We start from the raw sequence: 72089 nt of genomic DNA on the forward strand, positions 1-72089 counted from the left end.
TCCATTATATATAATCATTTTCATAGTACACTTGATATTATAGATGAGTAGGACACAAGACAGGACATAGATAATGTCCGTTTGACGTCAATAGTGTGTAACATTTTACTTTTTTTGAATAGGACAATGTTCCTCTCCAATAATTTTTAGATTAGTTACAATAAGCTTACGCTGCAAGAGAATTTGCTTGTATTTTTCAATATGTGGTCTGTTGTCGGTTTGAAGGCCTTCCATAACATCGGCAACGTAGTGCAACTCCACCGAGAGCTGTCTGGAGTAGGGTGGAGATAGCAATGTGAAAGTGGCGAGCTGTCGAAGACGATCTTCATATTCCTAATGCGATTAGGACATCGTATACTCTTGACGACGTTTAGCACCTGTGCGGTCAGTCACCCAATTTCAGAATTCATTTTGAGTAATCCTACTAAATTCCCAAAATATTGTCTTTTTATATTGATGAGTAATATGGATAGTCATCACGTTCATGTGCCATCTACAACGCAAATTCAATGTTACTATACTAGGAACTAACCTACAATACGTTTTGTATTTCATAATCGGAACTATCTGCATTAACCGTCATCAGAGCAATGTCAGGGAACAGAATGCAGCAGTGCCTGCTTGAGGACCTGCTTGAGTCGTGTTCTAAGGAAAGGGTAGTTGCTGGTTCACATTATATTACACTAGCGAGAAGTACCGACTTTTCCTTTTCTCTGCAAACATCCAGAACTAAATTCAGTAACTAAATGCTAAGAATATATTTGCATTGTGCCAACTCAAAGATCAATAGATATGGATATAGATACAGATTTTTATATTTAAAGCCATTCTCGTTCTGCGTTGGAATAAACATCATTCATTATTTGCTTGTTCTTGTTACGATTGTTATTGTCATTCTCTCACTCGGAAGAGTCTTATGCTGATGCTGTATGAATAAATTATGCCATTGGATACAAAGCGGTTTAGTTTTGAGACCTAACCCACGAGGGGGGAAGGCACAGTGGTCTGCTTCAGGAATTCCAAGCAATAAAACACAAAAAACAACCCAGGAAGGGTTCGAACAGCTACTTTCACGCAGAGACATGCATTTGGAATCTGTTCATCGTTACGGGGTCAAACAAGAGGGTAACATTACTGAAACAATGATCGGGCTACTTAGTATATAATAGAGCATACAGATTTCAAGGAGGAAACGTATGAAGACGCAGACTTCCTCGTTATCAATATGTGCGGCATATCTTTCGTGTTAACGAAAGTAAATTCCCGCTTTACCTCTTCTTACGTGTCAAATGAAATGAATGCCATGAGGAATAGAATATTTGTTGACTGCGTCTCTTCTTGCTTCCATCCTTACCAACATATTTCTTCATTCTCGTGGTAATCATGACATTCTATGTGCATGCTGCAAACGATTGCAAGTGGACAAATTCGACATCGAGGTGCAAAGCGTTTGGTATCTTACATTATATTCAATTCGAATAAGCTTCCGGTGTATTTTTACTTCGTTTGTATTTTTAGATGATTATGAACGTTACGGAAATTTATCTCACATGCTTTATGTTGAATGAGAAACATTGAATGATCCGTTTTGCTTTCCCTACGTTGAAATGATATAATGTCGGCGTCAACAGCCTTCTTCCACGCCGGAAGCTGAAACTTGTATCATTCTGGATTAATGATAATTGAATGTCTCATATGTATACATAGCCCACAAGGCGACGTCAGAAACCATCAGGGGAGAACGCCGCATAAAAACCAAACGTGCGCGCGCGTCTCCACTCTGAAGAACCGTATCGGAGAATCACGGCAAGCATTTCGCTGAAGAGCTGCCTCGTCAGAGAGCCGAGAAATGGCAGCGTCGTAGCAAGTATTTGTCAACACTCTGATAGTGCATTTACTTCCGGGTGTAGGTCGGCGTTACCTCGCTAAATTCACTTGACATTCGTTTTCCACATCTAAGACTCGTACGATATAATCCACTGCAAGATGACACAATTAGAAAGTATATTTAATTTCTGGACTCCAAGAACGGCGTTCTTCACATAAGTAACACCTGTTGGTGCGTGCATTCGGGAGGACGACGGTGCAATCCCGCGCCCGGCCATCCTGATTTAGGTTTTCAATGATTTCCCTAAATCGCTTCAGGAAAATGCCGGGATGGTTCCTTAGGAAGGGCACGGCCGATTTCCTTCCCCATCCTTCCCTAATCCGAGCTTGTGCTCCGTCTCTAATGACATCGTGGTCGACGGGATGTTAAAACAGTAATCTCCACCTCCTCTGTTTGTGTGTTTAAGGTTGCGTTTTGAGGCTCAGGCAACATCGCAGTGACTATAGTCCGCCTCTGGCCGCCAGTGTGTCGTTAGCTCAGAGGTTCCCTTGTGCGTTGCAGTGCTTGTACTATAAGTTCGAATCACGGTAGAAGCCGCTGACTACAACCTTTTATTTTCCATTTTAATTAATGGAGTTGCAAACTGCTAGTAAAAATTTCTTATGCGAAATCTGAAGAATGCCTTTAAACATCAATCTTCGTCCGATTTCGACTTAGTAAATTAAGTTAATATCATGGATTTCTGCTTTGCAAATTATAAGGTGCTTCACTGTAAAATAGGTCCTGAAAAGATTCAAACCGACTGTCAACGATATAAATTTGAGCTTTGTTCGTCATATAGGTCTAATATGTCGGAAGGTTGTTTATGAAGTGCACCTGTTCATTAATATAGTTCCCATCTTCTAAATTTTTGCAATAGCATTTAACTGTAGACGTTTTGTAACACCGGCGTTAGCAATTCCTTTCCGTTCTCTGAAACCTTCAAAACGACAAATTTTTCTGGTTGAAATCTGATGACCTTAACTATCACTTCCGATCAACAATAAATACTTCATGAACCCGTACATGGAACTCCAAATGTGCAGTGTGCCTGCACTGCTACAGAGCATGCATTGCAAGGTATTCACACAGTTTATCGCATAGACTTACCATAAGGAATGAAACAAGAACTGTAATACACTTTACACCACAGACGCTCACTCTGGCTTGACGAAAACATCCAAACATTGACCAAAAGTTGCACAAATAATTAAGTTTGAAAGGAAATGAAACGAGGTATGAAGCATTTATAAATTCATCGAATGTAGTGAGGTGGTTTAATTTCGTCCCAGTCTATAAAATCAATTTCGAGCCATACTCAGCTCTTGCCGATTACCCGCCTACTAATCAGGGCGTCTGTCTCCGTTGCTTTTGAGCGTGAATGGAAATTGTAGAAATTTTCTGTGGAGCAACATTTAATAATAAAGCGTTTTAAATCATCAAAAGCGATGAGCGGTAGCAGGCGCTTTCGATAAAGAACGGGGGAGTGCAGCGCCGCTGCTGTCGCCACGGCCGCTGCCAGTAGCCAGCAAATGGATCCCGGAGCTTTGCCGCATACGGCGTCCAGAGGAGGACAGTCTGCAGGAAATCTTCCGCAAAATCGTTACTAGATAAAATTTGATATCGGTGTGTCACAAAGCGAAATAGATTGAATCTGCGCTACCATTACATTCACGTCTTCAGCATTCAGACAGAAGAGGTTATAAAAATATTTTATGCCAGCTGCTCTCGATCCACTGACATTATGAACAGAAACAACGCACGCTACCGCAAGACCACAGGCGTAATCAGCCTAGAGTCTCAATATCTTGGGACAAGTTTTCCTCCAGGAAGTGCCGCAGTCTACAGTGTTGCCAGATTGTGCAGATAACCGGACTTAGAGAATTAGCGAGTTGGCCAGTTTTTTTTGTCCCATGTCGAGATCGGCGCGGACTTAGCCTCTGAAGCGGCCGGCCGCCGGTCGAGTTTTTTGTCAAAGAGTGTACTAACAGCTGTATCTCTGTCCTCAATAAAAATTGGACGCATTTATATGGAATTTTTTTATGCATTTCGTCTGTACTACCACCTGCTAAAATATCTACTATTCCTCCTGAAACACCCTGTATATGGATATATGTGTGATGTCTGTTCTTTCGGGCACGTCCGAAAGAAAATGTTTCATGGCATTCTGCAACGACCTTCGATCTAGTTGTACGGGCTGATAGAGATTTCAGAGCTGCTTGGCTGTCTGAATAAAAGTGGATGCTACGATTTTTGTAGGGTCTACTCTAATTCTCCTCCGTGCACTTGCTGATAGAAGATGTCATGTAATACTGTGGCCATCTTCCCTAAAGAGATTCTAGGCAGTACACCAGACCCGGTACATTCATCTGTTCTCGACCTCTCAGCAAACCACTATATTATGTCTCCTGCACGGTTTAGTGGTTCGTTCTTCCACTGCTCCCTGCCTCCAACTGTTACATGGCAGGGTTTATTGAAACAGCTACAAGTTATTGTATAGTTAGTCGGCATTTCCCGAGCCAGCGCCATACTAATTTGGGATTCCGTATATTCTAACTATATCCAGCTATTTCCAATTTTTAGCCTTTATGTCCCTGCCGCTGTCTCCATTTTAAGCCACAGGTGTAAGGCTGGCATGTCTAGCGTAATATCAATCCCAAGAGTGGATGTCCTGCTAATTCCATCTGTTTGTGAAAGCAGATCAGTCTCTGCACTTTGCCAGACTCCCTAGCAGCCACCTTCTGTTCGACTTTGTTCATATTATTGGCCTATAAATTACCAATGGTCTTTTTACAGAGGTGTATATCCAGTAAGTAGTGGGTTTAGACCCAATTTTACCCTACAGCAGCTTCTAGTGCTTATAAGATTGTCTTTCGCAGTGGAAAAAATTATTTATGTGAGGTGTTCATAATATTTTTCCATCTAGGGCTACCTCTAGATACATTACAACCCAGCTATATGTATGTTCAATAAAAATTGGACACATGTTATATGTCATTGTTTCTGCAATTTGTTTATACTACCATCTCCTACAATAATTACTATTTCTCCTGAAACATCCTGTATAATTATTTGGCTCTCGACGGGTCATCTAAAGTTTTCAGTGCTAGACGCACGGCATCGTCCGAACCCTGACGCACGACATCGTCCGAACCCTCGCGGGAATACAGTGTGGCCGCGAGCGAGTGGAATAATGGTCGGTGAGGAGGGGGGTGGGGGAGGGAGGGGGGAGTACCGCACATGTGGTATACGGCAAAGATGGGAATTCGCGTCTGATGAGGAGCGTGTGTGGATATGTGCTGCAGAGAGGTTGGTTGCTGTGTCCCGACAGTGCCCACCGTCGGAGCTTCGAGTCCTCCCTCCGGCATTGTCCATAGTTTAAGTTAGATTAAGTAGTGTGTAAGCTTACTTGGTCCCATACGTTCTCACCACAAATTTACAAAATTTTAAATCCAAAATACTGCATCTCGGTTCCTACAATAGTGCAATAAGTGCGCACTGGTTAGATGTAACTGAAGTGAGTCTCCATCTCGGATTGTGGTTAAGGGCGAACCCCAAGCGAATGGCCACGAACAGTTGGGAGCGGAAACTTTTCATCGGAACCATGTTGAAGGACCATGATATGCGATCGTTAGAGTGACTGCAGAAAGTTCAGTTTATAAATACATACATACGTAGCAAAATTTATCATGTCACAGCTGTCTTACCGATACTGCAGGTCACTGCACATAAAATATTAGCTGTAGCCTCTTGGTATGTGTGGAAACAAAATATCTTCAAAGTACCCTTCCACACGGCGACTTTGCACAGGCAAAACAGAGGACTTGGAATTAAAGACGTGCCTTTAAACTAATACATGCCACTAAGACAAGCATCACGAAACTTCTGTTCCTCTCGCTAGATCCTGGAGATAGGAACGCTCCTGTTAATGTAGCACGCCAGCCTAGATTACGTCCGAAAGTACTATGGCGATTGGAGCTGTATAAGACTTCCACCAGCACAAACCAACACTAGAACCGTCTATGATTATACTACCAGACATCGTCTACACAAACCAATTCCGGTGAATTAACCTACAAAAAACTGGAGAAACGTCTGGAAAAATATCAACAATAAAATTATACCAACTAGAGTCAGTGCCGTATGGTGCGACGTTGTAAACGAAACCATACCCTCAGCGTAACGATTATGAAAAATCAAATTGAGACCATCTTCATACTGCGACAAATGTGGGCTTCTAGAAACTGTAGCGCACATCTTCTTATGTGAAAATAGAATCAGAATTTGGAACTGAACTACGAAGAAATTAGCACTATCCACAGAACCGCAGAAAGTCATATACCGATAACTGAAGCTTTAAACCTGACTGGAAATGTTACCCGTCCGCAAAGAATAACAGTTATTCGTGGCTTCTGGGACAGTTTGTGTTGTACGTCGTAATAAACAAAACTTAGAACTTAGAAGAGTGCATGTTTTATATTGCAGAAGAACATTTTAAGCTGAAGAAGAATAACAAATATAAGGAATGTTTTAAAAAATTTTTATCTATTGCTTTATGTGGGCTACAAATAGATGGACAGTTTTATTGATTAGAAGCAGAATACTATTCTTTCACTTTTTTTTATTCCTGGAATATTCTTTTACGTCGGTTCTTAAATAACAACTGTTCTAATTTGGCAAACCCCCTCCGGCTCCGAAACTTCTTCCATTTGTTGAAAAATATATGGCTTCCTTACAGACTTCATATGCATCCAGTGCATAATAACTTAAATTGTGAATATATTTCTGAATGAATGGTTGTTATTTATTTTTCCGTCACCCTGTTCACTGTTATAAGTTATGTTCCACAAGGATCGCACACGATTGGAGGCGACAATCTGTAATTTATTTTACCTTAATTGCTACTTCAATTTTGTTCAACAATTTAAAGGAATATATGAGTGCAAACATGGAATACATGTGAATAATGCAGCTGCTCAGTGACAGGTATGGGGGAGGCACTGTGGCCAGGCCTCGGATTTTCGACCCCTGTCCTCTTTGCCTCCGCCTACCTGGTGCTGAAAGTCTCCTCAAACTTTAAAAAAAAGTAATAGTGCAGTGGTCAGAACGTCTGTCTAGTAAGCAGCAGGTCTAGGTTCGAAGCTCAGTCCGTCACAAATTTTCATCTGCTGTCGTTACTGTATTTCAACGCGCTGTGACAGTGCGGACGTCGGTCCTTCGATATTTAAGATGCAATTGTTTTTTGAGGCAATAGAGGTGATTTGCGAACATTAGTCTTGCCATCAAAATAACGGGACTCCAACGGAAGCCAATCCTTAGTCATACCTTCGTGCCGGAGCTAACCCATGCCATATACATGCGAATTAGATTGTAGTTCATATTTAGTCAAATAACGAATGGTCAGTATACAAGTATGCCGGCCAGGGTGGCCGAGTGGTTCTAGGCGCTACAGTCTGGAACCGCGCGAGAGCTACGGTCTCAGGTTCGACTCCAGTCTCCGACATGGATGTGTCTGATGTCCTTAGGTTAGTTAGGTTTAAGTAGTTCTAAGTTCTAGCGGACTGACCACCTCAGATGTTAAGTCCCATAGCACTCAGAACCATTTGAACCATTTTTGACGTATACAAGCATTTACAAACAGAAGAAGCAGGATTGCAGCGAACTGATCACTTAACCAAGTGCAACATAGAGTACCTGTGTAATGAGTCATTCCAGCTGCATAGCTGAGGGTAACATTTTTTAAGCAATTCATTGCAGAATTAATGTAATACCCGCACGATGATCTCTGTAGTCATACTGTATCATTAGCAGCCCGCGAATGTAGTACTATGTTCGTTAAATCGGATTACTCAAGCTGAGGCCAAATAAAGACAAGCGACGACGCCACAACACTATCTTTACTTAGGTAGGTAGTCAGCGCTAAATTATGTGCGCCACCGTTAACGTTGCCGTAAGCAGTTTGACAGCATAACACCACCACAACTACTGACAACCTGAACTATTATCATCACGCAGTTGTAACTCGCAGTGATTACAAGTTTCTCATGTTTGTCAAGAATAGCGGAAAGCGCCTCTGAAGTTCCGTTTCCATTACGCCTAGGCAGGTGAGAATCCTAAATATCAGTAATAGGTCACCTAGCGAAGAGAAGAGTCCACGTATTGTCTCAAGTTCTTGCAGTTTGATGTTAATGCAGTTCCAGATGGTTTCGCACTAACGGGTTCTTTTGGCTATCTGAATACTCATATTGGAATTATATAAGTGTAATTGCTAGAACGTTCAACTACCTTAATAACACCTCATTCTGGGTTGAATACGACTCGGAAAGAAACGTTAATTTGACGTTTCCATCCATCTCCTGACGTCTTACTGAATGAAGTCTGAAGTGCACGCACAGTTGTGTTGCCCGCCGCAAGGATTCTGTGAAGTGTTGTGGCAGCTGGCGGTCATTGCTGAATACAGACATGTGCTCCAGGAGAACTCGTCTTTGTTGCATTTTTTCCATACCGTAATTAGCACAATAACATAAGGCTTGTTCTGCTGAAGAACTTGATGCCCACAAGTCCTTAAATAAGAATCTCCTAACGTGAGTAATGCATGAAAGGAAACAGACTTTTGGACAAAACAATGGACAGCTCCCTGCTTTTTGCGTTTCCGATAGCGCCTACGATAAGAATCTGGTGTCATATTATGTTTCAGAACCCTAAACTGTTTATTTTTTTACCTCATACTAAAACAAAAGTTATGATATGAGAAGAGGAAATGACTTATATGCTTCTCAGGAACTTGAGTTTTTCGTGTTTATTTTCCCACTTCATACTAAAACAAGGGCGTTAAAATGAGAAGAGGAAATGAAATATACGCTTACAAGACATAATATTTCCTTGTGTGCTACTACTGCATACATGAAAGCCCTGCAGTTAATTTTTGTATGTTGAATAAATTTTGATATCACCTCACATTCCTTTGTGAGAAGGTTCCTATTTTATTGGGATTCATATAGAGTGGACATTTCATCACTGGTTAATATTCTGATGACTAATGACATGATACCCATTGCAATTGCTCCATGGCTCCTGTGAGTAGAGTCTCACGTTGGTTACTATAAGAACACGCAGGCAGTGATATCCGCTCACTGTGGTCAGAGACAAGGTGATTTCTTTCTGTTTATGGCGAAGCGTCTGCTGCAGTGTCCACGCTCAGCCAACATAAACAAATCGCGGCGGCATTGAGCACTGCTGATCGCTGCGCTTGTCGCGAGCCTCGACAACAAGAGCGCACTGTCTCTGCTAACGATACTATGGTGTTAATACATCTTACTTAACGTAATATGTTGGACGTGGGTTGGGTGAAAATTCATTTAGTAACTTCCCATCGCATTAAAATACTTTACAGTCATATTTGATGAATTATTTATTGTTGGTTGTCTCTCTAATGTTAATAGTATTGATTCAGATTGTGCATGAAAACGAAAACACCCACCCACCCACCCACCCACACACACACACACACACACACACACACACACACACACACACACAGACACACAGTCATTGATTCTAGTGAGGCTGACAACTACTGTGTGTTGAACAACACATGCACCAGTCAGTTCCTCTGTTGGCGTCGAGTGGATGGGATTTTTCAATTACCTTGCATTGCAAGAATTGTAAGGAGGAGCCTGAAAGTAAATGTATGCTAAAGAGCTGCGACAAAGCGAAGCCTGACCGATTATCAGATAATTGTCGACATGGGTTTTGTGAACGAGTATACTTTTAGTAGCCGCGCGGTATTAGCCGAGCGGTCTGGGCACTCCAGTCATGGGCTGTGTGGCTGATCCCGGCGGAGGTTCGAGTCCTCCCTCAGGCATGAGTTTGTGTGTTTGTCCTTAGGATAATTTAGGTTAAGTAGTGTGTAAGCTTAGGTACTATGCTCCTTCAGAGCCCCAGTAAAAAATATACACTCATCAATGCACGTGTCCCCACCAACATCGAAAATAAGAAAAACACCGAAAATGTCGAAAAATTCTGGTTCAAAATGGTTCAAATGGCTCTGAGCACTATGCGACTTAACTTCTGAGGTCATCAGTCGCCTAGAACTTAGAACTAATTAAACCTAACTAACCTCAGGACATCACACTCATCCATACCCGAGGCAGGATTCGAACCTGCGACCGTAGCGGTCGCTCGGTTCCAGACTGTAGCGCTTAGAAGTGCATGGGAAAAATTCTGGAACCAAGTCGAAAATACTATGAGCAAGATTCACCAGGATGACGTGAAAATACTAATGGGAAACTTCAACTCTCTATTTGGGCAGAAAAAACCTGTAGAAAAATCTTTGGTACAAATTCAACACACCGAAACGCTTAGACCAACGGCACACGTCTGACTGACATTTGCCAACAATTCAACCACAAATGGACGTCTTCCCAGTTTAGGAAAAAACCAGTTCCCAGGTAACATGCTTAGCTAACAGGTGCAAGCTGCTTTCGTTCGCCATTCGCGACTCGCTGAAAGCCAGATTTTTAATTCTTTTGTAGCACAGCTACAAGCAGGCTGATAAAAACTCAATAAGGGAATCGTAAGACAACGCTCGAGCAAAATTCGTCTTGCTACTTTCAGTAACTCTTAGTGTCAGAGCGAAAACCTTACGGTACTGCCAAATTCATAATGCCACTTTTGTTTTCTACCGACATATTTTTTGTTGTTGTGAATACATAATTTTACCTATGAAATGTCACATTTTCATAATACTTGCGAATGGTACAGGAAATGAAATAAATACAGATCTTTTCGAAGTCAAAAGTTGGTAATATCCTACTAATTCGTGTTAAAATAGGTTCGATCGTCTCACAGACACTTAATGCTTTATTAAGATAGACTGCCGTCGTGATGTTTCTGTAGGAAGCTGAATTTCATTTGTATTAGTACAGTGAATATTTTAATTGCATTTTCCATTAGTTTACTAAACGCAACAGTAATTATCAAACAGAAATTAATCAGCAGCAGAATTTTCTTTCACGATATCTAAAACGATCTGACAATGCTAAAGTTGTTTACAAATTCTACGCCTGTAGAAACCTACTGGTTCTAACGATGTCATTAAACCAGAGTAGTTTTAAGAGTATTTCCGTCTAGAAATGAATTGCCTTGACGGTTGATCGATCAAGAGCGGGAAAGGTAAAATTTTACAAATATATGACGAGAGGGACAAGTGCTTGAGAGAGGACTTCCCTATCAATACAAGTGCCTGACAGACGACTTTTCTATCAATCTCCTGGATTGTTTTCTTTCTCAAATCAACATAGTGCGTTATCATACAGTAGCACAGGTGATGTAGTTTTGTTGCTCGATTTTCTTACACTGCGAAAGAAAGGTGTCTCAGTTGTGGCAACAAATGCCAGCTGTGTTGCACACACCCTGGGGGCAGAATTCGTAGCCCAAAACACACTTTTTGAATTATCAGATGTAAAATATCATGTTCACGTTACTCTTTCCTCGAGTTTACGTCTTTTGGTGGGGCACAGCCTTTATTTCTTCTTAGGAAGTTGACAATAAAGGCAACAAAATACGTCACCAGTAACAGTACTGCATAGGAATGGTCGATGAGTGACCTGATGACGTTCAATAATAGTCACTCCATTGATTTTTGTTGTTTCGAATTAGAGCATGCAGTACTCCTACACCAGACTTAAATAGTAATCTATCACATCTATCAGTAGTCGAGACTTCCTTAATGTGGAAAATCATTCATGCCAGAACGATCTTTGTTGAAACACGAATATCTTTTTCTGGCGTATTTTTACCAAAAGCACTCGCTCCAAACACAGTTCAAATCTTTCTAGCTGCCTCCTCTGCATTCACCCCTCTGTTATACCAAAAGAAAGCGTTGTGTTGCAGATGTTACACCTTTTTCCACTTGCGACTCAATTTTACAATGCTTAACTGTAGTTCATGATTTTCAAGTATGCAAAATCCAGTGCTTAACTGCAAGATGATAACTAGAACTTCAAATTCGAAAATGACGGTTGATACATACACTGACAGCGTGGCGCCGCGTTCACATGGGCGGCGCCGGATTTCAGGCGGCGGGTGGCGTCTGGCCGGTGGCCGGTAGCCGCTGCATTGTGAGGAAACGCTCGAGCGTAAGCTGTTATGATCGCGGCGCAACCACGAGCTGTCCTGCGGAGCTTTTTCTGGAATACTTGTCGTTGCTGGTGGGTAGAATGTTCAGCGAATTATCTTCGATGCTCAATCAGAATCATAACTTTAGACCGAAATGTGGAAAAAAAAATTGTTGGACATGAACAGGAGACCATAAGCTTAGAATGCATGACGATTACCATTTTTTCTTTTCTTTTTTTTTTATTGTTCATTATCGATCGTTGTGGTTGGTCCTTGCGGACGTCGCAGGACATCCTGTTCAAGTTCGGTGGTTGATCCTTCCACTCGGTTTTTTTATTACAGAGGCCAACCGGCTCTCTGACCGAACACGCTGAGCTACCGTGCCGGCTAGCACTAGACCACGGGCTCACACAATCCGAGAACATCTCAGAAGTAGACAACACTTCCTCCTAACGCTTCCGCATCTTACAGTGTTGCCAGATTGTGCAGATGGCCGGTCAGTTTTATTGGCTACGTTAAGTGAATAGACTCGGACCTAGTCTCTGTGGCAGGCGGCCGGCGGTCAGTTTTTATGTCTAAAACTGTACTCCAATGTGTTTCATTCACGTATCTGTGTGGCGCTAAAGTGTGGTTATGGATAATACGTATGCTCAGATTGCGAATGTAACATTATAAGTAAAGAGAGGGAAATGAATTAGGCGTCCTTCGTCTTCCGTAACATCAAATATATTTTAGTTATTCTATATTAAATGAACTGCGCAGAAAATCATTCACCAGAAGTAAATAACTTGTTAGCAACATCAGATGATATTAACAGCTTTCCGGCGCGGGTTAGCCGTGCTTTCAACGGCGTCATATCGCGGATAGCACGGTGCTTGCGCCGGCGGTGTTTTTATGTCTAAGGCTGTACACTTGAGATATTTCGTTTCCCATGAAATGGTGGCGGACGATGCTGTGGTGTCTTCGAAGCGCGAGCTTCGTCAGTGCAAGATATCTCATCACAGCTGAGCGTACGTTTTCTTCCTGCTGCTAGTCTAATGGACAATGGCAATACTGTAGACTACTTTTTTACAACTATGTGATCATCGATTTATGTTCGTGGGTGGTTTATAATTATGTTAGTAAAATCACTCGATATTTTTATGTCCTTTAAATTACATTTGCTTCATGATTCGTATTGAAGACGTAGGAAACGTAAGTTATTTGGCCCAGGAAGCACGTTCCAACATAAATTGATGCTTACACTGACATTTATGTTGTGAATTAGTCGTCTTATCCATCACATGGATAACGAGGATGCTCCGTTTCGCTACAGTTGTTTCATAGCCAACAAGGGAACCTCCCTATAAGTTGGCGCAGTGGATAGGCCTTGAAAAACTGAACACAGATCAATCGAGAAAACAGGAAGAAGTTGTGTGGAACTATGAAGAAAAAAGCAAAATATACAAACTGAGTAGTCGATGCGGACTGTGATGTCCTTAGGCTAGCTAGGTTTAAGTAGTTCTAGGTCTAGGGGCTGATGACATAAGCAGTTTGGTCGCATAGTTCTTGAAGCCATTTTTTGACCTTTCGCGTAAATTTTCTTTACATAAACGGCCGTATCTTTAGATTGCGTTGACATAGAAGCTCACTTTTTTACACCACCAAGGGACCGGTTACCGCAAGAAGTGCGATACATTTCGGCTTATTATGTCTACCCGTTCTGGAGGTAAACGGGTTTGAAAGGTTGGGTAGACCGATAGACGGTCAAGAAAGTGAGACTAGTAGGGTTCCGTTTTTACCGGTTTAGGTGACGAAATCCTAACAACGAAAACAGCTACGACAGCTACTGAAGATGAGGGCCGCATAAATAACACCCCCTACTCTTTATTCGAAATGTTCTAGTTGTAGTCGATACATCAGCATATTAATCGTAGCTACGCTTTCGATCCAAATCACGTTTACAGGAATGCAAATAGAATCCATTTGCCTATACACGTTGTAATTCACATCCCAGTATTAATGCTACCATGTTTTAGACGTGCGAACATTCCCATTGCTAGGTAGCTTAAGAAACACTTAGGCTAATGAACGTTTTCTGGCTGGGGCGAGTCTAGTGGAGAATTCGAAACAGTGTAGAATATGTTTGGCAGCTATGTAGCCGTTTATTTCCTGAGGTGGTGCAGAATTATCCCACTAAATTTACCCTCTAATAAGCGGTGACATAAAGGAAGAAAATTCATATTTTTGAGCCCAGAAAGCTCTATGGAACAGAATCTGTAGATCATTTTACCATTTTCATTGCGAAATTGCCGGCTTATTCATGTCTGGGGTAACAATAGAGGGCTGTTTGCCTCGGTTGTCTGCTAGCGTAGTGAAAGGAAGGTCTGGTTTGTTTTCGGTTCTAATCTCGATGGAGGCAGGTAGAATATCAGTAAAGCAATTTTAAGAAATTCTCGCGCCCTCAATACCTTTTATCGCTACCTTTATTCTGTACTGCCGCCCTGTGCATGTCAATATGACACTCTTGTAGAATTTCATACATGTTACTGCCTACTTTTTCCGCTTCTGTCAATAATGGAATTGACTTAAGTGTGGCACTGAATGATTTTTAACTGAATTTCGTTATGAATCTTCACGCATTGCTAAATTTGCACACTTTCATGGTAGGTCAGCAACGGTAATCCAGTAGGACTGGTCTGAACGTTGACACAGACCGTTTCGCGGCCGAAAGCGGATAATATTTTGCTAATTCGTAACGATCCGGCGTTCTTTGTCTTACTAAAACAGTTATGTTATCTCGATAAGTTGAAATTCATTTTTATTGGTACAGTTCATACCAATTAGCATTTCTTCCTTCATTCTGTCTTATATTTACGTGTTGTATTTAACACACTAATCAGCATTAATATAGTCTTACAAATTATTGAAAACAGCCTAAAAAAGTTCAGATAGTTTGTCAATTTCACGCCTGTGCATAGTATGTTGGTAGCACTTCGTCGCCTTGCCAGTTATGCTGTGTAGCAGACTTTAAAGCCGTGCGGATCAGCATAACGAAAAGGCGAGGGGTCTCGCTCGTTTTGTCCACGACTGTACACTCTCCACTATTTCACCACAGCAGCTAACATTCGAGACACCCACAGTATACACAGTTATCTTTACCGCAGTTTTGCAGTGATGGCCTGTACACGCTCTAGTGATATGCTACGCTTACCTGAGGACTGTGCTGTACTCTTTGACGATTTTATCTGATCAATCAGTCAACGCAATTCCGATGAGTCTCTTCAGTTGCCATGCGCGATCGTCCACTCCGAGCTCTGTCACACGCATTGAGGTTGGCATCAGCGTACCGCTTCCTTCATTACGAATACGAGCAACCCAAGTCGCACATTACTGATATCGATATAATAACCAAGTGATTTCAATTGGAGACATGTTTTTTGCGGTTAGAAACTCGATTACAGCACAGTCTTTCTGACGCACCGACATGTTACACACTGTAGTTTGGACCCCTCTAGCGTCAGAAGGTTGCAACTTGCGTTAGCGACGCGGGAAAGTCTGTAATGTCCTCACAGAAAATACCCTCTACCACGCACCAATTAATCATTTTCAATCAAACCATGCACATTCATTCACTTTGGAAAAGTTATCTGATCTGATTTTCTCGTAATATATGCGGCGACAGCTCGACGACGCCAAAGTATTTTCTAGTGTGTTTATTCTTTGAAATAACAGATATGCATATATGCATTCTCCATGGTTGTTAGAGTGGTAAGTAGGACAGCTTCTGGAGTATCTGTTGAGGGATTGACGTGTTTATGAGAGATACATATTCGGCTTTTCTTCTCGCTAAAGCGAGCCAATTAACATTTGTGCCGCTAGCGGTTTGTTTGAGAAGAAAGAGACTGTAAAAGGAAAATAATTAAGGCGTGGAATCACCGGAGATCTGGACATGTAATGGAGATGGATTTAATACACAATTTCCTCAATAAATGAGGTTTGTGACTTTTTTGTTCTGGAGTGAATGAACAAATGAGTTTTTTCTGAATCATTTGATGATCACGTTGGCCCTGTAATTAGTGGGGAAGTTTCAGCTGTGTCGAAGAGAGCCTGCAATCACTGAGTCTGTGTTAAATCGTCCCAAAAGGCTTCGTACACATCTGGAATTCGCAATCTTTCGTAAAAGGAACAAATTGTGCAAACGATTCATTCTCCCGACTGACTGCAGTGTTTAACAGTAATAATAAATGTAAAGATCTCTTACAGCAAGCCAGCCGCTGATTACCAAGACGAAGGACTCCACCAAAGATCTTATTTGGCTGATTTCACGTAATGAAGTATTATATTAAAAACTGTACATAGATAAAGGAGAGAAAGAGAGAGAGAGCGAATGAAAATAGAGATAATACTAATAATCCTCCATTAGTCTAATTTTTCGCCTGTCTTATCACGGATCAGCCAAGAGGCCTTACTTTTCTGTATAGATTTATGTGTGAAGGTGAAGGGATCTTAAAGGCAACAGATACACGTCTATACAGACAAGACATTACACAGAGATAGCGGCTAGCTGCATTCATCATCTATTCTTAGATAAAGAGACGGCAACTTATTATCCGAACATTTAAAAAATGTTAAAAGTCGAACGAATTATGTGCATGACACTTAACACGCCAGTCAGTATTCAGAACAGAAATGAACTGGGAAGCCTTGTATAACCAAACTACACGTTTTCTGTGGTAATTCTTCACTCCTTGTATAACAGAACTACGCGTTTTCAGTTGCAATTCTTCAGTCAATGCGGGTTTTATGAGCATAATTTAGCTGGCCGGGGTGGCCGAGCGGTTCTAGGCGCTACAGTCTGGAACCGCGTGACCGATATGGTCGCAGGTTCGAATCCTGCCTTGGGCATGGATGTGTGTGATGTCCTTAGGTTAGTTAGGTTTAAGTAGTTCTAAGTTCTAGTGGACTGACGACCTCAGAAGTTAAGTCCCGTAGTGCTCAGAGCCATTTGTTCCATGAGCATAGTGGTCAATGAAAGTAAAATTCGGATGAACTGGAGTGTAAACTTCTTTTGCAGACGTTCGTAATATAAAAATGTTTGATGCCTATTTCTTGTAGCTCGCTTTTGTTTTTACATCGTTGTGGAAGCGTAGGGCTTACTGCGAAACACTACCTACAATTACGTCAAACGCAATTGACTACTAGTGCGTTTGTAAAAGAATGATACCAAAGGCGTGTGCGGCCCAGATCTCGCTCCTGTGGCTCACTGTTCACTTTCCAGACAATGCCGCTACACTGATTTGAATGTCGGAAACACATACGGGCGACGGTCCTGGAGTACGTCGTCGCTGCACGCATTGTTGTGCGCGGTTGCTCTCAGTGTCAGGCGCAGGCGGGGATCTGCCGCGGGGACAGGCATTGTACCGCGGGCTCCGCTTTTATCGATTCCGCGATGGCTGCATGAAATTAAAGGACTCAACAACGCATGAGGGCGGAGGGGAAGACAGCGCGCGCGGCCTGCAAATCCCGGCAGCCGGGGTGGAGGCGCGCGGGATGAGACGCGTCCGCGGCACAGCTACTTCTCGTCAGAGGCAATGCGGCGCCAGCGTAAACAGACCCGCTAAGAGCCGCGGAGATGAGTACGCTATTAGCGCCGTTGAACTTGTCCAGCAAGTGTGTTGTACACAAATGTCTGCCCTCTTTACGCGCATTAAGAATTTTTGGAACATCAGCAACTACAACTGTAATCCGTAACACCTACGGCGTGTTGAGGAGCTCATTTCATGACACGGCCATCGGCGTGTACTACAAGGGCATTTCGAAAAGTAAAGATACGATGGTTCGCAGTCCTTAAATAGAACATTTATTTAGTAAACGTCAGTTACATATTATTAACTGGATTATTTGTTATTTTTCGACATAATCACCCCTGTTATCCAAACATTTGTTAACTCGGTGCACAAGCTTTTGCATCCTACAGTCATAGAAGGTTCCCGCCTGTTGTCGGAACCACATTTCAACTTCATCTTTGATCTCTTCATCGTCGTGGATGGCTTTTGGTGAATTCGAATGGCGCCAATGCATTGATTGTTGCTTGGTTTCAAGTGTATGGTGATAAACCCACGTCTTGTCACCTGTCACAATGTGATCAAGGAACTCATCAACTGCTTCAGCATAGCGTGTGAGGAAGTCGAGTGCAAAGCCCATCCTTTTCTTTTTGTGTTCTTCCGTTAACAGTTTTGGAACCCAACGCGCGCACAATTTCTTCTACCCTAACTTGACAGTCACAACGTCAAAAAAGAGTCGTCATGGACACGTCCGGTATGACCTGATGCAATTCTTTCAATGTGAGACGTCTATTCGCACGAATTGCTTCCTCCATTCTCCGAAGAAGGGCATCAGAGATCACAGATGGTCGACCTGTTGTTTGTTCGTCACGGACATCTGTCTTACCTTCGGAGATATGACGACACCATTTCGTTACATTTTGTCGATTCATAATGTTCCGATAAACAGAAACAATTTCTTTGTGAATATCCGCTGGTCACTGACCTTTTGCACGAAGAAAACGTATGCAGGAGCGCATTTCGCATTTGGCGGGATTTTGAATCGGCGCAGCCATTTCAATCACTACCTACTCCAACCAGAAGCAACGTTCAACTGCTGAACGATCGCGAGGACAAAGCTAAGGGTTCAAGGTTAACACCAGTGTTGCCAACTTGCTCGCCAAACTCTTCAGTTCCTCTGGCGTACGGTGTATCTTTACTTTTCGAAATACCCTCGTATAAAAGATGTTTATTTATAGAAAAACGGTGAAGACATTGGACTACCTGCACCGAGTTATAACAAAATTTCAACACGCGGTAAAGTCGTTCAACTTTTATTATCACTTACTGACAGTTACTAATTAGAATGAAACCAAACAACTATGACAAACGGAAGGTTGATATGGAGTAGTCAACAACGTGTTACACTGCATAACTGCTTCAAATAATAATCTAATAACGTAATAACCACAATTATCATTCATACTACCTTCTTCACACATTAAAATACCATTCATGTGCAAATCAAATTATCTGCTAGTATACGTGAAACAGTGCGCTGGTAACACTGAATGGTTTAGCGTAATGGCTGACATAGCACGCTCGTAATAAAATTTTATACTTGACTGCGAAAATAATTTGTAAATAAGGTTCTGAAAATAGTAAAAAAAAAAACAGTTGTTTACACTGTTTTTAATCGCTTTTGCTTCAAAACGTAAACACAAACTGCTGGTGTGAAACTGCACTTTACAAGTAAATATCATTTGGCTTGATTGCTGATGTGACGTCGCTGTTCCGTGGCCGATAAATGATTTCCACGTCCTTCCTCGTTATTTTTACTGTCGAGTTACGTTAATTATTTCATAGTTGCACATGTCTTCTTACAGTGTCTTCTTACATAATGCCACCTTGTAAATATATCTCCACATGCATTTCATCGATTGTAACAGAATGATCACACGCTATTGCCACAACGAACAGACTACTACATACTCCCACTTTTAAATTTATTACGATGTAGAAAGTTTCTGGCTAACTAATGCAATTCTCGTACAAGTACGATAAATGTTTCACATAGTTTGTTTCTTGTTAGCACACATTCTAATTTTTAGTATCGTTTAAATTTTGAAATAATTTATTACACATATGATATTACCCCAAAAATTAAAGTGTTCTTACAGAAATGATGATACTGATGCAAATAGTTTCTTAAGCTAGTAACACATGGCGTTAGCAGTTACGGTTACAGAGCAGTGGTGCTTACATTGAATTTTTTCAGGTACAGTAAAGTTCTGAACTGAAACCAACATATTAGCAAGTAAAAATTATGTTATGCTTTTGTGTTTCGAAAGTGACTTACTTAAAGTGTCGTTAGAATTCCTTGTCCCATTGTTACTTCCCAGCATTCCTATTCAGTTCGCGAATGGTGCGTGGAAAAGGTGACTATAGGTAAGCTTTCATATCTCTTCCAGTTGCTCCGATTTTCCTCCCCTGGTGATTTCGCGAGGTATTCACAATGTTATCAAAAGTATCCGGACTCCTTTCCGTGGACATCAGTATAGTGTGCGTCCAGCCATCGACTTTTTGGGGCTTGAACACTTTCAATAAGGTATCTGAACGTCTGAGAAGGAATGGCAGCCCATTCTTCCTCAAGAGCCGAAACCAGACAATGTTGCGATGTTGGACGCTAGGGTCTGGAGCGAAATAGACGTTCTATCTCATCCTAAAGGCGTTCTATTATGTCCAGGTGTGGACTGTCAGCAGCCAGTCTGAAAGATTGTTACAGCATTCGAAGTGGCTGTTTTATATACAATACTGGCCACAGATAAAACTTTTCCTGAGTGCATGTATGAACAAGTGTCTGTCGATTCCAATGTTTATGATGTTGTTATATAGTCAGTCCATGACAGAGAGAGAGAGAGAGAGAGAGAGAGAGCGAGGTTGTTGGAAGCAAATGTGTATACTAATCCGGAGGCCTAATCTTGGAATGCTCTTGCTGTAATTTGGAACTGACAGAATAGAAGGAGAGAGAGAGCGGGACTTCGTTGTAGAGCTTGGTTGGAAGCAATCGTGTGCACTGATGCGAAGGCCTAATCTCAGAATGCTGCTGCTGTAATTTGTAATTGATACAAGATGGTGATATCCTCCTGCATGTGATAGCTTTGTAGAAAGTGGGGCGCCACGTTTAGGGAAAATTTTCAGTACTATTGTTTCATTACCTCGTAAATGTATGAAATCTGAAAAGCGATGCATTTACCTTTATCGATTTTTTTAAATGTTGAATATAAATTGTGTTTAAACAATTACGTTTCGTGTAAGTTTTGTCGAAGAGTTAACGTTCTTAACAACAATGTCCAATGCTGTAGGTATGTTCATATTTGGTTTCTGCTGCGCACTACTAAATTAAAGTGAAATTAGTATATGAATTATTCGACATTGAGCCTCCACATCCCACTTGCTATCCAAGTGTTGTCTGTTTAGCTGTCACAAGATCATGCACTGGACATGGCAAAATTAATCAAACGATGGCAAAGCAGTTGACACATTTGCACACAGGTAACCCAAAGTGATTCTTATTGCTAGAACTGAACTTTGTTTAATTTATTGGAATCCTGTCATTGTCTACCAGATTATGTTCGTTTTATGATGTTATTTAGTTCAAAATGGTTCAAATGACTCTGAGCACTATGGGACTTGACATCTGAGGTCATCAGTCCCCTAGGACTTAGAACTACTTAAACCTTACTAACCTAAGGACATCACACACATCCATACCCGAGGCAGGATTCGAACCTGCGACCGTAGCGGTCGCGCGGTTCCAGACCGAAGCACTCGGCCACACTGTTATTTAGTCAAGTGGCAGTGTAAATTTGTACATAATAATGCAAAAAACGGAAGGAAGGAAGACTGGGTTTAACGTCCCGTCGACATCGAGGTCATTAGAGACAGTGTTCTCAGCTCGGATTGTTTCAAGAATAAGAAAGGAAATCGGTCGTGCCCTGTCAACTGAACCATCCCGGCGTTTGCCGGAAAAGCTAAATCTGTACGGCCGGACGTGGTTTTGAACCGTCGTCTTCCGGAATGCGGTAATAATTCACGTAATTACTTTAAATACAGAAGTATCACATGCACTAAAAATAATAGTAAGATACAGCCGCTAGGAAGCATAAACTTACATTGCACACTGTCAGGTCGAAGTCTAAACGTTTCACTGAGGTGTAAAAATAAAACCTGTGTTTTGCTAAGTCACAGAGAAAGAAACTCAGAAAGTAGAAATATTGTACTGAATATTAGTTGTAACGTGCGCGTTGGGCACACAATACTAGTTAAAGCCTGTGCTATGGTAATTGAGCGGGGTTCACCTTATGAGAAAGTATTTTCGTATAGATATCGACCGTGTGTACCTGAATGGTGGCAAATCAGACTTGCACCCACTCTGTAATAACAATGATCCCTCAAGCAAGTCCGAAATGCAACTACACGTCAGGATGGACCAAAAGCAACACTGAAGATGCTACCAATTTAATAATAATACGTTCGCCAGCCTAATTAGGCATTAACTGAGTTTTTTCCCTGTATAAGTTGGTAGATATTCATGCAAAACAACAAGTAGTAACACTGAATAATATAGTAGAATTTTAGAACCAGAAAATCTATTGAACTGATAGATTCACGTTCTGTACTCATATGGAAAAACCATGAATACATAACACTACACTATAATGTATACTACAAAACTTCATACTGTCTATTAATCTGATTAAAATCGGGTATAGGTTACCCTAGCAATAGCAGTTTCGTGACACACACAAAATGTCAATTTTGATAAAGATAAAACACTGATAAATTTTGACTTATATATTGACTTTAACTTTTGCTGGTCAAACCAATGTGGAACACTTCAGAATTCAAATGAATAAAAATTGATTACTGAAATTATTATGCTTTCAAGATTTCCAGTGTATGAGTTACTACTCTTTTTATCTTGTTTACTGCTCATTTAAATACCTTTATATCTGTCTCGAAATAATTAAACTTCATTACTATATCAATATTAAAGTTATCTTTCAACTTCGTTAGACCTTCGTTATTCATTTACTAGTTCATTAACAAAACAGTTCTTTAAATACCATTCTAACATAGCTAGGTCTGCAAGTAATTATTATTAACACAAAATTTAATTTTTCATTTCGGCACACTCGGATTGCACAACATTTGGAAAGGACCCTGTCTAGGTTGGTTGTGTGGATAATTAAATGAGGGGAAAGTTCTGGTAAAATTTAGGTTATTATTGAACAGTTCACTCTATGGTCCATACGAATACAGTACTAAAAGTTTCAACCTGCTTGTATCGATGCGGCGGTTGGCGGGCGGCGAGATAGCGAGGCACAGAGCACACATACAACCACAGCTATGGCGCTTGACGTATCGGCACTTTAATTCGTCATAGCGTCGCAATACTTTTCCATTTAGTGCCTATGGAATTTTGCCATGCTGTGCGGGCGTTGGAACGGCATACCCGAGGCTCAATGAAACTACGTCTTCCAGGAGAGCCTCCTCGCTCCAGAAGGTGTTGCTCAAAGGCCAAACTCCAACCACTACTGCTGCTGAGCCCGTTGCGCCGTGCAGTGCCCGTGTGCATTTTCCCGCGCTCGCCTGCCATCCACCTTTTACCGCTCCCTTACAGACAGGGTATTCACCCGAGGTTTTGCATTCTACGTATCCTAACACATTGCCTACGTATGGACCAGACGCACAGTTACAATTTTAAACATCTTACAACAGTCTCAACATTTGTTACATTTCAATTCTATTACAATATTGCTTGACATTTGACATAAACATTTATCTTCACATTGAAACTTGTTTACAGTTTTCTTAACACAATGGCATGAAACAAAAAAGAAATGAAATCAGAACATTAATTACACAAGTTTATCGAAAAATCAGAAGGAAAAAATTACTTAAATGTACAATAGTATAGCGTCGTTGTTGTTACATAGTCTCACCATAAAACTTATAAAGCTAAGAAATTACTGTAAAAGCATAAGACTTTCAAGTCCAGTTCACGAAAGTAATTTTCCCAAAGCCATTGGCTCATGGATGCTGCTCTATCACAGGGTCCGTTGTCTCCGAACTGCTCCTCTACTACACGGAGTAGATAACGCTGTAAAATGTGTTTACATTCTTCCTCAATCAGCGTTTTTTAAAGGGCAATAAAAAGACCACATTCTGACCACGAAGAGCAACCCAATGCCGTAACAAAACCTGCTCCGCACTTTATAGTTATGACGTCAGGTAACGTATTCTGGACATCCGCAAACGTAAACCTTTCCAAAGAATCGCCACGGAATCATTTGTTTGCAGTCATCTGCTGTCCAGTCGCGTCGCTCTTTATACCACCTCAAGCGAGGCTATGCGTTGGCTACAGAAATGGTGGTTTGCTGGAGCTGCTGGATCACTGTAACCCCATATTTTGTACCACCTGCGCACAGTCATTGTACTGGCTTGACTGCTGGTAGCACTTTGGAATAGATGAGTGATTCCTTCCCTAATTTTATGGGGTTTCTTAAAACCATCTTTCGCGATTCTCGAGGGTATTTGCCCATCAGTATATGAGTTCAACCAGGTTTTTGTTTAACTGTGATTCTTCCTTCGCATTTCCACTTCACAATCGCGCCAACAGTGGAGCTATGGAAGGGTTAAAATTTTCGCGACTGATGTGTTACTCAGATGATATCCAATGAACAGTCCTCGTTCTAAATCACAGAGCTCTTGAGACCGTCCCTTTCCTCTGCTGACTGATTCTCTACTTACTACACAATAATCCCCACTCATTTTTATACTTGCGAGTGAGTCTTCCTCTAGTGATATCTGGTGGTCAACTTCGTGTTACAAAGGGTTGTCTGGTTACTTTAGATAAGATATTGTGTGCACGAAGAGGTAACATGTTGCTAACTCCTTTTGGAACATACGCTCTCAGAATCTATAGCACAAGGCCTCACTTGTGGCATCTAGTACTGCAGTCCGATGTAAAGCTGCACATCACTTTGCCACATACTAAACTATGGCAACATGCAATGCTTTTTGTCGAAGGGTGTGCGAACTATAGATATACATGTTGATGTTGCCAGAAAAAATATACGAAAGCGTAAAGAGGACTGAAAGTTGTTTAGAAGACACTCGCTCAACACATTCAGCATCGTAAATTAACACTGCATGGTAAGGTTTCAAGACTGATGACCAATGATCAAGAATCGTTCGAACAAAAGTAGATAAATCACCTCTTTCATGGCTGGACTGAATTTCCTAAACATTCTTGCAGTAGATCGCAGACAAGCTATTGCTTCACAGACAGTTTTACGTGGTGATTCTACGCAAAATCAAAACAGACCGTTCCTGCCAGGTGTTTTAGAATTGTATGATGGTCCAACATGCGCAACCGTAAATATTTACTTGTTAATCGAATACATTCTCGAATTAGGAGTTTTTAACGTCTACGGCTACTAAAGAGTCAAGAGAGACTTCATAAGTGCGGGAATTGCCATGTGCTAATACACACGTCAAAAAGTTTTGCATCACTCCTGTTCCCAGAACTCCTGAAGATAGACTTAGTGGATATTGTATCACAGACACAGTCCCTTTGACTGTTCAGAGATGTCACTCAACCCGCCCAAAGATGCAAACAATCATGCATGAGGAACGCGTATTAGACGAAGGGGGTCTGACAGCCAACCAGTTCTAGTCATTCCACCAGGAACGAGGTACACGGGTCGTGTTGTCTGTAGTTCAACTATGCCTAGACGGTCAATACCGCGGTTCTATCTTGTCCACTTTGTTACTTTGTGCCTTTCACCAAGGGAAGTGTCAATGTGTCTCGGAGTGAACCAAAGTGATGTTGTTCGGACATGGAGGAGATACAGAGACACAGGAACTGTCGATGGCATGCCACGCTCAGCCCGCCCAAGAGCTAATACTGCAGTGGATGACCGGTACCTACCGGGTTATGGCCCGGAGGAACCCTGACAGCAACGCCACCATATTGAATAACGCTTTTCATGCAGCCATAGGACGTCTTATGACTCGAACTGTGCGCAATAGGCTGCATGATGCGCAAAATCACTCCCGACCTCCATGACGAGGTCCACGACACCATGTAGCATGGTACAGATGGGCCCTACAACGTCCCAAATGTAACGCTTAGGATTGGCATCACGTTCTGTCCATCCATGAGTATCGCATATGCCTGCAACCAGACAATAGTCGAAGACGTGTTTGGACGCAACCCAGTCAGGCTGAACGCCTTAGACACACTGTCCAGCGAGTGCAGCAAGGTGGAGTTTCCCTGCTGTTTTAGGGTGGCATTATGTGGGGCCGACGTACACCGCTGGTGGTCATGGAAGGCGCCTCACTGTTCAGCGAGTGCAGCAAGGTGGAGGTTCCCTGCTGCTTTAGGGTGGCATTATGTGGGGCCGACGTACGCCGCTGGTGGTGATGGAAGGCTCCGTAACAGCTGTACGATATGTGACTGCCATCCTCCGATCGATACTGCAACCATATCGGCAGCAGCGGCATTCGTGTCCATCGAGGACAATTCGCGGCCCTCCCCCATCGTGCACATCTTGTGAATGAGTTCCTTCAGGATAACTAGAGTGGTCAGCATGTTCTCGAGACACGAATCTTATCGTTTATGCCTGAGATAGATTGAAAAGGGCTGTTTACAGACGAGGTGACGCAACAACCACTCTGAGGAAACTGCGCCGAATCGCCGTTGACGAGTGGGACAACCTGAACCAACAGTGCCTTGATGAACTTGCAGATAGTATACCATGACGAACACAGGCATGCATCAATGCAAGAGGACGTTTTATATGGGTATGCGAGGTACCGGTGTGTGCAGCTATCAGGACCACCACCTCTGAAGGTCTCGCTGTATGGTGGTACAACATGCAATGTGTGGTTTTCATGAACAATAAACATGTCGGAAATGATGTTTATGTTGAACTCTATGAGATTATTAGATAGGCCACAGTGTAGGACGTTAATCATAATCATAATTATTATTGGGTTTTAGTCAGTTCCAACAACTTACGGAATATTGCGCTATCAATGGAGATGTATTTGAGGCCCCTTATGCTGGCGGCCGCACCTCGTTTGAGCTTTGTATTTCTTGTTCGGGACCGAGCGAGGTGGCGCAGTGGTTAGCACACTGGACTCGCATTCGGGAGGACGACGGTTCATTCCCGGGTCCGGCCATCGTGATTTAGGTTTTCCGTGACTTCCCTAAATCGCTTCAGGCAAATGCCAGGATGGTTCCTTAGAAAGGGCACGGCCGATTTACTTCCCTAATCCGAGCTTGTGCTCCGTCTCTAATGACCTCGTTGTCGACGGGACGTTAAACAGTAATCTCCTCCTCCTCCTCTTGTGCTGAGAGTGTCGGGAAGGGAGAAGTTTGAGCCGACTATACATAAACTTCTTTTCACATTTAGCTCTAAATAAAGACTGCCATAGTTGTTACTGTTTCCTACGATTTCTAGTCAGTAGGGTATTCGATAAGCGATGCGTTTCTGTCCTCTATACGTACACTATATGTTACACAACCAACCATTAACGTTGGAACACCAGGAGAGATAGTGCAAAATTAAATTTTACTTCCAGAATGAATGAGGTGCTGGAGGACTGGGCGGAGCCTCGTGAGTAGCGCTTGGATATCTCAGAGGGATGGGGCCGGGCGGGGGTCGAGGGAAGAGTTCCCCACGAAAATAAAGGTACCAACTCCAAGTCCTGGTCTGGCATACAATTTTAAACTTCCTAGCAGTTTAAAACTAGGAAGTTTCGATGTTTAGCTGTTGTGTCTAAACAATTTCATAGGAAGAATACATAATTCAATTAAGTGGTAAATGTAGGGTATACATTGTGCAAACATTTCGTAGACAGAGTTGACGGCACTGGCAGCAACAACGACAGTGAAACAGCTGAATATCGAATCGAACTGAGCATAAAAGACAGATATGAGCATTCTACTTCAACTTTACTCCAGATTCCATCAGTCGCAATGCTTGACGGTTAGTGACGTGCCAGTGTCTCGGCAATCTGTGTCCGTAACCAACCCGTCTTCAGAGGGCGAGTGATACGGGGCAGATGGTGGCCAGGGCAGAAGTGGAATAATCTCTGCATCGACGTACGTGGAGTGTTCAATAATCCATGCAACACTTTTTTCTCAGCCATTTTCGGTTGAAAAAAATGTGGAATTTGTTGTGCAACATCGTAGAATATTCCTCCTTCAGCCCCTATAGTTTCATGAAGTTCCAATAGGTGGCGGCACTACACGTAGCCTTCAAAATGGCGTCTGTAACGGAGGTGCGTTCCAAGCAGACAGCTATCATTTAGTTTCTTATAGTGGAAAACCAGAACATCATGGATATTCAAAGGCGCTTGCAGAATGTCTACAGAGACATGGCAGTACCAAATCACTTTGAGTCGTTGGGTAAGGCGTGTGTCATCATCGTAACAAGGTCACGCACACCTGTCCGATCTCCAGTATGTCGTCCGGCCGCACACAGCTGTGACTCCTCCAATGTTGGAATGTGCCGGCGCTCTTATTAGGGATGATAGCCGGATCACAGACACACTTCGCTGCACAGCTGGACGTCTCTGTTGGCAGTATTGACACACTCGCCCACCAGACTGGGTACTCAAAGTGTGTGCTCGCTGGGATCCTCGCTTGCTAACAGAAGACCATAAGGAGCAACGAAGGACCGTCTCTGCGGAAATGTTTGCTCGTTGCCAGACTGAGCGCGACAATTTTTTTTTTTTTTGAACGTCTCCGCAGGTTTCCAGAATGAAATTTTCACTCTGCAGCGGAGTGTGCGCTGATATGAAACTTCCTGCCATGTTAAACTATGTGCCGGACCGAGACTCGAACTCGGGACCTTTGCCTTTCGCGAGCAAGTGCTGTACCAACTGAGCTACCCAAGCACGACTCACGGCCCGTCCTCACAGCTTTAATTCCACCAGTACCTCGTCTCCTACCTTCCAAACTTCACAGAAGCTCTTCTGCGAACCACACAGTTTTAATGTGCCAGGAAGTTTCATATCAGTGCACACCCCACTGCAGAGTGAAAATCTCATTCTGGTCACCCAATTTTGTTTCTATCTACACACAAAAAAGTTTTTTATGTCTATTGTAGGCTATTGTTAGCAGAGTATTATTTTAAATTTCTTTTGGACTTGGGGACATAAGAAGAGCTGTTCATTTTTTTCGATTTTCTGCAGTTCTGCAAGGTATGCAGGAGAGCTTCTGCGAAGTTTGGAAGGTAGGAGACGAGGTACTGGTGGAATTAAAGCTGTGACGACGGGTCGTGTGTCGTGCTTGGGTAGCTCAGTTGGTAGAGCACTTACCCGCGAAATTCAAAGGTCCCGATTTCGAGTCTCGGTCCGGCACACAGTTTTAATCTGCCAAGAAGTTTCATCCCCACAGGTGATTAAACATGGTTTATCACTTCAAATCGGAAAATCTGCAATCTATGGAGTGGCGCCACACCAGTTCTCCTCCGAAGGAAAGTTAAAAGCCACATCACAACCTCAGCTGGAAATTAATGGCGACGTCTTCCGAGACTCTTATGACTCTGAAGGGGTTAGTTATTCTATCTGACGTCCTCCATCATGGTGCAGTGGTCAACTCTGAACAGTATTGTCCTACCCTCAGGATACTGAAGAAATGATTACAGCGTGTTCGTCGCCACAAAAAAATAAACTCACTTCTCTATGACAGGCTATGACATCAAGCAAGTCTGCACACCCAAGAAGAGCCCACAAAACTTCGTTCAATGTTCTTCATCAACATTCGGACTTCCTCCTCCTTGGCCCAGAGAAGGAAGCACTCTTTAGGAAGCAGTACGTGGATGATGAGGAGGTTATCGATGCGGCAAGATTGGCTCTGACATCGACCTCTAGAGTGGTACCATGTTATGATAGAGGCCCTCCTAGTAAGGTGGCGTAAGGCTGTTGCATTGAACGAAGGCTTTGTTAAAAGATTGAGTTTTTTAGCGAAAAGAGTGGGGAATAATATGATGTATTGAAATCCTGGATGAAACCAACGTACTTTCAGAAATACATGTGTAGCATTACTTACTGCGCGGCCTTCGTACATAAGGACAACAATGAGAAACATGTGATCTTGCGTTATGCTATTGTTTAACACCCCACCCGTTGCTTGTCCGATTTTTGCGTGTGTTCGCCCCTGACAAACAACTTACAAAGAAATTGGGAGTGGAACTGTACGCAGAAATGGATAATGCTAGATTTAAATGTGGCCCTGTCACCCCTAATTAATCTGCGGTGGTAGTGTTGACGATAAATCACACCTATTTTTACTTCCAGACATGAGCGATCACGAACATTTACGGTGTTCGATGACATCAGGCACATACACAAAAGTAAAATAAAGCAAAAGGGTGAATTCAGAATCAACTACTGAAAGTAAAAGCTCTACTGAATCACAATAATTTTATTATAGCCTTCAGATCAATGCTGAATAAAACACGATGAACAATTTACAAATTATCCTCCTAATTGGCATTGGCAGTGAACTGTGTTAAAATTCGTCAAATACGCGATCTCTTATAACTTGACTGACCGACTGACATCGACCAAAACGTAAAATACGAAGAACCACTATAGTGAAACCTCTGTGGAAACAGCAATTGCACGTGATCCAACTATTTAACGTTACCCCTAACACAGACCGAAGAGGGAGCGATCTCACCGTGATATTCCTGTTGCAGCGGGGGTCTCCGACGGCGACGGAGGGCTTTGCGGTTGGCGTGTGGCGTCTCGGAAAGTACACTCCTACAATACTCGGACAACGGACCGCTGTCGGTAAACTATTTGCAACAATCTTCCCGGCAGCAAAGAGCTGAGGTGGCTAACGTCCTCTCAGAGCGAAAGACCAAGACGGGAGGCGACTTGGCTGACATCCTCTCAGCACGAGAGCCCAGAATGGAAAACCACTACAGAGAGTCGAGCAAGATCGCTCTTCACATCTGTTTTCCCACCTCAATTTTTACCAAGCGAATCACATCACTAGAAGCTCTCAAAATACTCAGTTTGCCAGTGCCGACCAATGTACTGCCTGGGAATAGAACTCTTTTCCACAATTCTTCCACGTCTACAAAATTTCACAAGTAAATTCCACCCACGCCGGCTGGGAAGAACCACAGCTGTGGGCAATTACACATTTACTGGAAGTTTTCTCCTAAGAGACCATTCGAGATTTTCCCGGGAAGATTCCCCGTCGTAACGGACACAGTCTCCTGCATTGAAAGTTTTTGTTATTCAGAACTCCTGGCCTGCCCCACTTCAGTTACTCGAAGGCGTAAAATTAGTGGGACTTAGGCGAGAGCACGCACAGGAAAATCCGTCCAGTTACCCACTGCTCTGTTTTGGTAAACTCTTGAACACCTGCAGCCGCACATCCCTCACGGGCTGGCGGCCGCTGTAGCCTCTCTAAATGGATTACAGAACTTCTCCAGTTCGCCATTCATGCCGTTAGGCTGTGGCCTTCGGCGACGGGGAGGCAGCCGAGCTCTGTCTCGCATACTGCATCTCCACAAAATCTTATAATTACAAAATCGCGTAATTCTTGCTGTATTACCTAGCCAGCGTGCCAATGCGTTTCCACAAATACTACTCCAACAAACAACAACTACTTATCTACAAAGCGATTGTGCCGCTGTGAGTCGTTTTTATTGGCCTAAAGTGCTCGTAAAGTGATTAAAGTCACGTTAAATGGACTCATCTAAAGTGAAAGACACTTGCCACCTTAAAATAGAAATATGTCACCTGACCTTTAAGATTGGACACAGTGAGGGGCCTCAGCAACTCGGAAATTTGACAGCTGCTGTTCAGACTACCGGCTGGGCGAATCAGAGGTGATCATGTTGTGTGCCTATATTCACCTGTGCAGTCCCATCAGGTGCTGGAACCACGCAACGAAGACTGTCACATGCGACGAAGACTGTCATAACCTACTAACATGATGTTGTGACGTCATACGTATTTAGGCGAGCTAGTCGGTCACCCAGTATTGGCGCAAGGCAGGATGAATGTCTTGTACAGCTAAACACAAGTGGGTCCAGGTATCAGGGCGCGTTACGGCAGTTCCAGCTTCCTGCTGGGCGACCGGTACGAGCGAATCCAGGTACAAAGACTAGCGGTGTCGCACGAAATAGGGAAAATCCTAGTAGAGGGGATTTTGATTGCTGTCACTCACATGGTGTTTCTACAGGAGGCAATGCTCCAAGACATGTTGGAGTACAGATAACTGTGAAAGATAGCTTCTTACAGCTCATTGGGACTATATAATGGTTCGCATCATGTACTAGAGTAAGCCTGGATACATGAGCAATCTGAGATAAATCAGGCTCATCCAATGACTCAACTATATTTCAATATCCTCAAAAAGTAAGTCATTTATCGTGAGCTCACTTCCCCAAGAATACGGGCTTATTTACAAGTATTTATGGATAACCCTTGACTTATAATCAATGTAAATTATGTGAGAGTGAGAGAATGCTTATGACATTTCTTTATTTAAATACTGTTGCAATGCATTAGTTTAGCGTAGGGAAGTGGTTAAGATGAGTCAAATCATGTCTGTAGCCCCTAAGAAGGACGTATTGTTGGTGGGGATGACCTTCAGCCAATGGAAAAACAGGAATTAGCAAAACACTATGGGAGTCAAGTGGAGACTGGGACTTTTTCGAGTGAAGAGCTCAAGTGAGCGATTCGGGGCACTTTTACGCGAGGAGGCAGACCTGTTTGAGGCAACCAGTGGTATTCGATCTTGGAAGTGTCTGATTCTCGACGCTGAACAGCCGTTGCCATACTTCAACTTCTGGACGGACTTTACATTTCGAGATGTCTCAATGTGCTCCACAGAAGGACCCAAACGTTTTAGGCTTGTATTGCAGAACTAAGAATAAAAAGAGTATGAGTTACTATCATGTGTGATAGTTTTTAAATCATCATGTTGAGCTCTGAACTTTTGTGAGCTGGTGAATTTTTTCTGTACTGAGTTCACGAAATGTAGCTAGTTTCGAAGTATTTTAGATAACAACTAGTTTGCAGATTTTGCTACCTTTCTGGTATTGCTGTCAAGTTAACTTTACTGCCTTTGATAAGGGCGTTTTCTGCCTGTATTTTAATTGAATATTGTAGGTCCACTTCCCGTTTGTTTGAGATGTCCTTTCTTGAATATACATTATTCAACATTATTCTCTGTCATTTACGCTGCCTTGGGCATGGATGTGTGTGTGTGTGTGTGTGTGTGTGTGTGTGTGTGTTTGTGTGTGTGTGTGTGTGTGTGTGTGTGAGAGTGTGTGTGTGTGTCCTTAGGTTAGTTTGGTTTAAGTAGTACTAAGTTCTAGTGGAATCATGACCTCAGAAGTTGAGTCCCATAGTGCTGAGAGCCATTTTTTTGTCATTTACGTCAATTGCACACAAAACTCTGTTATTAAATTATACATTTATTTTTTTATTTTACATTTCTGTGTGTTTCATTAATTTTCCAATGCAAAGACTAATTGACGGCAGGATCACAGCTACAGATTCTTATTTGTAACGAGTGAAATGCGGGGCATGAAGGCAAATGTTCTCGGCTCAACAATGTGACTACATCGAGCTATTCTTTTTAAACAAAGCCACGCGTCACCCAAGCGTCTAAGGTGTGAGCAATATTAGCCAAAGTCGCAAACTGGGTTGTTCATATGGGTCGCTGTTGGGAAGTGCAACTACACAGCAGAAATCGTTAGGTTCAAAAATGGCTCTGAGCACTATGAGACTTAACTTCTGAGGTCATCAGTCCCCTAGAACTTAGAACTACTTAAACCTAACAAACCTAAGGACATCACACACATCCATGCCCGAGGCAGGATTCGAACCTGCGATCGTAGCGGTCACGCGGTTCCAGACTGAAGCGCCTAGAACCGCACGGCCACACCGGCCGGCGCGGGTTATAAGTGTGAGTGTTATCTCCCTAATAGGCAGACCACAAGCACTCAGGATGCGCAGCCTCGTCTTGTAAGCCTAACACCTGTTCACAAAAACAAAATGAAATACTGTAAGCAATCACGTCGAACTTAGTCTGGAACACCATAAAATGGCGAAGGCTCGCCAAGGCTGACTTACCTTGCTGGCTGTAATATGCATGCAATGAATTCAAAATGTTTCTACTGACGTTAGCTCTTTCTTGAATAATAATTAAGCTGAAGGCAGAAAGTACGTGATAACTTGTTCTGAGAAAACAATGTCTCATATAAAAATGTGAGAGCGCATTTCAATAGCTAAAAAATCTTGCGAGCTTCATGAACGACTGTGGAATGAAAATAATTCGGATATACTTAATTGAAATTGCTGTTTATTAATAAATAACTCAATTAGCAATGGAAGCAATAGAATTACGTTTGTCATATGATGGACCACGTGCAGTACAATTCACAAAGACAAGAAAATCAAAATAAAACGGAAATTCCTTATACTGTGAATACTCAGAGCTATATTACGAGAGCGTTCTGGAAGGCATTCCCTACGAATATTTTATGTGAAACGTTCAACATCTTCGTTCTTTATCTCTACATATTTATTTGCCAACAAAAGTAACTATGACGATGAACACATTTCTCTCAAAGACAGATCAGTTTAATGACGCCGTCGCTGTAGAATTTTTGACTTTATTGACGGAGCCACAACCACACTTCTGCTTGCACCGCTTCTGCACTATCAAAGTAAAGTCCTCCACAGAGTTCTTTAAAGTTTGGAAACAGATGAAAATCAGATGGGGCCAAGTCGAAACCCTACGGAGGATGATCGATGACAGCAAATCCAAGGCATCGGATTCCTGCAGATCTCACAGAGCTTGTATGTAGTCACATTCATGCTGAAGCAGAGAATACTCCACCTCTCGAATAAATCTTGTACTTCTAAACTCTATTAGCACACTGTTTCTCATGCACCGACACAGTTACGTTGCACACCGCCAGTTACAGGCTACAATTCGGAGTCCGCTAGCGGCAGGCAGTTGCAAATATGCCGGCATGAAAAGTAAAGGTGTAGAATGTTAATGACGTTCGTTTTATTTAAAAATCTTTAAGAGTTTTTACTTAAGAAGTTCAGTGGCATTACTTTTCAGCACGTCTTCGTAAAATTTCGGGGAATAAAGAATCTCTAATCTTTGAAAGTGTAACATTATCTGTTTTTGAGCAACCCATATTAAGGCGGAACACGACTGATGTTCGTCAATAACCTTGAGAGCATTGCAGAAAAAATACGCTGACGGAAAAACAAATCCAATTATCGATAAATAATTAATGTAGAGTAAGGAAACTTCGAGAATACATTTGTGTAGGTAACGTACTTAAGTGATTAACGTTGCAACACTAAAGTTTAATTAAGCGAGAGAAAAAGCCACTGATAATATGAAATGCTGGTACATTAATAACCAGTGCAACTGCCGAAATGTTGAATACAAGAACGTAAACGTGCATGACAGTTTGCTGTATGAACTTCCATGCGTATTGCGATTGGTCGGTCAGTACAGGGACATACAATGCTGCTGGTGGATAACGCTGGAATTATCGTCCGATGATGTCATATATGTGCTCTGTTGAAGACAGATCTGGTGATCATGTGGGCCAAGGCAACACGTTGACACACTGTAGAGCACGTTGGTTTACAACAACGACATGTGGTCGAGCGTTATCCCGTTGAAAATTCCCCTGGGCTGCTGCTCATAAACGTCAGCACGTTGGGTTACAACAACGATATGTGGACGAGCTTTATCCTGTTGAAAATCCGCCTGGGTTGCTGCTCATGAATGGCAGCACAAGAGGTCGAGTCCCCGGACTGAGATCCAAATTTGCAGTCAGGGTGCGTGAGATAGCGACGAGACTGCTCCATCTGTCATACGAAATCGAACCCCAGACCATAGTTCCAGGTGTAGCTCCGGTGTATTTGGGCCACAGACAGGTTGGCTGCAGGTCCTCAACTGGTGTCGTAACCAAAGGCCCTCAAATGGTGTCCTAACCAGCACACGGCGATCACTGGCAGAACCATCTTCCTTCAGAAAACGCCACACATCCAATTCGCCCTCCAATGAGCTCTCTCCATCACTGAAGTCGTCAACGGTTCTAGTTTGGGGTCAATGGAATGCACGGTACAGGACGTCTGGCTCGGAGTTGTCCTTGAAGTAACCGATTTGTAACCGTTCGTAGCGTCACTGTAGTTTCAGCTGCTGCTCGATTTGCTGCTGTAGATACAGTGTGATGCTTCACAGCCAAACGGCGAACATGGCGATTTCCCCTCTTGTTAGTGTCACTTGCTGTCCGGTGCCTGATCTTCTTGAAAACTAACCTTCCCGAGACCACCGCTGCCAGCAATCATGTATCGTGGTTACACTCCTGCAAAGTCTTTGTGCAATGCCGTGGAAGCAACACCCTGATTCTTGTAGCCCTGTTGCATGATCTTGTTGAAGCTCGGTGAGTCTTTGACAATGACATCTTCATTGTCTAAGGGCATTCTTGCCTAACATCAACTCACATCAGTCTCAATGATAACTAGCGCTCAAGACCGTTTCAGCGCGTATGTAAAGAACACCTATTTTGCTTCCTCATAGTGACCCTAGTAGCGCCACTCTTATGGAACTGGCACGAAATTTTAATAGACATCATATTTCAGAAACACATCTACAAACTTTCTTTAATTTCGCTCAACTCCTCCTTGGTGTTGGGATTCTTTTTTTCAGTCCACAGTATTGCGCCAAGTTGCGCAGGCGTAGCCTGGGAAAGACCAGCGGAACATAAAATCAATTCAATACACAGCATCATCAAACCAGCCACGAAACAAGATCCACCATGACCATCAACAGGAAACTGAGCTGAATGGAATGGCTTTCTTTAGGCCGCCTTTCTTTAGCGTTTATCGGTTCACGATTCCACTGAACTCTGCTCTTCGGACCCCTAATGGTCAGCCAGTTATACTTACAAAGGTACGGACTACCTACATCTTTACTTTCCTTAGCACTCGAGCATCCGGGCACAGAAGGTCTTGATAGTACTTTAGCGGTTCACAATTTGTGCTAAAATGAATAATTTCAAAGGCGACTTTTGTTGAACTTCTTTCAAACCGAATGTTACAAAATTTTAAAATAGATCTCAAGTGTAGTTTACTTCCTTTATATTGTGATGGAGCTTCTTATACGAATCCTTTTATCAGACATTATCTCTTCGCAGCGCCTATGAGCTTTTAAATAGATATAATATACACAAATTTATTATTACAAATACTTGCTTGTTGTCGACATTGAAGCCTTGAGAACATACAGCCTGCTTTGGCTACCGAGTGATTTGCAGCATTTATAAAGTAATCCAGTTTGCCAAATACAGCACATCCTCTTTCTGGAGACTATCCCTGAGTTCTCGTTGCCAGTTTACGTAAGTGACGTCACTTAAAAGTTATATGAAATGTTTGGAAAAAAAATGTAATTTAATGTACGAACTTCACAATTATTAAGGACTTAACGGCTTTGAAGACTGTTATGGTTTGTTATTTTTGTTTCTGTCTTTGATGTTAACGGTTAGTGCCATAAGTATATGTGTCGGTGCCAGGACACCCGAGAGAAATGAAACGCTTTGACTACACTTTTCAAGTGTGTAGAACGAATATAAAATCACAAAAAATGAAAAAAAACTAGTTTTTGAATATGTGTATTAATGACGTTATTAAGAAATGCGGGTTGCTTGAATGTGATCTTCATGTTTGAGAGCATTTAGGGATATTCGTGATGTTACAATAGAGCAAGAAACCGCATTAAAAGCGGTACTGCAAAGCATAAAAAATAAAACTAGCTGTTATTTTCGGGTTTACCAAAAGTTATTTAAGCGCGGTATACCTCCAAACTCAATTGTGTCGGTTGAGCTCAATACATGCAACATAGTTAAAGAAATCTGGCACTTCTATGAAAATGAGGACAATACCCTCAATATACCCATAACCTCCAAGGCAATGATGTGGGTTCTCATACAATCATAGGAATCTAGATTAAATCTTCTTTGTTTCAGTGCAGTAATACCTATCTTCGCTAAACTCTTACAAACAATTCAGATAGATTAAATAGTATTCGGAAGAAGCACTCAGCTTTCAAACCAGGAGTTATTGTTTTGCTGTCGTTTCTTAGAGTGCTCTGCTAATTACTTTTCAAAGAGCCTAAATGGGACAGAAGCAACTAGAGATAGTCCTGATAGAGGTGTATTCATTCCAATGTGGCTACTCTTCAGAAACCAGATTTATTGGCAAAAGTCTGATAGCGATACATTGTAAGCAGTGTGTTTATCCTTTTTCAGTAGGTTGTCTTCAATGAGATACACACAAATGCAATCATGAATGCGTAAAATATATATCTGAAAGCCCATGCTGTAGCGACATAAAACACTCAGATAAAAGTGAAAGCTGATAGCCACATACATGGATCAGGAGCATAAGAGCAGACATTATGATCAGCGTTTTTCTTTTTCTCCTCTGCGTCTTCCAGTCATTCTACGAACACGTCACGTAATTTACTACCTCGTGTTTTCTGCACAGTCGTGAGAGCACGACTAATTGGACTATGCTTGTCAATATAGACTAACCGTTTTACGACCACACATCGACACTTCAACACCTGACCTGGTGCGCATGGGAAAATAAGCTTTAGTAGTTTGATTTGACCACATGTACTTGCAATTACTAACCAACCTAAGATCTGTGTTATCACATACAATACTGGGCGCCCGCTCAGCCGTGTCTGTATCGGCTCGATACCTCGAGCACCCTCTGCCGACGTGATACAGGACCGCCGGCGGCCACGTGATTCCCACTCGCGCTTGGAGCCTCTTCGCTACGACACCATGTCCAGTACTTAGTAAAGCGAACCTCGACCGGCCCCACTAACCGCGCGGTCTAAACGCGCACGGGTCCCCGGCACGAATCCGTCAAGCGGATTAGTGTCAAGGTCCGGTGTGCCGGCCAGCCTGTGGATGGTTTTTAAGGCGGTTTTCCATCTGCCTCTGCGAATGTGGGCTGGGTCCCCTTATTCCGCCTCAGTTACAATGTGTCAGCGATTGCTGTCTCCACGTACGCGTACGCCATAATTACTCTACCACGCAAACATTTGGCGGTTACACTCGTGTGGTATGAGACGTTCCCGTGGGGGTCCACTGGGAGCTGAACCGCACAATAACCCTGTATTCTGTGTGGGGCGGCGGCGGTGGGGTGGGGGGACTGCGGTGGCCTGTTGTGGGGTTGTGAACCACTGAGGGCTACGGCGGGACGAAGCATCTCCGTCGTTTCTGGCTCCCCGGTTCAATACACAATACATAGCGAACCTGACCTTAGTTGCTATTATAGATCTGCCTTATTTGAAATGAGTCTTCGTTGGCGTGGGGAAATGCTAGTTAATCTAATCTTATGTTTAGCCGGCCAGAGTGGCCGTGCGGTTCTAGGCGCTACAGTCTGGAACCGCGAGACCGCTACGGTCGCAGGTTCGAATCCTGCCTCGCGCATGGATGTGTGTGTTGTCCTTAGGTTAGTTAGGTTTAAGTAGTTCTAAGTTCTAGGGGACTGATGACCTCAGAAGTTGAGTCCCATAGTGCTCAGAGCCATTTGAACCATAATCTTTTGTTTATTATCTTATCTTGCTTGCTAATCATTTCTGCTCCTCTCCATTTTTCTTATGAGGACTGTAGCTCACCTCTCCCTACCGTTGTATATGAAGTCGTACACAACAAAAATATACTACTAATAATAATTATTAGTCCGCAAATAAAGTAAATAATGATGTAATATTGTCCAGTAGACTGTTCTAGATTATTTACAACTAAAACCCAATATGGATAACATAAACTTGGAAACGTGTAGCGACCAAAATTTAAACGAGCAAGTCTTTAAAGTGACGTGTTCGGTGCTGCAAGAATAGCTTCTTGTATCGCGTAACATAAAAGCAAATCTCAAAAGTGTTTTATTAGGTTTATTAGCTACGAAACTCTTACGATTCGAGATTAACATTCATTTTACTGCCCTTTGCAGAACATCTGCTCAGGTTGCAAGTGATCACAAGCCTCATGTCTGTAAATGACTTGTTAGCACAATAGGAATTCAACGAACCAATATTTATTCGTAGAACTTTGGGCTTTTCTATTTCAGTCACAAAATATTGTAGTCACGCAGTAATAGCACAAATGTAAGCTGAATAGAGCACATAACTTCTTTATCTGCAGAGTCTCAGACATTGTAAATTTGTATTTATTGCAGTCACTAAAATACATTCTGGGTCGTTACGCTGCACGACACCTGATCTGCCGGCAGTCCAGGATGGCGCTTAAAATTTTAATGGAAAAATTTGGCCACGTAGAACGTCTGTGCCAGCTCTGTTTTACATCACTATCGTTTGTTACTATGTCTATGTTCATACAGTGTCTTACAATGTCCTTCAAACATTGGTGCATTTATGATAGACATTGTAATTTTAAGATACGGACACTGTGTAAACACAAACATTGTAACCATCGATAATGTCCCCATGCCTCGACGGGATGAAATTACAACAAATCATAGAAGTTTGGATTGTTACTGGAGGGAGGCGTGCTAAGATAGGCGATTTGGTGTTAAATTTACATATCTTTCAAATCGTACAGAAAATAAATAGTCGTATGACAATGAGGTGTTTGTTACAGAAATTAAAATTTACGTGTAACACGATTTGGTTTAATTTTTTAGTGTGAGAGGTGAAAGATCTTCTTTAAAATTTGAAGCATAGTTTGAGAAGTGTCTTTTATTTTTTTAACTTTCTTAACGTATACTGTGTTTTTCAATTTCTGATGTTTGTTTAACTTTACGAAGGATACTACTACGTTATTATAATGTGTCTTTTCATCCTGGTTATTTGTTATAATGTTAAGCTTTCAAAGAAATTAATTGTTGATCACACTTTATAAATTGCAACATAAAGGCAATTTTTAGTAATTTTTTATCCTGTTTAAATATTGATGTACTTCTCTGAATAAGCAAAACTAAATTCCTTGCATATGAGTAAAATGTGTGTCACTAGTTTAAGTAAAAGCATTTGAAATTTGAAATATATTCTTACCTTGCCTAATAGCAAGTTCGCTTGTTAACAGAAAGAGGCTTTTAGCAGTTAAAAACTAAAAACGTTAACATGGGCACCTGTAAAACAAAAAAGTGGTTGAGGTGGCGACTCGCGATAAGAGGGAAAATCGGGTTAGAATCCAGGTCCGGCAAAAATTTTCATGTACCTCAAATAACTGATGTCAATTGCGATTGGCGAAATACGAACCCAATTCGTGTTGTTTTAGTTAGTGAGGATTAAGTCTTGTATGTGCTTGCTGCTAGCCGTTGTCTCCCAAGCTACTCATACTAGTAAGAGCTTGCCTCGTAGTCCGAGTGCCATACGGGATGAGCAGTAGCCATAATGTCATGTAGTATCAATGATTACATTCGACACCCGCGACTGTTGCGGACTGCGCATCATCTGAACACAGTAACACAGAGACACTGTGGGTGGGTAGCTCCCTGGAGGAATGGCGCGCTCAAATCCTCATCCAGCCATGAGCATTTCAACTTTCCGAGAGTTCCGTAATTGACATCAGGTGTTTTCTGAGATGCTTCCAAAAGCAACACGAAGACTAGTTCATCTGTCTCCATTGTCTAACCTACATTTATGCTCCATTCCTAATTATAAGAACGGTAACGAACATGAAACTGATAACTTACTTCCTTGTTTGGATCAGCGCATCATTAGTGCTCTTGTACAACAAGGCACTGCTTCCTAAGCAGGAAAGGCCCCTCCGCCCGTCAGCAGATAGATTTTCTCCTGTTAATCACGTAGAGTGCACCCCGTACTGCCCACCTAGTCCCTCACTGGCGACCAATACTTCCGACCAGCTGCCGCTATCTGGAACACTCGATGTAATGGCTGCCCATCATTCTACGTGAAACAGTGCAACCAGATCCATCTAATCTCTTCAAGAAATTAGTAGTGTGTGAGTAGTACTGAAACTAACAGCGAATCCTCTACAGGCTCTTCAGTGCTTAGCTACTTTCCAAAGTATTTTGTTTAGTGTTCCGAGAATTATATTTATATTAGCCCACGCCTCACTAAACCACAACATTCCATTACTTTCGTATTTAATATTAACGCTACTACTTCGATATACGACCTGTTAAAACACGAGAAACCGGGCGCCAGAGACAAAAGTATGTGGAACCGTGCACTGGATTAAGAGTCAAGACAGCACAAAAAATACGAAAACACACAGAGCAAAGTTTACACAATTTACACACACACACACACACACACACACACACACACACACAGACAGACCGACAGACAGACAGACAGACAGACAGAGAGAGAGAGAGAGAGAGAGAGAGAGAGAGAGCGCACACAATCTTCCAGTTACATAGTAAATGACGATTGTTACGACAGGATCATTGGGTGGGCGGTTACTCGCCGCTCGTGAACGCAGCTAAGAACTTTCAGCGGCATGTGATGGTGCACAGGTAACATTCGTATAATCGTGCATACCCTTTTTGCTACTATACTGTTAAAGTAATATCTTACTAATGAAATCATCGGAATCAGATGTGAACACTGAGACAATCATTTGAACGTTTGGAACTATTGGCATATACCCACTTTTTTATAGAAGCTGATAATCCAAATGATGTAATGGTAAAATGTTTTGTACGAATGTACTTTTATCGGACGTAGGTTACTTCTTCAACGTCAGATGGGTGGTATTTTCATTTTTGTCTAATTATTATAGGAACGGAATATATCTGATACTCATAATCTTACTGTACGCTATATCATGAAAACCTCTGATGAGCTTTCGATGCGGATACGGTATTCTTCACTGTAGACTGTTTTTAATGTTCGTCTGTCTGTTCTTTAACTTAGTATAATCAACGGCGTACGTAATGACAGAGGGATTCAGGGTTCGTTTTGGTGCGCCGTTGAAAATTTCGTCCTTTGTTATTGTTTATAAGGCCGCTTTCTTGACTTATGTCTTTGGTATAAATTTTGCAGTTGATTTTAATTAAGTTAACTTCTCGATTAATCAGAGACATGAAACTTTCAACACGCTCAAAACTGGATGCCAAAGCAATATTAACTCGCTTTCTTGTACGGTGTATGGCGAAAGGGTGAGTGGGAGTACTTTGTGTACCAATGCCATTGCCCCCTTATCTTTTTCCAGTCGCTAATGATTCGCGTTCAGAACGATTGCTGGTAAGCCTTCGTGTGAGTTGTAATGTGTCTGCCGCGCGGAGTGGCCGCGAGGTCTTGGGCGCCATGTCAGTGATTGCGCGGCCCCTCCCAGCGGAGGTTCGAGTCCTCCCTCGGGCATAGGTGTGTGTGTTGTTCTTGCAATAAGTTAGTTTAAGTAGCGCGTAAGTCTAGGGACCGATGACCTCAGTAGTTTGGTCTCTTAGAACTACACACACATTGAACATTTCAAATGTGTCTAATTTTCAACTTCACGGTCTTTGCATGAAACATACGAAGGATGGAGCAATATATTGGCTGACTCGAGTCAAAAGAAACTGACATAAACCTGAAATATAACATAGACTGAAGCGCCAAAGAAACTGGTACACCTCCCTAAAATCGTGTACGGCCCCCGCGAGCATGCAGAAGTGCCGCAACACGACGTGCCATGGACCCGACTAATGCCTAAAGCGGTGCTGGAGGAACCTGACACAATAAACCCTGCAGGACTGTCCATAAATCCGTATGAGCAGCAGGGGGGGGGGGGGGAGGTGGGTTGGAGATCTCTTCTGAAGAGCACGTTGCATATGCTGAATAACGTTCATGTTTGGGGAGCTTGGTGGCCAGCGGAAGTGTTTAAACTCAGAAGAGTGTTCCTGGAGACACTCTGTACCAATTCTGGGAGTGTGGGGTGTCGCTTTGTCCTGCTGGAACTGCCGACGTCCGTCGAAATGGACAACGGATATGAATGGATGCAGGTGGTCATATAGGATACTTATGTACCTGTCACATGTCAGAGTCGTATGTAGACGTATCAAGGTTCAAATGGCTCTCAGCACTATGGGACTTAACATCTGAGGTCATCAGTCCCCTAGAACTTAGAACTACTTAAACCTGTATAATAGAAAGACATCACACACATCCATGCCCGAGGCAGGATTCGAACCTGCGACCGTAGCAGGCGCGCGGTTCTGAAATGAAGCGCCTAGAACCGCTCGTCCACCACGCCCGGCCAGACGTATCAAGGGTCCTGTATCAATCTAACTGCACACGCTCCGCACCATTACAGAGCCTCCATCAGCTTGAACAGTCCCGTGCTGACATGCAGGGCCCATGGGTTCATGAGGTTGTCTCCATACCCGTACACGTCCATCCGGTCGATACAATTTGAAACGAGGCTCGTCCGACCAGCTGACGTGTTTCCAGCCATCAACAGTGCAATGTCGGTGTTGAAGGGCTCAGGCGAGGCGTAAAGCTTTGTGTCGTGCAATCATCAAGGGTAAACGAGTGGGCCTTCGGCTCCGAAAGCCCATATCGACAATGTTTCGTTTTACGCGTCGCGCACTTGTTGATGGCCCACCATTGAAATCTGCTGCAATTTGCAGAAGGGTTGCACTTATGTCTTGTTTGGTACCGTTTTTGCAGTATCTTTTCCCGGTCGCAGCGGTTTCGAGGAGTTTTTGTTTTACCGGATTCCTGATATTCACGATATACTCATGAAATGGCCGTACGGAAAGATCGCCACTCCATCGATACCTCGGAGATGCTGAGTCACATCGCTCGCGCACCGACTATAACACCACGATAAAACTCACTTAAATATTGATAATCTGCCATTGTAGCAGTACTAACCGATCTAACAAATGCGCCAGACACTTGTCATATAGGCGTTGCCATCCGCCGCGCCGTATTCTGCCTGTTTACTTATCTCCGTATTTCAATATGCGTGCCTATACAAGGGTTCAGTTTATGTGTCTGTTCTAATCTCATCGAAATATTTGTAATCGACTGAAAATTTTCACATTCACAACACTAAAAGCAGAAACAACTATTTAAATAAAAATAAAGTTTTAATAATTTCTCCTAGCCCCATACAGATTTGTAACCCTATACTGATAGTACTGAAATTTAGTGATTGTGAATTTTTAATAGGTATGAATATACTTGTAACACATAAGCGAAAAGCTTGGGACGCGTGCAATACATATTTCATGAATGATTAGTTCACTTCGATAGTATCTCCTGCACGCATCGGACGGTTTTAGTTGTATATCTAAACAAGCACTTTTACTATTGTTAAAAATCCAGACTCACAATTTTCAGTACTACCTTTATGGGGCTTGGAATCTGTATGGGACTATGAGAACTTATTTTACTTTCTAATTCGATTTAGAAACGTGCTATATTAAAGGTATATTTTTATTTAATTTTTTATTTATCGTTTCAAATCATTTTTAGTATGACCTAATTCACTTTCATTGCCGCACGGGTTGGTGAAGGTACGACGTGCATTCAAGTTCTAAGGCCTCCGATTTTTTTTCTAATTAACTACTCACCCGAAATCTATGAAACTGGCGTTACTTATCGACGTAATCGCCCTGCAGACGTACACATTTTTCACAACGCTGACGCCATGATTCCATGGCAGCGGCGAAGGCTTCTTTAGGAGTCTGTTTTGACCACTGGAAAATCGCTGAGGCAATAGCAGCACGGCTGGTGAATGTGCGGCCATGGAGAGTGCCTTTCAGTCACTAGGAGCCAGGTAAGGTGAGTAGGGAGCATGAGGAATCACTTCAAAGTTGTTATCACGAAGAAACTGTTGCGTAACGTTAGCTCGATGTGCGGGTGCATTGTTTTGGTGAAACAGCACACACGCAGCCCTTCCCGGACGTTTTTGTTGCAGTGCAGGAAGGAATTTGTTCTTCAAAACATTTTCGTACGATGCACCTGTTACCGTAGTGCCCTTTGGAACGCAATGGGTAAGGATTACGCCCTCGCTGTCCCAGAACATGGACACCATAATTTTTTCAGCACTGGCGGTTACCTGAAATTTTTTTGGTGGTGGTGAATCTGCGTGCTTCCATTCAGCTGACTGGCGCTTTGTTTCTGGATTGAAAAATGGCATCCATGTCTCATCCATTGTCACAACCGACGAAAAGAAAGTCCCATTCATGCTGTCGTTGCGCGTCAACATTGCTCGGCAACATGCCACACGGGCAGCCATGTGGTCGTCCGTCAGCATTCGTGGCACCCACCTGGATGACACTTTTCGCATTTTCAGGTCGTCATGCAGGATTGTGTGCACAGAACCCACAGAAATGCCAACTCTGGAGGCGATCTGTTCAACAGTCATTCGGCGATCCCCCAAAACAATTCTCTCCACTTTCTCGATCATGTCGTCAGACCGGCTTGTGCGAGCCCGAGGTTGTTTCGGTTTGTTGTCACACGATGTTCTGCCTTCATTAAACTGTCGCACCCACGAACGCACTTTCGACACATCCATAACTCCATCACCACATGTCTCCTTCAACTGTCGATGAATTTCAGTTGGTTTCACACCACGCAAATTCAGAAAACGAATGATTGCACGTTGTTCAAGTAAGGAAAACGTCGCCATTTTAAGTATTTAAAACAGTTCTCATTCTCGCCGCTGGCGGTAAAATTCCATCTGCCATATGGTGCTGCCATCTCTGGGACGTATTGACAATGAACGCGGCTTCATTTTAAAACAATGCGCGTGTTTCTATCTCTTTCCAGTCTGGAGAAAAAAAATCAGAGGCCTTACAACTTGAATGCACCTCGTACTTGTGTTGCTAGCATATCTAGCATAACAACGGTGTACTGAGAAAAGAATGTAAGATGAATTTGTGAAGAAAGATGGACAGATTAACAATTATTTACATTAATGGTGTCAATAAAATCCTTACATCATTCTTGCCTGAAGTTGTAAGCAAGTCTTTATATCTCCTCTTTATACGTCCCGGCACAATGCAAGAAATGCTCTACTACAATGCGAATTTCAATCGAGCTTCAGAGTTCTAGTAGCCTGCTGAATACACACGTAAGAGCACCAGCCATTGATCAGTGGCCCTACCATAGCCGGCTGCAGTCCCGGACTACAACTGATCCTTTATTACATTCAAGATTCGTCAGTTTATATATTTTTTATCTTCCTTGATACACACGAATCGCTACAACGAATCATATTTCTGCGAAAAAAAAACTATAATCACATTCATTTATTGACAATACATTAACGTGCATGTTGCTGTGAAGTCTTACCGTTGTATACCTACTTTACGATGCGTAGCGCTATCGCCAATTTAAAGGCTTCCTGTAGCGACTGAAGAATGCCTTTTCATTGTTACAGCCTGCAGAGACGGCAAAAGGCTCTGCATTGTTGCGGGGGTAGAGAGAAAAATTGTCTCTTGAAGATCGCGTAGATCTTCGCTCATTGTATTGCATCGATTGATATCCCCGTATCCGTTCTATGTTGTTATACTGTTTGTGTCAAAAATAATTTGTGAGGGGTCATGCTAATGGAGCGAATAAAAGTTGAAGATGCATTTCAGCAAGAGACATCCGTAAAATGCACTTGGTACCAGTCTGTACTATGTTTTACGTGCTTTTACCACCACAAATGCCATCACCCTTTCAATAACGGTATGAATTATGTGTAACTTCACTGCGACAATTTTTAGTATTCGTATCATTATATCACAAAATAAATGACCATTTTATCAGATTCCTATCAATGCTCGCTTATGCTTTTGTCGAAAATGTACCACAATGAATGTGATTACACTTCTGTGACAAACACGGCACGATGAAACTTAGACCATATACAGAAAGAACTGCCACAGTGTAATACAGAAGGTAATTCAAAGAAAACCACCGTGAGACGAACATTTTATTTAAAGACAATAATTGCATTGAAGTCACCGCGATTCTTGATGGTCCCCTGGACATTACAAAGGCGGACATTTTCAACAAAAGCGTACCTGACTACCACGAACGGCAAAGTGCAGCGAGCTCACATGCTAGCCACGAGGATGGTAAGCAATAATTGTGGAACACTTTTCCATTCCTCCATCAGCACAGTTGACAACTCCTGGATGATAGATGGTGTATGTGGGCGTGCTGTATTCGTCCTCCCAACGCATGCGACACGTGCTCGATGGAATACAAGTCTAGAGAATGGACAGGCTAGTTCATTCGCTGAAGATCTTCTAGTTCCAAGGGCACCTGCACGTGCCATATTTAATGCGCTTACACAATGTAATCCATAGACGTGAAGTCTGGGCTGCATTCACCCCTGAAAAAACGCAATTTGGGAAGGAGAAGAGTGTCATAATAACTGTGACTGGTGAGTGTACATGAGTCGTGCGTGGCTCGTATTCCCGCCATCATCTATTTTACACCCTGTTTTTAAGGTACTTCCACCTCACTCTGGTAATTTAAATTACTACTGTCACTGAGTTACTGCTTTGCTTGATCGTGAGCGGCGTTAGCAGCACGTATCAATATATCCCCTCTCGTAGTATCCTTGTTTGACTGTTATTACTTCCCGGTCGTTGTCTGTCGTAGGAAGAGTTCGGGTAGAGAGTTCGGGGCTGCCAGGCAGTTGGAACGCGGCTGGAGCGCTGTCCGGTCCTGCCAGTCGGGGAGTTGCAATGTGGCGCTAGTGCAGTCGGGTTGGAGCAGCGGTGAGGTCTGCGTCGACATGGCTCGCCCGACCATTGCCGCCACTCATCACTTAAGCCGGGCCACGGTCCTGGTGGATCGTCGGTCGGTCGTCCAACCGGACGACGCGTTTTGGCTCGCCGATCGTTATATGAGTCGGCTGTTTGTATGTGTGCATCAACTCCCGATTTGTTTTCGTGTGTGCTTAGTGCAGGGGCGGGCAAACGTTGCACGCGGCTCATGAGCGCACAGCGCTGCACGTGTGCTGCTCACGTGCAGGCGTCGACCGGGGCTGTGGCGACAGCCGGCAGGTTGCGGCAGTGTAGTGCCAGGCTAAGCTGCGGACGTTGATGCGAAGCGAGCACTGTGTAGTGAACGATGTATTTCAAGAAACAGAGAAGTGGAGATTTGCTATCTTTTAAAAAGTAATGGGAGAATCATTTTTTCTTTGTGCAAAAACGTGAAAATTCGAAATGTTTAATATGTGGCAGTATTTTCGCTGGTCAAAGGAAGTTTAGTATTGGAGGCCATTATAATAACTTTCAGAAGGACGAGTACAATTTATTGTTGGATTCTGAGCGGATGGGGAATTGACTGAGATTAAGTAGAGCGATCTGACGATACCAGATGAATTTGTCGTAGTTGGCCGGCTGGAGTGGCGAAGCGGTTCTAGGCACTACAGTCTGGAACAGCGCGACCGCTACGGTCGCAGGTTCGAATCCTGCCTCGGGCATGGATGTGTGTGATGTCCTTAGGTTAGTTAGGTTTAAGTAGTTCTAAGTTCTAGGGGACTGATGACCACAGCAGTTAAGTCCCATAGTGCTCAGAGCCATTTGAATTTGTCGTAGTTGCTGTTGTCACGAGAGCTCTGCGACTCTCTTTCGTCATGTCTCTGATCTAACTGATTTAACATTTTATGGAGCACTGTTTTCAAGTTTTCAGGACGACAACAATAATAGCCCAGCGGTATGTGCAAGTTATAAGACTGCGCTTAATATAGCGAGAGCTGGAAAACCATTTGCTGAATTAATAAGTCTCGGTTAAGAGCAAACATCAGTGATGAAAATTTACGTAACTGTTTGTGTTTGGCTGTATGTAGAAATTTTGTTCCAGATATTAAACGTATTGTAAACTCCTTCTGTGATAATTAAATAAAACGTATCGTAGGTAATAGGTACTCTTTCAAACCACGATTTCTTTCAAGCACTCCTACTAACCTTATTCATTCACTCAATACAGCAAGCTAGGAAACAAAACGCATTACAGAGGAAGGAGCGGACAGAAGGTATGGTGGGGATGGGAGTTAAGCGGGTGGCCAGCTTGCCCCTGTGTGCACGCGGAACACCTGTTAACTGCATGCGTGCAAGTGCACCGCACATGTGCAGGATTCCTGCCCGCCCCTGGCTTAGTGACTATTGGGTATCGTTCAGGTGTTCGTCCAAGTGTTTGTCAGATTGCGTGCGTAGTTGGCGTTATTTAAAACTGACAAGTTATTTTAATTTTATCGGTGTATTGGCTCTGAGAGGTTGGTCGTCGCAACGGGTGACATGTAACTGATTCTCTTAGCACTTCTGAGCCCTTTCAATTATCATCTTGTGGAACTTGGGTCGGTCTCTTCGTGGTGAAGGGATGTCGGTTAGCCAGTGGGAGTGTTTCCTCTGCATGGTTGGGTCTGAGCCAGTATATCTGCCATCGTGTGTCTGGAAGTGAGTGGGAGACGCACCAGTAGTGCGGTCGCGACGGAGCAGCAGTCGCGGACGGAACAGCAGGCAGTCGGTCGGCTGGTGCGGGCCAGGGAGGACATCTCCTTGCGTTGCAGTCGCCTGGGTCAGCTACCGGGCTCTGCGCAGTCTCGCAGCGTGCGTGGAGCTGTCCGATCGCTACGAACTTCGTGGTTCACCGACCCAGGACGTTAAAGTTGAGTGAGTAACCTTTTGTGTTTGAGTTCTCATGTACTGATTGGTGGCAAGCAGGTCATTGTGTCGGTCGGTCCATGGCTGTCCCCTAGTTGGGTTCCGACTCATCAAGTATAATTGGGCTCACCACCTGTCTCACCTAAGTGAACGAGGGCAGACCGATGTCCCTGGAGGCCTTCTGAGTGCCACCAGTGTTTAACTATCTGTTGTCAGCGGCCGGCCGGAGCGGCCGTGCGGTTCTAGGCGCTACAGTCTGGAGCCGAGCGACCGCTACGGTCGCAGGTTCGAATCCTGCCTCGGGCATGGAGGTGTGTGATGTCCTTAGTTTAGTTTAATTAGTTCTAAGTTCTAGGCTACTGATGACCTCAGAGGTTAAGTCGCATAGTGCTCAGAGCTATTTGAACCATTTTTGTTGTCAGCTATTTTAAATTTGAGGCTTATGATTATTTGTTTGTTTTCTTAAAATTTAGGAAAATTGATTTTTAAATTTATCTTTCAATCTTAAATACTGCGGTCTTCTGCCTTTAAAGATTATGATAACATATTTTTAAATTTCGACGTTTAATTGTTACCCTCAGCCATTTGCATTGCACCTTGCTAATGTTGCTTCTTTAAATTATTTCATTGCTATCTTAATTGGATTTTTATCTTGTTGATTTTTAAGATTTCCTGCTATTAAACATGCTAACCTTCTGCCTTTAAAGGTCTATGGTAATATATTCTGAAGTTTTGAAATTTAATTGTTGCCCTCAGTCATTTGTATTGCACTTTGCGATGTTGTTTTTTTTTGAGTTATTTTATTGCTATCTTAAGTGGAATTTATCTTGTTAAGATTTCTTGTGGGAGGCCTTCAGCAGTGAAAGAGTTGCATTCGGTAAAGATTCGCCTTTTTCCGCTTTTATTGTAAAGGTTATTAAATTACAACAAATGACAATTAGAAGCAGAAACTGACCTCAACCCTCGGCCCTTTCTACAATCCTATTACTTGCTCTGCCCGGCGTGTTTAGCGGGCGTTTCAGTACAGTGTTCAATTCACCCACGCAACATTATGCCTCCCCACACTATGTCATCTTAACCACGCAAAAGATCACGTTCGACAATGTCCTAGGTGGAGCTCCCACCTCTCGCCACTTGAGGATACTTCCTGCACTGTCGAACATGTCTAAGAGTAATGGCGTTGGCAGGCATACTGTTGCATAGGTGACTGATCTCCAAATCCTTCAACACTGTTCATTCATCGGTAAACGTTACTGTGACACCGCAGTCCTTTCCCATGTGCGTCTTTCATGAGTGTATTCGGCCCTGTCATCATTTCTATGGATGACAGTGCGCGACCACTTCGAACATCACAGGTGGAGAAGCTCAAGGAATTACAGGATATTCGGCGAATGGACTGGCCTGGCTGTTGCCCCGACTCAAGTCCTTTCGAACAATTGTAGGATGCGTTGAGAAGACGTATTGCATCACACCCATGTCCACCAACGATCATCCAGGTACAGAATCGCCATAGTGGAAGAAGTGAACGCCCTGACAACAGCTTACCAATTTAATGACCAGCTTGAGGGCACAGTGCAGAGGATGCGTTCCCGTCCGTATGTGCTCACATACAGTATTATGAACCTTGTTCCGCCATTCGTAATGTCCAGGGGAGCGTCATAGATTGCTGTGAGCTCAGTGTAATTATTGTCTTTGGATAAAGGTGTCATTTCTGTTAGTCTGATTTCTTCCAGTTGCCAGTTGTACTAGAGTAGTAGCTGTTTTCTATGTATGCCGTAATTTTCATCGAGCAATGTTACTTCGCAGTGAGACATCATGTCCAAGATAAATTCGTCCTGAAGTGTTCCACATCAGTTTATTATTATTATTGACTTTTTTTCTCAGACTTAAGTCTGGTTAAAAATGGAACGTGACGCGGACCTCGGTCAAGCGTGACTTCCTTGTAACTGTATGGTATATGTTATATTGCATTTAGGAACTTTCGGGTAATTGAACAAGTATCAATAATTACAGATTTTTGTAATTGTATATATATGTTTGGATGTAGCTGTATTGCATTGATGTACTGGTGAATATTGTGAGGTATGACTCCTGTAGTTGATAGTATAATTGGGATAATGTCGACTTTATCCTGATGCCACATGTCCTTGACTTCCTCAGCCAGTTGGATGTATTTTTCAATTTTTTCCCCTGTTTTCTTCTGTATATTTGTTGTGTTGGGTATGGATATTTCAATTAGTTGTGTTAATTTCTTCTTTTTATTGGTGAGTATGATGTCAGGTTTGTTATGTGGTGTTGTTTTATCTGTTATAATCGTTCTGTTCCAGTATAATTTGTATTCATCATTCTCCAGTACATTTTGTGGTGTGTACTTGTATGTGGGAACGTGTTGTTTTATTAGTTTATGTTTTATGGCAAGTTGTTGATGTATTATTTTTGCTACATTGTCATGTCTTCTGGGGTATTCTGTATTTGCTAGTATTGTACATCCGCTTGTGATGTGATCTACTGTTTCTATTTGTTGTTTGCAAAGTCTGCATTTATCTGTTGTGGTGTTGGGATCTTTAATAATATGCTTGCTGTAATATCTGGTGTTTATTGTTTGATCCTGTATTGCGATCATGAATCCTTCCGTCTCACTGTATATATTGCCTTTCCTTAGCCATGTGTTGGATGCGTCTTGATCAATGTGTGGCTGTGTCAGATGATACGGGTGCTTGCCGTGTAGTGTTTTCTTTTTCCAATTTACTTTCTTTGTATCTGTTGATATTATGTGATCTAAAGGGTTGTAGAAGTGGTTATGAAATTGCAATGGTGTAGCTGATGTATTTATATGAGTGATTGCTTTGTGTATTTTGCTAGTTTCTGCTCGTTCTAGAAAGAATTTTCTTAAATTGTCTACCTGTCCATAATGTAGGTTTTTTATATCTATAAATCCCCTTCCACCTTCCTTTCTGCTTAATGTGAATCTTTCTGTTGCTGAATGTATGTGATGTATTCTATATTTGTGGCATTGTGATCGTGTAAGTGTATTGAGTGCTTCTAGGTCTGTGTCACTCCATTTCACTACTCCAAATGAGTAGGTCAATACTGGTATAGCATAAGTATTTATAGCTTTTGTCTTGTTTCTTGCTGTCAATTCTGTTTTCAGTATTTTTGTTAGTCTTTGTCTATATTTTTCTTTTAGTTCTTCTTTAATATTTGTATTATCTATTCCTATTTTTTGTCTGTATCCTAGGTATTTATAGGCATCTGTTTTTTCCATCGCTTCTATGCAGTCGCTGTGGTTATCCAATATGTAATCTTCTTGTTTAGTGTGTTTGCCCTTGACTATGCTATTTTTCTTACATTTGTCTGTTCCAAAAGCCATATTTATATCATTGCTGAATACTTCTGTTATCTTTAGTAATTGGTTGAGTTGTTGATTTGTTGCTGCCAGTAGTTTTAGATCATCCATGTATAGCAAATGTGTGATTTTGTGTGGATATGTTCCAGTAATATTGTATCCATAATTTGTATTATTTAGCATGTTGGATAGTGGGTTCAGAGCAAGACAGAACCAGAAAGGACTTAATGAGTCTCCTTGGTATATTCCACGCTTAATCTGTATTGGCTGTGATGTGATGCTATCTGAATTTGTTTGGATATTAAGTGTGGTTTTCCAGTTTTTCATTACTGTGTTTAGAAAGTGTATCAATTTAGGATCTACTTTGTATATTTCCAAAATCTGTAGTAACCATGAGTGGGGTACACTATCAAAGGCTTTTTGGTAATCAATGTATGCGTAGTGTAGGGACCTTTGTTTAGTTTTAGCTTGATATGTCACCTCTGTATCAATTATCAGTTGCTCTTTACATCCTCGTGCTCCTTTGCAGCAGCCTTTTTGTTCTTCATTTATAATTTTGTTCTGTGTTGTATGTGTCATTAATTTCTGTGTGATGACTGAAGTTAATATTTTGTATATTGTTGGTAGGCATGTTATGGGGCGATATTTAGCTGGGTTTGCTGTGTCTGCTTGATCTTTAGGTTTCAGATAGGTTATTCCATGTGCAAGTGTATCAGGGAATGTGTATGGGTCTGCAATGTAACTGTTAAATAACTTAGTTAGATGTGAATGTGTTGAGGTGAACTTCTTTAGCCAGTAATTTGCTATTTTATCATTTCCAGGGGCTTTCCAATTGTGTGTAGAATTAATTGCTCGGGTGACTTCATGTTGCAAAATTATCACTTCAGGCATTTGTGGTATCATCTTGTATGTGTCTGTTTCTGCTTGTATCCACCGTGCATGCCTGTTATGTTGTACCGGGTTTGACCATATGCTGCTCCAGAAGTGTTCCATGTCTGTTATGTTTGGTGGATTGTCTATTTTAATGTGTGTGTTATCCATTGTTTGGTAAAATCTCTTTTGGTTTGTGTTGAATGTTTGGTTTTGTTTCCTTCTATTTTCACTTTTTTTGTATCTTCTAAGTCGTTTGGCCAATGCTTGCAATTTCTGCTTTTTTTCATCTAATTGCTCTATTGCTTCTTGTTGTGAGATTTTACCTAACCTTTTTCGTTTTTTGTCTGATATTTCATTTCTTATAAATTGTGTTAGCTGTCCGATGTCTTTTCTCAGTTTTTCTATTCTGATCTGTAACCTGTGTTGCCATGCTGGTTTTGTGCGTTTCTTCTGTGTGTTGGTTTGTTCTGATCTCTGCCTAGTGTGTATATTTAGTGTAGTGAGTGCTCCTATATAAACCAGTAGTTGTAACTCTTCCATAGTTGTGTTTTCATTTATTTTGTTGTGTATGATTGTGTTGATAGTTTTTATTGTTGTTTCGACTTGTGGGTTATTTGGCGGTCTATGCAAGAATGGTCTAATGTCTGTATTTGTGTCTTTGTATTCTATATATGTCAGCTGAAATTTCTCTTCTATATCTAACACGTGTGTCTCTTCGTGTTCTATTTGTGCTTGTTCTGGTGGCTGTCTTAAGATTTCGTTTTCCTCTGATTGTTTAATTGATGCGTGTTGGTCTTTGTTTGTTTGCTCTGGGATGTTTGAGTCCATTACTGTGTTTTCTTCTTCTTCTGATTGCACATTATTTTGTTCCAGTATTTGTTGTACTTGTTGTTTGATGTTTTCTAATTCTGACTGGGGTATCCTGTTATTTTTGATTATTACACGGATCTGATCAGCTAGTCGTTGTTCTGTTAAAAATTTTAATTCCGGGTATCTGGTAATAAATGTTGTGTATACTTGTGATCTGTATCCAGTTGTGTTGGTTCCTAGGTTTGTTGCTTGGTAATAACAGAACATGAGGTGTCGATTTACTTCATCTGACCATCTCATCCTCTGTCTTTGTTTTCCTTCTAGGGTGGTTGCAGGAAGCATATCCTGCAAAACACCTCTATTCGGATTTAAATCATTTTCCATGTGGCTAGCAGTGTCGTTACCATTGTGGGCGGGCATAGGGTTCAAGCGTCGTCCCCGACCATGACGGCGCTTGTCCGAGGCTTCTTTAGTTCTGTCCTGAACCAAGTAATCACACTAAAAGGGGGGTTAGCCCTATTAGTGGTTTGTTCTTTTCGTCGCCTTTTACGACTGGCAGAACATACCGGAGGCCTATTCTTTTCCCGGGCCTCCACGGGGATTATTATTATTATTATTATTATTATTACTGACGAATCCCGAACAAGCATGATTCGTTGTAGCAATTTGTTTCGCAGGTCATTTGGAAAACATGACAAAACACGAAATCAGTACGCTGGTACTTAGTCTGCCACCTTCGACTGCGGCTACAGTGGTCACGATGCCGGAAACTCCACCAACCATCGGCATCTGCCTGAGAGGGCCCATACTTTCAAATAGACAGGCCAGCACGCGCGCGGTCTCAGTACAGTCTGTCTCAACGGCCGTACGAACGGATTACGGATGACTGTCGGTGAATGAAATGTTTGTCTTCTTTGGTCGAATTAGCTGATGTTCCCACACTCTAAACATAAACTGCACGAAAATTTTAAGCTTAGCGAAAAACAGGAGTCTGTGACATCCCTATGATAACAAATACAATAACAGAGATATGTCTTGGAATTTGTGGTGTACTTTATTAGAAATCACAGGTTTAGAACAACATAAAAATTTGATAATAGTGAATTGAACTTTACCTCTTATTAACAAATGGTTCAAATGGCTCTGAGCACTATGGGACTTAACTTCTAAGGTCATGAGTCCCCTAGACTTAGAAATACTTAAACCTAACTAACCTAAGAACATCACACACATTCATGCCCGAGGCAGGATTCGAACCTGCGACCGTAGCGGTCGCGCGGTTCCAGGCTGTAGCGCCTAGAAACGCTCGGCCACCCCGGCCGGCTCTTATTAACATTATGCATGTTCCGTGGTTGTGCACACCTTTCAGCCTCATGTTTATATGTACAGTAATATCTCATCCTCAATAAAAGCAGAATCTGTACTGGAAATTTTGTGTCTATGTTATTACCTCAAAACATTACGTGTTCGGGGGCGAAAAGCGACATATGTAAATACTGATGCTTAATTTACTGTTGTTTAAAGTTACTGTTGTTTAAAGTTAATGTTGTTTAAAGTTACGTATGTTTAAAGTTACGTATGTTTAAAGTTACGTATGTTTAAAGTTATGTATGTTAAAAGTTACTTATGCTTGAAGTTACTGTTCTCTTTCTGGGTTTTAGTTGATGGGCATCAACCGTCTATGAATTATTACCACGTTTCACAGTTGTTTTTAAGCCAGTGAGTATGTGATTCTGTCGTCTGAAGTTGTATGAAAATGTGGTATATGTGTTCTGTTCAGCGCTGTAAGTGTTCAGAGTATCTTATTCTAAAACGTGTGTTTGTCTGTCACACATATGACGAAGGACAGTCATTCGAGGTTAATCGACATATATCTGTTTTGCTGGATCATCTGAAAGTATGCAGAGTGTTTGTAATCCTGCTTTTCAGTATCATCACGAATGTTTTATAGTGTATAATAGAACGTTTCTCTCGTTATCTCATATAACAGCAAAACTCGTGTGATTATTCCAATAACTGAAGAAAGATCATACGGTACTCGCTACGTAAGTCACGAGACAGATATAAAAGTGGCAATTGATTGTAACTTCCCTGATCCCACCGAAAACTGACGAAGGAGACAAGGCGCACTGACCGATCTGTCGGCCGATTTTATCGGGCGACCTAAGGCGCCTGTTGCACTGGCGTCGGTCGGAATGCGTTATCGATGGTATTCAACAGGCTAACGATACTCTTAACTTAATTAATCGAAAACTCTTGAGATGCGCACCGCACTCGAGCATAATTTATACAAGTATGTACTACAATCGCTTGAAAGATGAGCAGAGTCGGTGACCTGTTAGGTGTAGGCTTCCCCTATCAATCAGGCACGCCGTGGTGGCGGAAGTTTTCCCTTAAGGGGAGGTAGCGGTAATATAGAAGTTACAGCGTGTTGAATGGAACCATGCACCGGCCGAAAGAGGGGCACCTGTAGGCGCTCGATGGGTTAATTCAAGAAAATATCAGGCCAGTTTACGAATTTCTGTCTACTGCAGATTTGCTTAAAAGATGCACCTTTGTCAAAACGCAAAATGACAAGGAGAGCTTCAACTCGTGCACTTGGAAACTGCTACATAATATGTTCAGTGTGGGGGAAAAGCTATTGAAACAGTAGCTTACATAACTGCAGGTATATTCAGAGATCGTTACTCATATAATCTCAATATAATAAACGTGTTAGGAATCGTAATAGAGACAAACAGCAAAAACTTACGAGATTTGACAGAAAACGTGTGGCCACCGCGGAAAGAGGAATGTCTCAGTGCTTTAAAAGATCCCGGACTGAAAAAATACGGCACTAATCTCAGTAACAGAGCCAAGGTTACTTTTTTTTACCAAACTTAAAACCTGTTTTCCTTCTTTCCTCGACAGTTACCTTATTCATCTAAATCCTTTAAGATCAATAATGAGTAAATTTATGGGGCCTTAGCGACAGCTTTTTCTTTATTATTTTAAATACTTATTTTAAGCATTTGTGCTTTAAACTGATACATTTTTCAAATTGCTGCCAATTTTCGGGGTCTTTAAAAAAAAATGTTCAAATGTGTGTGAAATGTTATGGGACTTAACTGCTAAGGTCATCAGTACCTAAGCTTACACACTACTTAACCTAAACTATCCTAAGGACAAACACACACACCCATGCCCGAGGGAGGACTCGAACCTCCGCTGTGACCAGAAGCACAGCCCATGACTGCAGCGCTTGAGACCGCTTAGCTAATCCCGCGCGGCGGTTATTTTTCAGAATCCATCGTAATGACTTCTCCAAATTCATTATGATTTAGGAATTTTCGGTTTTTAGGGGTTTCACAAATAATCTCAAGTCTGCATAACGCTTCACGGAAACCAGGACGCGCGGCGAGGCGCGTACTTTGACAAGGGCTGCGGCCGCCATTTTTAATTTGTTACGAGATAAAAAAAATTTTTATCATAGACTAATATATGCATAATGAAGGGGTGAAACGCCCATTTAAATGTAAACAATCCTTGCATGAAAAAAAACTGTAAACACCCATTTCTCGGAGCTCTCGACCAGGACCTGCCCTGAATTTGCCACCTGCGGCTCGCGGTCGTTAAAGCAGCGGCGACTGCCTGCACAGGGTACCTGACGGCCTGTAGCCGTGGCAGCCGTCAGGTCGCGTGAAGGGAGTGCACAGCCACGCGGCTGCTGACCACAGGGTTAGCACAACATACCCCCCCCCCCCCACCCCACTTCTCCTCCCCCCAGCGTCCACACGCCGTGTCGCGGCGTGGCGGCTAATGGCCGGCGCAAACAACCTGCCAGTCGGCGCCTCGGCGACGCTGTGTCGGCCCGCTGCTGCCCGCGCCGCTTCCGTAGCTACGCACCCACCGGGTCGGCCGCCGCCCACGCGTCTCCACCAGGAGTCGCGTGTCACAACTCCACGGCGACTTCAGAGGTGCCTGGCTACAGCTTACCGCTATCTACTTATTACTCTCCGTCGTCTTCGTGACGTAGATGTAGATGTAGACGTGTCTGTGGCAGCTGACGCAAATTGTTAGCTAATGATACAATTGTGTGTAGGAAAACTTCATCCTTCATTCATGAGTGAGCCATACGAATACACTGTTCGGTCGCATTAATATCATTACCTATCAAAACGCAGAACAGCAACCATTTGCAGTGCAGACCGCCGCCAGACATGCAGGGAGAAAGTCAGTGAGGTTCTGGAGGGTAAGGACAGGGATATGGAGCCAACCGACTCGAGTGCCGTGCACAGATGCTTTAGTTTTCTCGGCTGAGAGTACATTGCGTGAACAGCCTGATCGACGTTGTCCTACAGATTCTCGATTGGGTCTTGGGTCTAAATCCGGAGAGGTTATTGGCAAAGGGAGTAAGGTAAATCCATCCTGGTGCTCGCCGAACCACGCAACGCAGACTGCGAACTGTGTGGCACGTTCCATTGTGTTGCTGGTAGATGCCATAGCGCCGAGGAAAAACAAACTTCGTGTCGGGGTGGACGTTTTCCCCAAGGATAGATGCATACTAGTGTTGATCCAGTTTGCCTTCCAGAATAACGATATTATCCAAGTAATGCCATGAAAATATTGGCCAGATCGTGACGTTGCCTTCAGATGTTTCACGTGGCACACGCCAACGGCCATCTATCGGACGGAGCACAAAACGTAATTAATCTGAAACTGGAATTCCAGTCGAAGTACTGATGTCGCCGATGAGCACTGGTCAGCTTGGGTGCATCAACTAGGCACTCGCTGCGGAGGCCCATACGCAGCAACGTTCTCTGAACAGTCGTTAAGCAGGCACTGTTGGTAGCCCCTTGGTTCATCTGGATGGTCAGTGGCTCGATAGCTGCACGACTATTGACCCTTTCACAGTCCTCGTTCAGATCTGTCATATATGGCCCGTGGTGAACCACACCTGTCGCTAGTTCTGGATAGCGCCGTTTTGCCATAAACGCTTTACCTTGACCAAGGCGCCACACGAGCAGTTCAGACTTCGCTGTTTCGGAAATACTTTCACCTTGGCTCGAAGCCCATTAAGGCAACGACTGCTACCGCCAACACGATTTAATTACTCTGCACTGTAGTGATGCCACCTGCGGTCTGTTCGTAGTTATTGCATGTTAACGTCGAACATACGTGGTAGTCACATTAACGTGACTTGACGATGTGTTATAAACGCATAAGTAACTATGCTTTCATGACCAAACCGCTGAAGCAGTTTTGATTAAATTTGGCGTGGAGGTAGCTTGAACGCCAAGGGAGAGCTTAGGCAATATGCAGGGTGGTACACTGATAGTGACCGGGCCAAGTATCTCACGAAATAAGCATCAAACTACAAAGAACGAAACTCGTCTAGCTTGAAGGGGGAAACCACATACCACATGCCGCAGTGGTTGGCATACTAGATGCCGCTGCCACAGGTCAAACGGATATCAACTGCGTTTTTAAATAGGAACCCCCAATTTTATTGCATATTCGTGTAGTACGTAAAGAAATATGAATGTTTTAGTCGGACCACTTTTTTCGCTTTGTGATAGATGGCGCCGTATTAGTCACAAACGTATAAGTACGTGTTTTCACGTAACATTCCGCCAGTGCGGACGGTATTTGCTTTGTGATACATTACCCGTGTTAAAATGGATCAATTGCCAATTGCGGAAAAGGTGGATATCGTGTTTATGTTTGGCTATTGTGATCAAAATGCCAAACGGGCATGTGCTAAATATGCTACTCTGTATTCTGGACGACATCAACCAAGTGTGCGGACCGTTCGCCGGATATTTACGTTATTTAAGGAAAGAGGAAGTGTTCAGCCACATGTGAAACGTCCACCACGACCAGCAACAAATCGTGATGCCCAAGTAGGTGTTTTAGCTGCTGTCGCGGCTGATCCGCACATCAGTAGCAGATAAATTGCGCAAGAATCGGGAATTTAAAAAACGTCGGTGTTGAGAATGCTACGTCAACATCGATTGCACCCGTGCCATATTTCTATGCACCATGAATTGTATGGCGACAACTTTGAACGTCGTGTACAGTTCTACCACTGGGCACAAGAGAAATTACGGGACGATGACAGATTTTCTGTACGCGTTCTATTTAGCGACGAAGCGTCATTCACTAACAGCGGTAACGCAAACCGGCATAATATGCACTATTGGGCAACGGAAAATCCACAATGGCTGCGACAAGTGGAACATCAGCGACCTTGGCGGGTTAATGTATGGTGCGACATTATGGGAGGAAGGATAATTGGCCCCCATTTTATCGATGACAATCTAAACAGTGCAATGTATGCTGATATCCTACGTAATGTTCTACCGATGTTACTACAAGATGTTTCACTGCATGACAGAATGGCGATGTACTTCCAACGTGATGGATGTCTGGCACATAGCTCGCGTGCGGTTGAGGAGGTGTTGAATAGCATATTTCATGATAGGTGGATTGGTCGTCGAAGCACCATACCATGGCCCGCACGTTCACCGGATCTGATGTCCCCGGATTTCTTTCTGTGGGGAAATTTGAAGGATATTTGCCATCGTGATCCACCGACAACGCCTCACAACATGCGTCAGCGCATTGTCAATGCATGTGCGAAGATTACGGAAGCCGAACTACTCTCTATTCAAAGGAATGTCGTTACACCTATTGCCAAATGCATTGAGGTTGACAGACATCAATTTGTACACTTATTGCATTAATGTATTATTTTCAGGTAATTACGCTGTAACAGCATGCGTTCTCAGAAACGGTAAGTTCACAAAGGTACATGTATCACATAGGAAAAACCGAAATAAAATGTTCAAACGTACCTACGTTCTGTATTTTAATTTAAAAAACGTACCTGTTACCAACTGTTCGTCTAAAATTGTGAGCCATATGTTTGTGACTATTACAGCGCCACCTATCACAAAGCGAAAGAAGTGGCCCGACTAAAACTTTCATGTTTCTTTACGTCCTACACGAATATGTAATAAAAACGGGGGTTCCTATTTAAAAAAACGCAGTTTTTATCCGTTCGACCTATAGCAGCGCCATCTAGTGGCCCAACCATAGCGCGATCTGGTTTCCCCCTTCAAGATAGACTAGATTCGTTCTTTGTACTTTTTTCGTTTGACGCTTGTTTCGTGAGATATTTGGGCCGGTCACGATCAATGGACGACCCTGTATAGCTAATTTCTATCTTCAGCCTTGCAAACAATCACGTATTAGAATTTTTATTCTGTTACACAGCAAATGAACATAAAATGTAACGCATATGAGATGATGAAGTGATGAGACATCACAAGATAGTATTTTACTGAGATCTTCTACTTATTTTAAGTCTGTGAACTCATACCATATTTTCACTAATAAATTGGTGCTTTAATTGGGGAAGGAGACCAAACAGGAAGTCGACGGTCCCACCAGACCTGTGCAGGATGGTGAAGGAAGCCGACCGTCCCTTTTCAACGGAACTGTCGTTGCATTTGCCTGGAGCGTTTTAGGGAAATCACGGAAAACCTAACTCAGGATGGCCGGACGCAGGTTTGAACCGTCCTTCTCACGAACGCGAGTCTAATATGCTAACGATAACGCCACCTCTGTCGATTCCAAGAAATACATTCCAGTTATCACTGCAGTTTACAGTGGATATGTACTTCGATGGTATTTATTTTAATTCATTGGCCGATCTGTACCAACGGAACGCTCATCTGTTCTCCACGCTGTTACTATTGAGGTAATGATGAAACTCTCAAAATGAAATTCCATTTATCATACTTTCGAAATGCAATTCAAGGCGGTATCTTTTCAATTTTTCTAAAAATGCCTCTGCAGCACACAATGTATACATGTCGCTATGTACAATTTATACAAAAACATTCATAAAGGTAAGAATGAAAAATGACGAACTAAACTTAACGACTAATAAACGAGAATAAGGACTCCAAAAATAATTATGCTTTATTAAGCCGTAACAACAATAAACTTCTCACAAGATTCTGACAAATAGAAGGGTTAGCGAAATATTTCTTAATAATTTGCTATATACAATCCCTTCCTTGACACTTGTTTCAATTATAAGACAAAACCGTATGTTGCACCATAAAATTTCTACTGAAAACTTCAGCCATACACGATGTCCTAACAATAAGAAGCTACAGAGCTCCAAAAATGAAAAAAACTTAATTACCTTAACACTTGAGTTTTTAATTCTTCCATTAATAGTTGATCATCTTCAATATTCCTCAAAACATATAATAATAATGTTGCCTCCATCCTCTTCGAACGAAGTACATCGTCAGACTGTCCAACACACCCTTCCTGCTATTCTCTTCAAAAGAAATAACCTCTCTAACCAACGTCTGTGGTCTCAGGCACAAACTCACAAGGAATAAGGTTATATCGATACTAGGGAGGTCGAGTACAGTTATCAGATCCTCAACATCATTTACAATTAGGCCTAAAACTACTTGAAAATAGACATGGCAAATCGGACTGTCCCCTTTCAATATTCTTCATACTCCGAAACAGGGATGGAATAGTGCGCCATGTCAGAATTGTTCACGGCTGGCTTGTAGAGCATTGTGGACAATTCGAGCGAACAATCTGCCACCCAGACCGCCCGACTTGAATCCCATAGAATACTTATGGGACATAGCTGAGAGGTCAGTTCGTGCACAGAGTCCTGCACCGTCAGCAATTTTGCAATTATTGACGGCTATAGAGGCAGCATCGCTCACTATCTCTGCAGGAGACTTCCAACGATTTCTTGAGTCCATGACCCGCCGAGTTGCTGCGCTACGCCTGGAAAAAGGAGTCCCGAGACGATATTAAAACGTATCAAAAAAGTAAAGTCTTAATACTGATTTAAAAGTCCCCATTCAATAAAGAGAACACTGTAAAATACCAGGTCCTCAGTGCTGATGCTGCAGAGCAAAAACGAAGCGTAAATCCAAGTCCAGATGGTCTGTTTCACAAAAAGTCCCAACAGTAGCAAACACAAATAATTACGAGTACCGACTGATCCACGAGCCGCATGTAAATAACAAACCCCAACAGTTAGTCAGGCTACAAAGAAGTGCAAGCCTTCTCACTCGCTAATTTGTGAACGATCAAACGATCGACCAACGTTTACAAATGCAGACAACAGACATTGACAGCAACATACTCGAGAAATTGGTAAATTATACGGAACTGCCGAATAAAGTTAACCGTGACTTAAAAGCAAAATTTCCAAAAATGCTGAGGGCACACATGGAAGCAGCTCTAGGAGTGCCTCCAACTTGCCAAGTATAAATTGGGATTGTTATGCCATCAAAACTGGTGCCGGATTCGTGTGGTATTGTTCTGGATGTCTTGTCCGAAAATTACATTGAGCAAATAGAGAATCAACCCGTGAGGGTAGCATCTTAGACCTTCTGGTAACAAACTGACCTGAACGTATCGAATCAGTTAACATAATGGAAGGTATAAGTGATCATAAGGCTGTGACAGCATCCATGATGACGTGTCCTACAAGGAAGATATATTTGCTCAGCAGGGGTGAAAGAATACAAATTACAGAATATCTCAGCCGTCAGTATAAAATATTCGGTGACGAGAAGGAAGATATGGAGAACAAATGAGAAAAATTCAAATGCATCGTTCAATATTTCCTAGACAAGTATGTTTCGAGTCAGGTTTTAAGGGATGGGAACAATCCACCTTGATTTGATAGCCGTGTTAGAAAAGCGCTACGTAAACAAAGAGCACGCCATCTCAGATTCAAGAAAAGAAAAAAACATAGCTGACAAAAGCTGAACGAAGCGAAAATGAGCGTAATGTGAGCAATGAGAGAACCTTTCAATGATTTTGAAAGTAAGACGTTGTCAACAGATCTCTTGGCGACCACACCGGTACCGAAACGCAAGGTAACAGAGAGAAGGCCGAAATACTGAATTCGGTCTTTCGAAATTGTTTCACCATGGAAGATCGTAACACTGTCCTTCCTTTCAATCGTCGTACGAACGTCTAAAAGGCAGATCTTGAGACAGCCGATAGCGGAATTGAAAATCAGCTACCATAGCTTAGTAATGGAAAGGCGTCAGGACCAGATTCAACAGGCCTAAAGGTAATATCCGGAGCACAACAGAGAAGCGTGATAGGACAGTTGCTGTTTGCAATATATATAAGTGAAGTAGTAGAAAGCGCCGGATGCTCCTTAAGGCTTCGCAGATGACGCAGTTGTCTATACCAAAGTAGTAACACCAGAAGATAGCAAGAATTTGCAGAACGACCATCAGAGAATTGAATTGTGCAGGGTCTGGCAGTTGACTCTGAGCGTAAATAAATGTAACATATAACGCATACATAGGAAAAGACATCCATTACTGTACAGCAACACTATTGATGATAGCTGGAGACAGCGTCTGCCGTAAAATATCTAGGCGTAACTATCCAGAGCGACCTTCAGTGGAATGACCACATAAAACAGACAGTGGGAAAAGCGGACACCAGGTCATCGGAAGAATCTTAAGGGACTGTAACTCATCCACGGAATAAGTGCCTTATGAGCCACTTGTTCGCCCGATTTTTGAGTATTGTTCATCTATCTGCGATCCCTATCAGATAGGAATGGTAGAGGAGATAGAGAGGATCTAACAAAGAGCCGCGCGTTTCGTCATGGGATCGTTTAGCTGGTGACAAAGAGTTACGGAGGTGCTAAACAAACTGCACTGGCAGACCTTAGGCATTGTGCATCACAGAGAGATTTACTACTGAAACTTCGGGACAGCACTATTGAGGTGGAGTCAAACAACATATTACTTCTCCCCACACACATCTTGCGTATTAACCACTTGGAGAAATTTCGAGAAATTAGGGCCAATACAGTGGCTTACCGACAATCATTCTTCCCACGCACTAATCGCGAGAGGAACATGGTTTGAGGGATTAGATAGTGGTACCGAAAGTACTCTCCGCCACATACCACTGGGTGATGTAGATGTAGATGAATAAAAATATCATTACGTAGAGCCTGGGGCGGTACGCCTCTATTGTGAGTGGGGGAACTGTGATGGAAGATCCTTACGATATTACTTATAATATGTCTACCAGTTTTGGTGCTTCAGTACATCATCTTCAGGCGTCAACTGACGCTGAGGGGTTAACTCCAATCATATACGCGACTCCATCAGTGGCCATCATCTATGAACTAGTTTTCACAAACTACCTTTAACAACGATGTTGTGTCTTTGACGCTTGGAGGCACAACGTCGTTGTTACAGGTGTCTGTGAAAACCAGTCCCTGCCGTTGGTCAACTCCAATCATATACGCGACTCCATCAGTGGCCATCATCTATGAACTAGTTTTCACAAACTACCTGTAACAACGATGTTGTGTTTTTGACGCTTGGAGGCACAACGTCGTTGTTACAGGTAGTTTGTGAAAACCAGTTCCTGACGTTGGTCACTGATGGAATCGTGTATACTACTGTAGTCAACTCCTCAGCGTCAGTTAAGGCTTGAAGATTGTGCACCGAAACTAGTAGCCGAATAATAAACACATAACAGCATAAGTACGGCTGTTGGTGTTGCATTTTACTATATACATGAATGGTCGAAGTTCCTAAAGCCTCCAAGCAGAATGATTAAAAACTTGTGTTGGAAGAGGTTAGGCAATGGCTCACCAACGTGGATGGTATAGGTGTGGAGTGGTAAATAATGCTGGGTATGGACTTCACGTTTCGTCATCAAACCACCACAGTTAAATATTTATAGTGTATCAACTAAACCAATCGGGGTGATACTCAGAGAGTTCGACGTCCCCTGTCAGCGGTGCATGCTGAGGTAGGCATAATCATGGATCCAGCTTGGATGAGATATCTCATGGCAGCACCAGTGTCCGCCAACAGTAACAGAGGCAGGCAGCAAGGAGCAGCATGAAGCAATCAGGACACCAAAGCCTCAGTAGCTCTACTTTTATGCTGCATCAATGCTGTTACGCCTCTTGTCCTTCTGCGTAGCTGTAGTGAATTTTAATCATCTCGACGTAATGGAGACGACATTTGTCATATCAGCATGTAGCGGCTGACGTAACTTTGCCTGGTCAGCCTGATGTGACCTGTTCCACATCTCCTGCATTAGACGTAGGTGTCTCTACAGTACTCGGCAGTGCCCGGTAAATTATTTGCGGTGCAACAGTCAAGTATTAATATGGGACTTGGAGAGGTGTAACGGTCCCGGATTGAATCCGCCCAGCAGATTAATGATGACGACCCTTGTGCTGGACAGCCTGAATGTGCTTCTCAGCCGGTTTAGCACATCCAACTACGTCAATACTGGATGGTAGCCACCTCCAGCCTTATTTCCACTATCTGCAGCCATTTATAAAATGTTCTCACATTTTCGCGTGGAATAGCAATGGAGACAAACGGGGCGCGCACATTCCGTCATGGGTTGGTGGAAAAGGGGGGATTGGGGAGGGGGGCATCCGTCCGGCCACCCGATACTACTGAGATGGTCGACTCTGTGATGACAAGAGAAAAGGCCAGGAGCTACCCATTTCCCTTAAGTCCACTTCCATAATATTTGTACATTGCCAACTTTTCCCGTACTTCTTACTCTCTGTGAGCGACAAGTTACACACCGTGGAGGTAGTACGTGTATCTTATCATTTTTTATTCACATAATTTATTATAAAACTTGTCAGTAAAAATGACAACTATATTGGTTTTCCCTTGAAATAAGTATACAACTTGTTGCCACAAACAGTCCAATTTGATTCTAGTTTGGTTACAAAAACCGTCGATAAACTGTATAAGGGATTTATCAAGCCGGACATCCTATATAATAGGGTATTTTCCTATGTCGAAAAAATGGTTCCGATTGTTGTCATTCTGAATGATCATAAGATTTAAACAACATTCATGATCAAAGTTCTCACAAATTAACTCTTAGTTTTATGTAATTAAAGCTTAAAAATCATTAAATGTAAAGATCTGTTACTGGCTTATGCTCTGGTGACGTCACAGGCTAAGAGTAAGACGAAGTTACATATGTGTTACAGGAGCGTTAGCCGAAGTTACAAGGTTTTTAGGTACTTGTTCTGCAAACAGTTAGCTATTTAGTGATGGAAAACACAATTACATTTTTTTAGTAACAATGAAAAGGAACATTGTGATCCCTGATAACGGAAGCCTCGCGAAAGTTGACTCATTTAAAGCGCCGATATGTGCAACGACGGACATTCTTTTTCCTCTTCCCAGCAACATTATTAAACTCACTGAGAACTTAAGGAACTGTAGAATTTTTGTAATTGGGTCTTTATATTATAACTGGATTGTCAACTATCAGTCAGGAGCTATGACCTGAAGCACAATAAAACTAATCTTGACAAAACTTAGAGCTCATTTCACATGTAGCAGACACTCACCTAACAACACGTATCTTTCAAGTGTTCGGTGGTGCAACGAATAACGCATCCACTTGCAGATAAAGAGGTCACATGTTCGAATCCCGCAAGAGACATACATTTTGAAGTTCTACACGAATTACAAAATTTGGATTAGCAAGAACTGACTGTAGCAGCTGTTTCGATTGTCAGATGTATTATATACACCTTCACGTTAGTCTTGGTCTGAGAAATGGACAACGGAGGATAAACGCGGATACTTTGAGAAAAAACAAGTCAAGTTTCTAGAAAGCATTGCTAGTAGTTAGGATATCACCACAATAGAACGAGGTGTAGAACGAATAGGTAATACGGAGATATACAGGATGGTCCATTGATCGTGACCGGTCCAAATATCTCACGAAATAAGAGTCAAACGAAAAAACTACAAAGAACGAAACTCGTCTAGCTTGAAGGGGGAAACCAGCTGGCGCAATGGTTGCCCGCTAGATGGCGCTGCCATAGATCAAACGGATATCAACCGCGTTTTTTAAAAATAGGAACCCCCATTTTTATTACCTATTCGTGTAGTACGTAAAGAAATATGAATGTTTTAATTGGACCACTTTTTTCGCTTTATCATAGATGGCGCTGTAAGAGCCTCAAACGTATAACTACGTGGTATCACGCAACATTCCGCCAGTGCGGACGGTATTTGCATCGTGGTACATTACCCATGTTAAAATGGACCTTTCACCAATTGCGGTAAAGGTCGATATCGTGTTGATGTATGGCTATTGTGATCAAAATGCCCAACGGGCCTTTGCTATGTATCCTGCTCGGTATCCTGGACGACATCATCCAAGTGTTCGGACCGTTCGCCGGATAGTTACGTTATTTAAGGAAACAGGAAGTGTTCATTCAAATGTGACACGTCAACCACGACGTGCAATAAATGATGATGCCTAAGTAGGTGTTTTAGCTGCTGTCGCGGCTAATGCGCACATCAGTAGCAGTCAAATTGCGCGAGAATCGGGAATCTCAAAAACGTCGGTGTTGATAATACTATATCAACATCAATTGCACCCGTACCATATTTCTATGCACCAGGAATTGCATTGCGACGACTTTGAACGTCGTGTACAGTTCTACCACTGGGCACAAGAGAAATTACGGGACGATGACAGATTTTCTGCACGCGTTCTATTTAGCCACGAAGCGTCATTCACTAACAGCCGTAACGTAAACCGGCATAATATGCACTATTGGGCAACGGAAAATCCACAATGGCTGCGACAAGTGGAACATTAGCGACTTTAGCGGGTTAATGTATGGTGCGGAATTATGGGAAGAAGGATAATTGGCCCCCATATTATCGATGACAATCTAAACAGTGCAATGTATACTGATGTCCTAGGTAATGTTCTACCGATGTTACTACAAGATGTTTCACTGCATGACAGAATGGCGATGTACTTCCAACGTGATGGATGTCCGGTACATAGCTCGCGAACGGTTGAAGCGGTATTGAATAGCAAATTTCATGACAGGTGGATTGGTCGTCGAAGCATCATAACATGGCCCGCACGTTCACCGGATCTGACGTCCCCGGATTTCTTTCTGTGACGAAGTTGAAGGGTATTTGCTATCGTGATCCACCGAGAACGCCTCACAACGTGCGTCAGCGCATTGTCAATGCATGTGCGAACATTACGGAAGGAGAACTACTCGCTGATGAGAGGACTGTAGTTCCACGTATTGCCAAATGCCTTGAAGTTGATGGACATCATTTTGAGCATTTATTGCATTAATGAGGTATTTACAGGTAATCACGCTGTGACAGCATGCGTTCTCAGAAACGATAAGTTCACAGAGGTACATGTATCACATTGGAACAACCGAAATAAAATGATCAAACGTACCTACGTTCTGTATTTTAATTTAAAAAACCTACCTGTTACAAACTGTTCGTCTAAAATTGTGAGCCATATGTTTGTGACTATTACAGCGCCATCTTTCACAAAGCGAAATATGTAGTAAAAATTGGGGGCTCCCATTTAAAAAAACGCAGTTGATATCCGTTTGGCCTATGGCAGCGCCATCTAGCGGGCCACCCATAGCGTCATCTGGTTTCCCCCTTCAAGCTAGACGAGTTTCGTTATTTGTAGTTTTTTCGTTTGATGCTTATTTCGCGAGATATTTGTCTCGGTCACTGTCAGTGGACCACCCTGTATAAAACGTGTGCAACATGCAGGTGGCATAAACATAAGAACGGTGATGTTTGTGAGTGTAAACTAACGTTGGCGTCGGAAGCAGACCTACATTATCTTAATGTAACATGATGAAACTGCAAATGTTTAAACAATAAGGATCCTAGCTGTACAGTATGAAGATAAAAACATTGTTCCTAATAAACTAAAAAGTGTGTGGTCACATTTACTAGAAAGTAACTTTTTGAACGTAAAGAGTGTGAACGGCGATTGCAAATGTAAGTGCATGTATACAACAACGAAAACAAATGGGTCAAATGGCTCTGAGCACTATGGGACTCAACATCTTAGGTCATAAGTCCCCTAGAACTTAGAACTACTTAAACCTAACTAAACTAAGGACATCACACACACCCATGCCCGAGGCAGGATTCGAACCTGCGACCGTAGCAGTCCCGCGGTTCCGGACTGCAGCGCCAGAACCGCTAGACCACCGCGGCCGGCCGACGAAAACAAAATTATGTTCTGTTTGTGATCGGCGTGGTGAAGTTTTGTGACTGTGATTTGGTTTTCATATGAGAGGACTGTCTAGCCGTTTCACAAATATGTTAACATGTTCTTTCGGGTTCGATTCGAATCAGTGATCTATGGACATCAACTAGTAAATCTCGATGGTCTGCCGCTCTAGCTATTGAGTTTCCGAACAATTGGGATGTAGTTGAGAAAACCGACAATTTTCATTAGGAGTTCAATTTAGTTAAATGACGCTATCCATTTAGAATGAAATTTTCACTCTACAGCGAAGTGTGCGTTGATATGAAACTTCCTGGCTGATTAAAACTGTGTGCCGGACCGAGACTCGAACTCGGGGCCTTTGCCTTTCGCGAACAAGTGCTCTACCAACTGAGCTACCCAAGCACGACCCATACCCCGCCCTCACAGCTTTAATTCAGCCGTTACCTCTTCTGCTACCTTCCAAACTTCACAGAAGCTCTCCAGCGATTCGCACTTGCCCGCGAAAGGCAAAGGTTTCAAGTTCAAGTCTAGGTCCGGCACACAGTTTTAATCTGCCAGGAAGTTTCATAGCAGCGCACACTCCGCTGTAGAGTGAAAATTTCACTCTAGAAACATCCCTCAGGCTGTGGCTAAGCCATGTGTTCGCAATATCCTTTCTTCCGGGAGTGCTAGTTCTGCAAGTTTCGCAGGAGAGCTTCTATGAAGTTTGGAAGGTATGAGACGGGTTACTGGCTGAATTAAAGCTGTGAGG

This window comes from Schistocerca cancellata, chromosome 2 (genome assembly GCF_023864275.1).
Source record: "Schistocerca cancellata isolate TAMUIC-IGC-003103 chromosome 2, iqSchCanc2.1, whole genome shotgun sequence".
NCBI lineage: Eukaryota > Metazoa > Arthropoda > Insecta > Orthoptera > Acrididae > Schistocerca > Schistocerca cancellata.